This window comes from Podarcis erhardii, assembly GCF_964252035.2.
Source record: "Podarcis erhardii genome assembly, chromosome: 10".
NCBI lineage: Eukaryota > Metazoa > Chordata > Lepidosauria > Squamata > Lacertidae > Podarcis > Podarcis erhardii.
Window position 1 is genome coordinate 58,686,356 of NC_138500.1, and position 58,661 is coordinate 58,745,016.

The 58,661-nt window shown below is 42.0% G+C and overlaps 1 protein-coding gene across 2 annotated transcripts; it reads right to left on the reverse strand.

The window, feature by feature from the left end:
• Positions 1-4,327: 4,327 nt before the first annotated feature.
• WASL (WASP like actin nucleation promoting factor) lies at positions 4,328-38,649 on the reverse strand. Of its 2 annotated transcripts, XM_081878001.1 has the most exons (12): positions 38,182-38,649; positions 24,398-24,532; positions 23,671-23,757; positions 23,104-23,200; positions 18,853-18,876; positions 16,272-16,440; positions 13,171-13,213; positions 12,690-12,843; positions 11,972-11,989; positions 9,031-9,554; positions 7,976-8,084; positions 4,328-7,216 (listed from the first exon to the last, which is right to left on the reverse strand). In XM_081878001.1, exons 1-12 carry the CDS (start codon positions 38,296-38,298, stop codon positions 7,155-7,157), a joined length of 1,539 nt encoding a protein of 512 aa, XP_081734127.1. In that variant the 5' UTR covers positions 38,299-38,649; the 3' UTR covers positions 4,328-7,154. The 2 variants fall into 2 exon arrangements, with proteins under 2 accessions (XP_081734127.1, XP_081734128.1); XM_081878002.1 differs by lacking the exon at positions 11,972-11,989.
• Positions 38,650-58,661: the final 20,012 nt, after the last annotated feature.

Consider the following 58,661-nt stretch of genomic DNA (forward strand, 5'->3'; position numbering starts at 1 on the left):
GTATATGAAAGAAAATAAAAATAAGGAGCTCTCAAGAAACATCAGAGCACTTCATGACAGATTATATGAAGTGGGGGGGGGGTACAGAGGAGAGGAGAATGCTAGACAGAGCTCGCGTACGTTGTGGCATGGCCTGGATTGTGGGAAATTACAGTCAGATGTAGCAACGCAGAAGTGCTAGTTAACACAGGAAAGGGTTAAGACCAGAGAGGTCTGTTTCTAGACTCAGCTAGGTTACTCCCCCTTATCTCTGTGAGGAAGTGAAGCTGCTTGTCCTTTCTCTCTTTCTCTTCTCGCCATGTAATCCATCAGGATGGACGGGTCCGAACTTGCTCCAAAGTTCAGACCGCATGCCTGAAACTATATCGTGGATTTTGCACCCGAGTAATCTACCTGTGTCCTCCTTGCTGCTGCATGAAGCAATGCATGAATCAGACCTTTGGCTTCCTTAAGTAAAGCTTCTATACTTGCGTAACAGTGTGTGATCTGTTCCTTGCTAGAGGGCTAGAGAGAAGGGGCAACTGTTTTAAGCCAGATCTAATTTTCTACATCCAACATGGATCAGGGTAGCAAGGCATGCCAGCCACCAAGCTGGGCCTTAAAGTAACAGCCTCAGTATCTCTTAATGTAGCCCACCAAGGGGGATTTCACCTCTTCTTACCCAGCTCTCAATCTGGCCTAATGGCTCCAGTATCTGCCAAGTAATCATGAAAAGATAGCAATGATGAACTATAGGCCAACGTAACTGGAAAATTTAAATGAGAATATAGGCATTGGAAAGGTAACCTCCCTGGGTTGTCCATTTATAGGCCTGGGACTGCCTACAAGGGAGAAGTGCTCCTCAGGACTGCAACAAGGCCTCACCTTGAGGAAACATTTGTCACACAATGGGCACCCTCCTTGACCCCCCAGGAAGCAGGCATCTATTTCTCCTGGCATTTTCCGTTAGTGGCAGTCACAAATGTCACTGCTTGGCAGCCCAATCAGGTGGACAACTCATATTGGCAACCAACAGTTGCTGTTGCATGTCCTCTGTCCAGAGGGGGAAGAGAAGTTGCCAGATACCTAGTGCAGGATGAAGCAGACAAGGCACCCCAAAACATGGTAGCTGACCATGTGTAGCAGAAATATTGGATGAAATAAATAAACAACAACAACTTATTATTTGTACCCCACCCATCTGGCTGGGTTTCTTCAGCCACTCTGGGCAGTTTCCAACAAAGATTAAAAATACCGGTACATTAAAATGTCACACATTAAAAACTTCCCTGAACAGGGCTGCCTTCAGATGTCTTCTAAATGTCAGGTACTTGTTTATCTCTTTGACATCTGGTGGGAGGGCGTTCCACAGGGTGGGTGCCACTACCGAGAAGGCCCTCTGCCTGGTTCCCTGTAACTTGGCTTCTCGTAATGAGGGAACCGCCAGAAGGCCCTCGGCGGTGTGTTTGGTTTTGAATAGCTATTAAGCACCAATATTCAATGTGTTATATTGACTCTTGCAGAACTAGATGGATGTGGGTGGTTTTTTTGCTATAAAGTTGTATTGAGATTTTCGTGATACAACAAAGAGGGGGGGAACTAATCAAAAGTAGTAATAAAAAAAACTGAAAAGGAAGAAAAGAGAACTATATCATCCTCTTACTGCTATAACTTTTATCCCACAAAGCAGTGGTTTTCAACCAGTGTTCCGTGGCACCCTGGGGTGCCTTGATTGATGGTCAGGATTGCCATGGGCAACACTGGCCTCTGTCCCTCTTTCCTTCCTTCCCTCCTCTAGTGCCCTCTCGCATCTCTGCTTCCCAAAGTCTTGACAGCTATTTGTTGCAGCAGCCCAGACTACAAGCTCCCAGGCGAATGGTGCCTCTGGGGCTGGTTAGGGGGTGCTGGTTGCCAGGAACTGAGGTGGCTTCGGAGAAAGCAAGCCAGCCAGTCCACCAGCCCTTGTTGTTGGGAATGGAAAGACAAGTCCCAGGTCCCTGTGGGTCAGTGTGAGGAGGCACCTCTCTTTGGGGCAGGGGGCGCAGTTCAGAGGCCAGGGGCAGCAGCAGCAGCCCAGAGGACTCCCAAGGAGAGGGGAGAGGAGGCTGAGGCAACACTCCACAAGGGAGGGTGTTCAAAAAAGGGTGAGAGGCTGCCAGCTCTGTCAGGCAAGGGGTGACAAAACTGGGCTCCTGAGCCCCACAGGGGTGCCGCAGAAAGAATGCAGTTGGTCAAGGGAGCCATGGACTCAAAAAGGTCGAAAACCTCTGCCATACAGAAAGAGGGGAGCCCTCCCAGCTCTCACCTGGGGTCATTCCTCTCTTCTCACAGCCTCTCATCCTGTGAGGTTTCTTTCCCCTTCCCCACCTCTCACACAGGGTCCTTCAACCGATCCTTCACCTGCTTGCAATGCTTACCCAAATACAATGAGAGAATAGATAAAAAAAAAAAAAGCTACCAAAAGAAAAAGAGAGAATAGATAAAGGGGACCTCTAGCTGGAGTCCCTGAACTAGATGTACTTTCATGCTCTGAAAATGGTTCTGTGCAGTTCTGGTCCCAGAAATGAGGGGTGTTGCAGTTTGCTTCTTTAACTCCAGAACAGAGAAATTGTGCCAGTGCACAACAACAGGTCCTCTTTCAAACAAAAGATAAATGTGTAACTGATAAAGAGAAAGGACTCAGCTGACACGCTGCTGCGCTAAACCCACCCCATAAACAACGTGCTCCCTGCCTTTGCAAACCTCAAAAGCCCCAAGGCTAACTATAGGGAGACCACAACAAAGTGTTATTTTTGGGCTTGCAGAAGTTCAGGAGTGTTAAAAGCTTTGAACCGGCTCCACAGAAACAGAGAACTGCAAGACTTTATGCTGATCTTTGGCAGCGAAGAGCCATAAACAGGCAGAGCAACATCACTCTGGCTTGCAGCGAAGACATTAAGTACACGGAGCTTATTGGGGTATGTGATAAGGGAAGAGAATGCACATTAGAGTGACAGAACTAGGAGAGCCCAGCCTGGTCAGGAACATCATGTCCCTGACAAACTTGAATCTCAACTACTGACACAAGTTGCTAAAGCACATGGGCTTTTAGGATCTGCAACAGAAGCTTGATAATGGCAATTTCCAGGAAAACTAACAGGAAAATTGAGTAGGCAGTGTGTTTCAATAGAAGTTGGAGGAAAGAAATCTGCAAAGAAATCAGGCATTTGGGAAACTAGAACGTCTGTCACCCAGGATGCATTTTTCACATACAGCTCTTTTCTTCTCCCAAATTATTTTAAAGTCGTTGTGGGCTTTGTTTTAAAACAGTTTATTCAAACTTTGTTTTAACACAATTTATTCAAACTTGGGATGAACAGGCTATATCTCACATGGCTTGCATTGTCAGGAAACTGCAGAAGCTATTTGCAAGCAGTGTGTCAGCAGCAAGTTAAGATACTCACATTTTAAAAAAGTGCAGCCTACTTATGTGTCAGGTATACAAAAATATTGTAATCTTGATGTTTTTGCAGTTTGAAAGCACACCAGTGCAAGTAGATAAATAGGTACTGCTGTGGCAGGAAGGTAAACCGGGTTTCTGTGCACTCTGGATTCCATCAGTGTTCTGTTGCACCCGAAGTGGTCTAGTCATGCTGGCCACATGACACAGAAAGCTGTGTGCGGGCAAATGCTGGCTCCCTTGGCCTGAAAGCGAAATGAGTGCTGCACCCCATAGTCACCTTAGACTGGACTTAATTGTCCAGGGGTCCCTTACCTTTGTTGTGAAGGCACTGTCATAAACACCACTGTGGACTGAGAACAAAAAAGCCAAGAGAGCTACTAAATCTCTGATTTTATTAATATGATCAACATACTTATACGTGCAGATATGCAACTAGCAAGAAGAACTAGGAACTTATCCAAGATATAGCAACAAACCGGTGATGGCAATAAAAATACTTGATGCTTGTGGATATAAAATCTCCTTTGTGAAATTCTATGCAATTTGGTCACCAAAAAATACGTTACGTTTTATGCAAAAGAGAGCAGGCAATACACACAGCAACTGCAAAGACAACAAGACTTTTAATGCACAGACCTCTTTCAACATTGCCTGACCTTGTAATATTAATGCATTATGCAATCTGTTGGTTTACAACAGCCATTGTTTCCATGGGAGCAGCAGGCTAGCTGTCATATTTGACCTATGGGCCAGGGCATTAGATTCCCTCCTGAAACTTATTTAAGAACACAATCCACTTTCCAATTTGAGCTAGTTATGGTAATGTTGGATTTTGCTATCCTGGCTAAAGCATAACCTGTGCATGAGTTAGAAGACAAGAAGAAAAAAAAGTCACACCACACTGTGTTTTTGAGTCAAATTAATTTTATTATGCTCCATGATGAATTGCCACCAGTGCAACATCCTATTCACTGTACATTTAAAAAAAAAAAAGCCAAAGAGAAAGAAAATTCACATACCAAGAATTTCAGTTTGATGAAACGGAAAACTGAACGATTGAGATGCTTTCAGAGTACAAGCGGCTAGTTGATATTGTCTATGCGTAGTGCTGAGATATAGGCCTCAGGCTCATTTGCTAATTGCCAAGGCTACCTGGACAGTCAATTTAACTGGTGCATGAAGCTGCCTTGTTACAACAGTTAGCAGTAGTGATTCAATGACATGAAACGTCGCCTCCAGCCCACATGGGAAAATGCAGAAACATGCAGCTGTGACTTTGTAGCCTAACTGTAACTGCAGTCATGCCTTAAATTAAGACCGTACAATATGCTATTGAAAGCAAAACATCTGAACTTTTGTGCAATAATGTGGATACACTTTATAGGAAAACAAAACGAAACGAAAGCCTGTTGGGCAAGTGATTAATGGATTACACAAATATCTCAGACATAAAATATTAAATCTTTCCAAGTTCTCTCGACTCTAGAAGCATGTGCTTTATTCATGCTAGTAAGTAACATCTTTGGAGGCCACCTGAGCAAGATCTATTTGAAAAATGCCCTTTATGATTACAGAGCTGGAGAGACAGCACTAAACGCTGTCCCGAAGGCCATTAACACTCCCTCTCATGTGCACATTCTTAATCCTACTTCAGAGCATTCAAATCAGGCTTCAGCCAACCTGCCCACAGTCCTCAAGCCATACTAGCAGCAACAGTGGCTGAAAGTCTTTCCAGCAGCAGGCAGTGCTGTGGCTACAACCGCAGGGAGAGGAGACGACCTTTAAAATTCTCCTTTCCCAAGCCGTGTGCTTAAAACAAAAGTTACCCTCATCGGAATAACGTAGCTTTGCTTCCAACACCTCCCTCTTCATCAACATAACCTTTAAAATCCTGTTTCCCTTGAGTATTAAAAATCCGGATGCTAGACATACGTTATAACTGCACTAAGATATCCAAGCCAGGTCATATTGCAGGTCCAGCCTGCCAAGATCAAGCCAACACTGGGTTTCAGCAAATACAAATTTCATCCAATATACCATGAATAGAGAAGATGGGGAGAGGGGAAAGAAGCATGTGTTAATTGTACGCCAGATATTCCTCCCTTGAAACACTGTGCAGCAGCGAGGCATGTTGATTATTCCTAGTGTTTTCTACTTCAGTGTCTCCTTGCTGCAAGTATGGGGTTAGCACTGCCAATGCCTATCTTAAATGCAGCACCCTGCATATAAAATAGGGAGATAATCCAAACGTTAAGTCCATTAGTAAATACGAAAATTAAGATGAGAACTCAACTTTCCCCGTCGTACATCGGAACGCGATTTCCAAGCACATCCCTTGGCGTCATTTCTAAGCGTGAGGCAAATCAAACTGCAATATGCAAGTTCAGTGCGTATAAAAAGCAGTGGTTTAAACCAACTTTGCAGTAGTGAGACCCTCTCAAAAGGCAAGCAGTTCAGTGAGCTCTACCTGGAGATTTAGTGTCCAAAGGAAACAGGGCAACATTGACCCATTATGCTTGAATAAACCCATAGGGGTGCATGCGAGGAGTGGATCTCTGAACATTAATAGGCTGACAGGCACAGAGCCTACCCAGTCTCAGCTTATCCAGCCAAAGGGAGTTGAAAGGAAACATCAGTGAAGAATTCATGCTCATATCCCTTCTCTCCCCCACAAACTTTCCCCATCGCTTTTGGAAAGCCTGTCACAGTCAGGAGAAGTATATATTTAAGGCATCCATCCATCCCTGTATAAATGCTTTCAATTTCTAGATCACAGATCTGGTGCCTAAATTGTGTTCGGTTTATACCGTAATCCATCAAGACTGCAGAGTGACACCACCTAAATTCATTTATTAGTATTCTCATGCCCTACACATTTTAAAATTAATTTAAATCCGCTATTATTCAGAGCAAACTTTATAACCACAGCCCTTCAGTAAAAAACAGCATATAAAAATAAATAAACGCCCGCAGCAGTTGCCATAAATGTAGACTCCTCCTCTTCATTGTGAAATGTAGCTGGTAAAAATCAGAGGTGGCTTACATCAGAGATGTCACACTCTGAAACCAACAGGGAAGTTCCTAAATTGAGCATTCAAGGTGTCAACACTGCACGATAGCAGGAAACACAGTGCTCCAGAATCAGGGGAAATTTTCACAACTGCTTTATTATTGTTATTATTATTTTACGATTGTTTTATGTCAGCTTAAATGCTAAATTTAAATCGCAGCGGTATGAACTGCAACGATTCATTGTTTTATCAGCCTCACCCACGTGGCAGAGTTTCCAAGATGAAGGGGCTAAAACTAGGAGCTGCATTGCTTAAAGAATGTAGTGCTATACTAGGTTTTAATAAGAAAATTTAGATACAGAAAAAGTAGGGTATGAAAATAGTGTTTTCCTTCTTGCATTATAACTAAATACATTTAAGGTGTTTGTCAATCTCGCATATTACATTAAAACTCCCTTATTGATGGAATGGAAAGTGTTCACATGTACACTGAGCAACCTGGTGTAAACTTGTACACATTAATTTCGGGAGTAACTTTGTATAGGATTATGACAAACCTTTACAGATTAAATGAGGTATTGCACAGATTAATAAAAAAGCAAAAGGCAACAAAAATATACAGCAAATTGGTAGAACATTTACATGATAATTTTACAGAATCCATAGACAGAAAGTAGTTTAGTATTTCACCTTAAAAATATATATGATATATAATATACTGATCAGTCATCCCATTCATCATCATCCTCAAAATCTTCTTCATCTTCTTCATCCTCATCTTCATCTAATGGTAAGAAAAAAATTAAGTTATTTTTGCAAGAACTAAACATTCAGCAAAAGCTAGGGTTGCCATTTCCGCCCCCAGCCCCCATTTAGTTGGTAATGAATGGCATTTGCAGAGTAAGAAATAATAACAATAATAGTAATAATAATATGCCTGGGCATGTATGTGAAAAATTGTGACTATTTAAGTACCCAGGTCCTAAATCGCATAGTAATTGTATATTACTTTCCTTCAGAGTAGAGTGCATATTATTTATGCCTACCCCATGATTTTTGTAATGACAGCTGACCAAAACATGATTTTCTTGATGGTGGCACAGTATTAAGACCTAAGTGACAGCTTCAAAATATTTGTAATATTCCTGCTATTATCTATATACTTCTTCCAAATAAATAAGCAATCTATCTGGTTCAGGAGAATAACCAAATAACCTATTCTTTTTTTAAATAAGGGATGCTTATGGAAACAGAAACAAGCTTCCATAAATTACACCCATTGTGTGGGTTGTGACAAGCAGTTCTAGAATTGTATAAATAAGTAAACTGTTGATTAATATAATTTTTACGGTTGCTACAAGGCTATTTTTCAATACAGGTTTTTCTTAAAACTTCACACTGATGATAAGCCTATAATCCCTTTCTGTTAAATATTATTATATCGGCAGATAGAATAGATGCTATAATCCATGTTATAAACGTGGGTATTAATTCAAAGAAACAAATTGCACATGGCTGTACAAAGACTGAGTTAATACGCTACCTGAAGAATGAATGGCTTTGCTCCTTTTCTGCATAACTTCCATTAGCGCTCCCACAATACCCGAGGTGGGAGCAGGCGTAGGCGGTGCACTCTCTTGCCCATCAGATACCTGGGGTGGAGGTGATTGAATATAGAAATGTAGAAGCATACATAGAACTTAGAACATTTAGCACTCAATTTCTGAGAAGCCAATGGCTAGAGCATACCTTCAAGCAAACAGAAACAAGGGCAGATTGATTATTCTACGCTTCGTACTTTTCCTCGATTACCAAAAGTCTACTTAGGTGGAAGAACGTGCCGAAGGTTTAAAATCAAGGGCATTTTTAGGAATTCACATTTGACACAATAATAATAATAATAATAATAATAATAATAATAATTTATTTGTACCCCGCCCATCTGGCTGGGTTTCCCAGAAAAGACAGTTAATGAAAAGACAGTTAATGAAATTCTTGTGACAAACATATATTACTATATTACAGAGGTTGTGGACTCTCCTTCCTTGGAGGTGTTTAATAAATAATAATAATTATTATTTATTATTTATACCCCGCCCATCTGGCTGAGTTTCCCCAGCCACTCTGGGCGGCTCCCAATCAAGTGTTAAAAACAATACAGCATTAAATATTTAAAACTTCCCTAAACAGGGCTGCCTTCAGATGTCTTTTAAAGATAGGATAGCTACTTATTTCCTTCACATCTGAAGGGCGGGGGTTCCACAGGGCGGGTGCCACTACCGAGAAGGCCCTCTGTCTGGTTCCCTGCAACCTCATTTCTCGCAATGAGGGAACCGCCAGAAGGCCCTCGGCGCTGGATCTCAGTGTCCGGGCTGAACGATGGGGGTGGAGATGCTCCTTCAGGTATACAGGACCGAGGCCGTTTAAGCAGAGGTTGGATGGCCACCTGTCATGGATGCTTTAGTTGAGATTCCTGAATTGCAGGGGGTTGGGCAGAATGATCCTTGGGGTCCCTTCCAACACGATTCTACGGTACACACTACACAAAATTTTGCTAGTAAGCAAAACTAAAGAACAAAAAAACCCAGTGATACTCACAGACTTCAGCTGTATACCCTGCCGTATCTGATCAAGTAGCGCGTCTCTTCCCGAGCTGGAGACTGGACGACTGCTCTGTTCTACTTTTTTCAATTGGGCCCCTTCTCTGATTTGATCTAAGAGAGCTGCTTTATTTCCTGCAGGAACTGGAAGCTGATGGTCAACCTCGACTGGGACACCGGGCGGCGGAGGAGGACCAGGAGGGGGAGGGGGTGGGGGAGGCGGAGGAGGCACACAAGAACCACCCGAAGGTGGCGGAGGGGGAGGAGGGGGGCCGGAGGGGGCCGAGGAAGAATGAACCGGAGGAGGAGGAGGATACATCCTGTTGGGGGGCGGGGGCGGCACCGCACCGCCAGGTCTGGAAGGAGGCGGAGGGGGTGGCGCTGCGGTCGGAGCTCTTGAAGGAGGTGGGGGAGGAGCTCCCCTTCCCCTAATAGGAGGGGGAGGTGGCCCCGAGCTATGTGGTGGTGGGGGAGGAGGAGGAGGGGGAGGGCCGCCCCTGGAAGGTGGAGGTGGTGGAGGAGCTGAGAACAAAAAACAAACAAGTGCTTAGTCACTTACGGAGGGGCAGCTTTCCCCACCGACCAAGAGCTGCATCAAAAAGACCATTTTGATTTACAGAAGAGCTCAGTTCCCTTGCCTTTCCCCCGGGGAACCTCACTCAGTTTGCAGTCTGTCCTCCATCACAAATGTGATAAGTTCAGGACATGCATATCCATCAATAAAGGGCAGTTCACAATGCTATATTTCTGCAGTGACTGTACAGTGGTACCTCAGTTGTCTCTGTTGATGATGATGATAATAATAATAATGATGATGATGATAATAATTAATTTATTTATACCCCGCCCATCTGGCTGGGCTTCCCTAGCCACTCTGGGCGGCTTCCAACAAAATATTAAAATACCGTAATGCATCAAACATTAAAAGCTTCCCTAAACAGGGCTGCCTTCAGATGTCCTCTAAAAGTCTGGTAGTTTTTGTTCTCTTTGACATCTGGTAGGAGGGCGTTCCACAGGGTGGGTGCCACTACCGAGAAGGCCCTCTGCCTGGTTCCCTGTAACTTGGCTTCTCGCAGTTACGGAACCGCCAGAAGGCCTTCGGCGCTGGACCACAGTGTCTGGGTAGAACAATGGGGGTGGAGACGCTCCTTCAGATATACTGGACCGAGGCCGATAAACATTTCGGTTTTCAAATGCTGTAAACCTGTAAATGCTGTGGTTTTTGAACACATCTCAGATGCTGAACATGCCACGTGGATTCCGTAGAATTTTCTGCATTGAGTTTTTGGACGTTTTGGAACTCGAACAGTCTTCCAGAACAGATTATGTTTGGAAACCAAGTTACCACTGTACTACCATTTTATCAGTTTTTTAAAAATATATATATTAGTTTCCAGTTGAGCATATCTGGTCTCTCACCCAGCTAGCATCACAACTGCAACAAACCACTCTCTGCACACCAAGCAAAAGGGAAAAAGTGGGGTGGGGGGAAGAATGCATGTTCTCAAATGTCTATACAGGTGAATGCCAATATTTACAAGTGACGGTCTATCTGCATGGCTTTCATGACATTGAAGTTTTATACTCACAGCCTTTAGGAGGATAATCTTAACACAGCAGCAAAGCATTTCCAAAAGGAACCAACTCTCTCCACAGAAAGGTTAATACTTTTGTGTTTTAGAATCACTGAAATTTGAAAATTTTCCACCTCACACAAAGCTATTGCTCTCAATTGGCTGTGTTACCCAACTGTTAAAAAAAATGGGTAAAGCGTTTTCATACACTAGAAAATGGGCAACATATAGTTTTGCCCAAGATAGCTCATTTGTCATTATAAAGCAAATCAAACATGGCTTTGTTGATTTAGGCACATTTTTACTGCAACAGGGAATCCAATACAGATGGCAGGCCTAATCCCCACTTCCATATAACGATCAATGGAAGGTTCTGAATAACTTTTTACCATAGCCCCACATCAAATCCAGCAAATCATCTCAATGTGGAGGCCACTGAGGCATAGATATATGTGTAAAGGCATTCATTTTGGAAGAACTTTAAGTAGCCAAATGAACTAAGGCCTTAGCTCACCCAGATCTTGAGCACTAGCATATTCGAGTTAATCTTGACATATACATATAGGCCATCATTCTCTGTTTAAATTTCAAAATGGCAGCTCGACTCTTCCACCCATCCTTAACAGTGAGAGGAGGAAGTGGAAGGATGGAATACGCATCACCATGCAATATTATTAAGGTCTCTCTAATATTATTTCCTGCTACTTGCAGTCATCATCGGAGAAACGACCTCACTAGTGAATGGCCTCAGTGCGCTTTGCAAGATTGTGGCTGTAGTCTCATACCTATTCATCTCACAGAACTCAACTGAGCTTACTTCTGAGTGCAGACTTGCATAGGATTGCACTTTAAGACTCAAATCTTTCTCCATACACAATCTCTACCAGTGGCCAAACACCTCTGTGTTCAGAGCAAATATGGAGCAGTTCATTCCCAAAACCCAATTAAGAACTAGTAATTGCTAAATTGTGTTCTACTTAGCCATGATGAAGAAAACCACTTGTAAGTACAAGTACTTGCTATTAGAACAAGGAAGCCCTTTGTTCAAAATCGCTAAATTAAGATCTTAAAGCACACACACACACTTCAAACAAGGATATATATTTTATAAGGCATGTTATACGGTAGGTTGAAGCACTAAAGGGCAGCAGGTTAGTGACTTTAACAAAAATTAATTGCAGGGCACTGTTTACCAGTAATATCCAATGGAAAAAAGCCACAACTTTTAACTATATAAAATGGTCACAAATTATGTATTGATGTATCAATTCCTAAATCTGGTATTTTTTAACCCAAATGTGTAGGTATTGTGTATCACACACCACTGCAATGCAAAGAACTCTGAAGATTAGAATTCATACATACCACTCCAGAGTGGCGGACCTAGATCATAAATGTAACATATTTTAACTTTTTCTGAAGCATCCTAGTCTCATTTACTTTCTTTAATCCACTTCCATTAAACTGTCAGTTTCTGGCCTCTGCTGTCTACATCTACACCATAATAATTATGCTACAGAGGCACAACCAGCCATGTAAGTATTGAATCATGACAGAAATTCTTGGTTCTCCAATTATAGCTGGCCATTGCAACTACTTGCAAAAACAAACAAACCCAGAGAAATCAATTTCTACAGAGTAATGCACTCCTGGTACACCTGCTGCTCGGGACTCAATTTTTAAACATTTTGGCTTAGATACAGGATGGTGTTTAAAACAGAAAAGTTTGTTGGAGATTTTGTCAAAGCGAAGCGTATTCCATTTCAAATTAAGTGTGTTTAACAAAACATGCAAATAGAAATCCATTTTAAAAATTTGGAGAAGCATTTCTCAACTTGATGTAATGGGTTGGACTCATACTGTGGTCCCACTTGCAGGAGTATCCCGAGTTCTGATCAGGGGATGCTCCCACGGATTGGGGCAGCAGGGAGAAGAGAGTTTAGCTGATCCCCTTTCCTCAGCCAATCCTCTCAGGCCTCAGGAAGAGTGCAGAAGGTAGAACTTGGACCAACAGTGAAGTCTGGCTCAAACCCTGCATTTTTGTAGGCATTACAAAGCATGAGTGGATGGCACGAGGACTCACCTTGTCTACGCAACTCGTTTTTAACAGCTTCCACACCTCCTGTTTTTTCAATAAAATCATATATAACCTTGGATGTTTCTTTGTCTTTCAGCTGAGCCTCTGAAATTCCACACATGTCAAACAGGTTTTTCAGCTCTGGATCCAAATTGTTAACCTAATGGAAACATTAGAGCCGTTAGAAGCTACTTTTTTTGTTTTGTTCAGCAAACACAGATCCTTTTATTAGAAAAGTTTCTCCACACAAAACCTTGGGCTGTGTGGCAATGATGTAGCATAGTTTCTGGGAAGATTTCTGTTTTCAGGCATGAAGCTCAAAGCATTCTTAGTTAAATTGGCTTGCATGGCAAATTTAAAAACCTTCATGACAAAAAAAAGTATGAATTACAATTGCCCTCCTTTCAATTTTTGTTTCACATAAATATAGAATGACTGTAGAACGCTTGGAGTTTTGGAACAGTTAAGGATCCTCTTTCTTGCTTACATCAAAACCTGTGTTCGGGTCCCAGCCAACATGTCCAATGTGCCTAGAGGGAAAAACCGAAACGCAAAATTAGAATATATAAGGAGTATTACATATTTCAATATGTAATCTTCACGGTGATAAACTATTGCATTAGAATTGATCAACTTATACAAATGGAAAATGGTTCGGATGAGACACAGTTGCATTCTGTGCCTAAATGATTCCACAGATTCTGCACATACTCTCTGAAGTAGCCAGTGCCAAGATAGCATTTTAATTTTAAACAGTATCAATCTCAACTAAGAGTTTTAGCACATTTCAAAAACAGAGTCCCTGAAGCCTAAAAAATGGCAATACTATACTGATTAAGTCCATTTTTCATTTTCAGTAGTTAAGATAATAATGGAGGCAGCTTGTATTAAATAAGGAGCTGGGTTTTCATTAAATTGCATTTGCCGGGTACAAGTTTCACTACTGTGTTATTTCGTATTCATATTCAGTAGTAAAAGATAAAGGACCCCTGGACGGTTAAGCCCAGTCAAAGGCGACTAAGGGGTTGCTGTGCTCATCTCGCTTTCAGGCCAAGGGAGCCGCATTTGTCCACAGACAACTTTCCGGGTCATGTGGCCAGAATGAATAAACCGCTTCTGGTGCAATGGAACACTGTGATGAAAACCAGAGTGCACAGAAATGCTGTTTACCTTCCCACCACAGTAGTACCTATTTATCTACGTGCACTGGCGTGCTTTAAACTGCTAGGTTGGCAGGAGTTGGGACAGAGCAACGGGAACTCACCCTGTCGCAGGGATTCGAACCACCAACCTTCTGATCGGCAAACCCAAGAGGCTCAGTGGTTTAGACCACAGCGCCACCCCCATGTCCTTTACCATTTACCTTTAGCATTCAGTAGTATAGCACTGTTAGAAATCATGGATGCCACTGGATGCTCGTCATCCTTCAGTGGCAATATAAGTGGGCTTCAAACTTTCTGCATGGAAAGGTGCTTCACCTTCTATAGCAAAGTGTATGCCAAGGAATATTCAGCATTTTTTTCGTGACTGCCCCGCATGGTGAAAACAGACTGAGTACATTCTAGATGCACACTTGGGACAGCAGTAGGATTTCACTGTCATCTCATGAAAATCAAGAACGTGTCCAGTGCAGCTCTGTGTAACTGCAGGATAAGCTTAATAGTGACAGAAAAGCTGATTGCCATGGAAGTCTGCCCACTGAGATATCTAAATAAAGGATCTCAGCGGAAACTTAATTACTCAGTATAAAAAGTCTGCTTGCATGCAACAACAAAAGCTAAGACACCATGCATACATGATAGAATACATAATGAAAGTTGCTTCTGATATTAGTATTATGATTGGTTAAGCTCTTTAACCTAACCCGTATGTATTTTATTGGGACATCTGAAGTTCTCCATGTACAATGAAACATGATCTGATGCTTGTTTGTTTATTGCTGTTTCAACCATCACAGTCATATTAACCATCAGGGGAAAAACATTATACAATTTACAATATATACATAGATACAACATCGAAACATTGAAACACCAACACACACAAATACAAATCGATGTGGTAGCTATCAATTGCAGTCACTAAATAACTCTTGGTGTTATTTTTTCTAGAAAAAGAGGTGCTGAAACTCACTATGACCGCCTCTCTTGTTCTCTTAGAATGGCAATGGCACCCACCTGAGAGCTGTCGGAACTCAGTTCCGACAAGTTCCATCTGAGAAAAAGCTCTGGTGCCTCTAATTTTCCAGTGCTAAGAAACACCTAACCTCAATGGCAACAATTATCTGTGTTTGCTAATCCTTACCATAGAGGGACCAATGAAATATTGGCAGATTTTTGATAGGCTTGAGAAGGTAGATGACCCACCCTGTAAGGTCAACCAACATCCACTTCAGAGAAGATGTTTTGATTGTTGGGAGCTAACCAAATACACAACTGAGAACCAGTGCCAGAGCGTGTCTTTTTCCTTCTCTCTCCCAACCTGTAAGTCTTTATTTGTATGGCTGAGGGAAGGGACTGTCTTGCAATTCTGCTTTGGAAGTCACTCTTTTCATTAGGGTAAAGGTAAAGGGACCCCTGACCATTAGGTCCAGTCGTGACCGACTCTGGGGTTGCGGTGCTCATCTTGCTTTATTGGCTGAGGGAGTACAGCTTCTGGGTCATGTGGCCAGCATGGCTAAGCCGCTTCTGGCGAACCAGAGCAGCGCATGGAAACGCTGTTTACCTTCCCGCTGGAGCGGTACCTATTTATCTACTTGCACTTTGATGTGCTTTCGAACTGCTAGGTTGGCAGGAGCAGGGACCGAGCAACGGGAATCCCCGTCGCGGGGATTCAAACCGCCGACCTTCTGATCTTAGGTTCTGTGGTTTTTAACCCACAGCGCCACTTTAAACAACCAAATGTCCAGATCAGATTCCTGCACATAGGCCAATACTTTTTCAGAAATGCTAGGTTATTTAGAGGTGATGGTGTCCGTGCAACTACACTGGGCTGATGGTTCATTTTTGGGACCAATTCAGAGTGCCCAAAATGGTTAGGGACCATGTATCCCAAGGACCACACCTTCTACCACGAGTGCCCAGTTACGCTCAGAAGCCATCCTCAAGAGTACTCCTGCCCTTTGGGAGACCTATGGATCTCCTTCCCTAGGTAAGCTTGCTAGGTGACGTTTCAGTATCAGACTAAGACATTTCCACCTTCCAGCATGCCACAGCTGCCAATTTTAACTGATGGCTTTGTTGGCTCTGCTGGATTTCATCATCCTGCTTTGCGTCTCCTGCTTTTGGAGGATTTTCAAACTGAGTTTTACTGTATTGTTGTTCTATTGTGTAAGCCACCCTGAGCCTTTAAAAACACACACACACACACACACACACACACACACACACACACACACACTAAAGGGTGGTCCATCTTAAACCACCTTAACTGAATACCGCCATTTCCAAAATGGCAAATTACTATGGAGAAAATATTTAAAAGGGCACCTATTTAGTATTACTCGCAAACTGATTTTCTTCCCAAATGTAGTAAATGAATTTTTGTGCCTATCTGTAGAAAGTTATAAAAAAGAAATGGCACTCTTACTGGAAGTTGCTTGGAGTTCCAATATCTGCCTTTGTTAACCTCTTCTTTTTTGCTTTTGCTTTTTTCTTCTCTTTGGTATATGAAATGTTGTTGACTTGTGAGCCATAAAATCTGTTAGTGGTGATTTCTGGATTTTTGATGTCAACAGTTGCCATTGGTAGACTTGGACCTGTAGGAGTGCAAATAGATTCAAATTAATTTGGTCTGCCATCTTATGTTTCCTGGACTCCAAGTATTACAGAGTAAGGAGAGATTAATGTTTTAAAAGCAAAATGATACCTAGGAAAACCTTTGTTGTTTTTTTCACACAATACAAAGGGCCAGAAGATTTCAATCACCATGAATTATTATTATCTCAAAATGGTTCATTTAAGCGTAGAAAAAGTAAATGCATTTTCCCACTAGATTCTTTTTTTTTAACCCAATAGTACTCCCCCTGCCATCTCAATCCAATATTCCCAACCCCCAATCTCATTTCAAAAACTGTTGTTTAACAGATTTTTAACAGTGATAGCTCTAGCTCTAAAATATTAAGACAAATCTTTCTATACCATTTTACAACAGAAATAAGTGGATACATGTTGTCAAGATGTCTTAGAATTTCTTACTCTTATAATTTCTTGAGAAATTGAGTAATTTCTTCCTCAATATTTCTTACTCTTCTAAATATGTGAGCCTATCAGTATAATTATTGCTTAGGTGCAAGAATTTTTTATAAAATTCATGGTGCAAGTTGAATAATGTACATAAGTTATCTTCAATGGTGAGGCAACTCTGTGTAACAGAAGGTCTTAGGAGACCACATATTTTTAAAAAACTGTAATAGAGGTGAGCATTGGGTTCTGCCTTTCTAGAGCGTTGCTAAGAAAGCAAGCTGCTGTCTTAACTGTATTCCGCAAAGTTGCTACTAGAATACATGTTGGTAGTAAATCCATGTGTACCTGTCATGCACACCTGATGCTTGCCTATTTCTAGTAGCAAATATAATCAATATAAATATAATCAGACTAATTCTTAGAAATGTCACAATAAAATAAGAGTCTAATAATTTTGCTATTCTTGGTTACCATGATCTGCAAATTAGATCAGATTTTGATTTTTTTGGTATCGTATCGAGACAACTAATAATTGATGGTTTCCACAAGTAAAATTAAACCAAAATAAAAATAAAAACCACTGTTACAACATATTCATTATGAGGTCTATATTTTCAGTGCTATAGATGAAGGATAATGCCTACTAGTTTGATTTGTAGAAGAAATAATCTTTTTGCATGTTGCATAAAAACCACTCAGTTTGTACATATATTTTTAATGCTGTTTTTTTTTTTTCCTTTAGCAGTGCCATCAAAAGCATGTTTGCTCAGAAATAAGTACCACCGGCCAATGAAAAGCATGCTTACCACTCTCATTAGGCTTGGGTTGTCCACGAGGAACACATGACTCTAAGGGACTTCCATTTTCTTCTAACACTGCCATATTTATATCCAACAAAATTTTCCCCATCATAACACAAGCACCTTCCCCATCAGCTGTCGAGAGCTCGATCAGTGAAGATGAAAGCGGCCTATAAAGTTCGTCATTTGGAAGAACTTGACAATATAGTGGTCTTAAGCATCCACTAATGTTGATATCTTTCACATCCTCAGAAGTGTTTTCCGAAAATGTGGTACAAAACATTGCAATGTTTTGTGAAAATCCTTTATATTCCTCAGTTGCTGCCTGCTGGAGGGCAGCTTCCTGCAGACTAAATCAGATTCCAGCTCATGTGCTAAAATGAAAGTGGGCCACATGATTCCTGGCAAGCCTTTTTAAAACTAATTCTGATAAATCCCCATTTTCATCCTAACCATTATGATGGAAGGTCAGTAAATCTACAGCTCACTGCCTTAACATTGAATAGACTTTTCCATTACCAACATGAATAAAAACACAAATCCCAGGAAATTACAGGCTAATGCATTTTACATAACCAGCAATGCCAATTTGTTTAATCCTACAATTTTTATTCTGCGATGTTAACCAAGCCTTTCAACAATAGGGTGGTATTTAGCTACTTTAAAACGAATCATATATTGCACCTTTGTGCAAATATTCTACAACTGTCGAGGTTTGTACCAATAAAGGAAGAACACTATTTCTAATCCCCCCTCAAAAATTAAAATGATTCTGGCTCATGACTTAGCAGCTAAAACATCTGAGTGAATTCTGCAGATGAAAAGCTAATGTCAGTATGTCAAATGGTTTAAAGCTGACTTCCTAAGTCATTCCCACATAATCAGCATTTGCTAAGAAGAGGAGTTTGTGTCACTGCAACATCCACATTTGTCAGTGGTCTTTATTCTCAGGCCTTCCTGCTTTTGCCTCCTACTGTACTGTTTGCATTGCAATTTTAAAGTACCACTAAGCAATCCCACAGCTAATCAAAGCCTAACTGTCCACTTACAATTTTAAAAGATGCACTGATGTTCAGATAGGCAATTGCATTCATGAGTGATAAGCTAGGAGTAAGTGAGCGACGTTGAAACTATCAAACAATTTCATGGTTACTGCAAGCAAAAACAAACAAACCATCCACTTACCATTTGGTAGATCTCTCCTTTTCTCTGTTAAAAAGGAAGAAAAAAAACCACTTTATACTATTTGTGCACAAAATAGAATATTAGAACATTTTTCTTACCCTCCTGAGACGTATTACCCGTGAAATGTTTGCCTATTATTATTTCAAACTCTACTTTAGAAGGTTTATTGTCAGGAGAAAAAAAAGCTAACTAAACTTCCATTCATTTTAATAAACAGTTCACATTTCCCTCAAATGGCCTGGGGATGACCTTGAATCTTTTAAATACTCTTTCAGCAGGGCTGCCATTGCTCCAGCTTGAAAAGAGGCTTAGAAAGTCCGGGTTCTCTTTTAAATCACAATTAAAAGTGCTATTTCATAGACATGTCTTCAATCTTTTTTCAAAATCTCAGTGATCTAAGACAGACTGCTTATCCTCCAATACCACCCTGTCTGATCTTAGATATGCTCTCTCAGTATTTCAAGTGGACAAAAATAAAACCTGATCTTACATAATTATGACCAAGTATATAAAATGTCACTGAACTGGCACTGGCAAAAAAATTAGACCTGAAAATTATACCTACAATTACCTAATCATCTAACTTAACATCTCAGCATTTTTAGACCTACTAAAGCTTACACATCTCTGTGTTAAAGGAGGCAAGAGTAAAATCTGTGAGGGTCTGTAATTAATCGAAAAGTGTTTTAAAATACAATTGATGCATTAAAAAAACCCAAGCTGAGATTCTGAAAAAAGCAAGCTGACCCAAAAGCAGTGATACTAACATAGTAATGCATGTGTTGTTGCATTTAAATTTAAGAATGGTATTATTACAGTACAGAAATGCATATATTGAATGTGTAGCAAATATGTACAAGTAGTAACTGGTAGTCAATAATGATTTTCAGCTGTTAAAAATACCTCCATAACTGAAATATGGAGATCAGTGATTTCTGCCCCCCCCCCCAAACATTAGATCCAGAGGGTGGGAGGATCTTCCAGAGCAGATTACTTTTTTGAGGGGTGGAATAGCTGAAAATTGCTGGATACAACCCACCACAATTTGTTTTCCTCTAACAAAAATGGTAAGATAAGCTTCCACAGGATATAGTGCATGTGCATTTTTAAAAACATAAAAGGCATTAAACCTGAAAACCTAATTTGAATAAACTAAATTTTAAGAGGTTTTGTTTAAAAAAAAAAAAACTTGTTTAAATTGAGCACTGCAAGCACAGCAATCCTTCCACAAATTTTTAACTATAGAAAAGAGAAGCATCAGTCGTGTATCAAACTAGAAGTCATGGCTCACAACCGTTTGGTTTTCATTTCAGTTTGGCAACTATGCCCTCCTGCCTTAAGTTCGAATCCCTCACTTTCAGAAGATGATATGCTAACATTGTTTTATACTTCATGAAACATTTATGTCCCTTATTCAGTTATTTCCAACCAATTCTACAAACCCAAATTGTAAATCTGTTTGTGTGTGCTTTTAAAGTTGATGCATTTATTCATACTGTGATTGTCCTGTTTTTATTTCTTGCTGCCTCAATAGTTTTCATGCTTAAAGATGGGATATAGTACTTAATTAAGACAGACGAAAGGCTGTCCTTCCTTGTTTACATTTAATAAGGTATTCTGGAGGTAAAAGGTTTGTGCTATTTAGAACTCTGTATAAAAGCTCCTTAATCCCCCAAGTACAACAGCAATGTGAAAGGGGAAAAATAGACATGCCAGTTTCTGTTTTATTCTTGTTTCAGAACCCTTTTGCTCAAAAACCTACTGGGCCCAATTAAAGTGAAAAGTTGCATACAGGTCCTATACGTTCCCATCATAGAGGGAAGTAAGCAAGCAGAGAAAAAGGAGCTATTTTTGGACCTAGTTACTGAAAAACAGGCTATGAGGCTATTTCTGGGCTATAACCACCTCACATGATGGAATACTCTTTCCACACAAAAACCCCTTCTGGCTCTTTTTTATTTAAAAACCCCCAGCATATTTAGAAGGTTTGTCTAGACAGGGGGCAGCAAACCTTTTCAGCAGGGGGCCGGTCCACTGCCCCTCAGACCTTGGGGGGGGGGGCGGACTATATTTTGAAAAAAATAAAAAATGAATGAATTCCTATGCCCCACAAATAACCCAGAGATGTATTTTAAATAAAAGGACACATTCTACTCATGTAAAAACATGCTGATTCCCGGACCGTCCACAGGCCGGATTTAGAAGGTGATTGGGCCGGATCCTGTCCCCGGGCATTAGTTTGCCTACCCACGTTCTAGAACCATTAGGGAGTCTGGAGGGTTTTTTGCACAGATATGCATCCAACATGATGGTCCCCACCTGCAATCTGAAGTAGTTACAGCCCAGATGCAGGCATTACCTCCTTATCTGCTTTCTGTGAGACGTAAGCCGTAGTGCAATACAGCAGCTTGGAAAAGACACAGGAAGCAGTGTTCTATTTCTCGGATTTAACTCCAAGCAAGGCTCCCAGAATGTCTGCATGTCAACAAACTTTCAGGGTTAAAGAACCAGCTGCACTGTACATTCCACCGCAAATAAAATGATACATTCTTGTCTGCCTTGTGAAATTGTCGCTCAATTTATTATAGAACAAAAATTACATCCAGTGGTATAGGATAGTCTTAGGACTCCATCTGGTGGCTTAACAGAGAAACCATTTCTGACCAGAGGGAGGAAGCCCTGAAATCAAAGGGAAGTCTAACTCCAGACACACAAAATCTGATTATAAACCAATGCACTGATTTTAAAAGAAACATTTGAGTCATATATCTGAGACACAGAATCAGAAGTGAAGAGCTCCCTGCATCAGTATTCACCAAACAAAAGGCCGCTAAGTTAAATGGCCTGGTTATATATATTTTTCTTATTCTATGAACCAAGTTTAAGCAGGAAAAGATTAATATGGAAAGATTCTACACATGCACCATAGCAGTTTGCTGTGGCTACCTGGTTTGCTGAGCACTCTCCATGCATGTGCAGAACCTTGCTTTACATTCTATACCAGAGAGCAAAACTTGGGGACTTCGGTGGGAAATGGCACTTAATAATGCAGCCCAATATTATGAACTGGATAAATTCAGGTAATTGCAAGCTCCAGCAATATCTTGACTATAACACAGATAAAAATCACATGTAAACTGGAAGCTCAGGAAGCCAGCAGGGATTCCAGTTGCTGAGTGGCAATTTTAACCACCTGCCAACATCACAAAAATCGCTGTGAACCATATCTGCGACACTGCCTATCTCCCCACTGGATACACTGTGGGAAGGTTGCCTGTATTTCTAAATATATAATGTGCAAAATGTCACTGAGATACTGTTTTATTCAGCCGACAGCAATAAGCACTTCATTGAATTAACAATACCGCTGGGACTTACAATGAAGTGCTGCCGTGCGTTCTCACTTTTAATAGGAATGCCTCTGCGGTTCAGGATTTTATGACCTGGTCATTTGACATTCCCTCTCAACCCCTGTTTTCTTTTATAACTAACACTTAACATTGTGCAGCTGCTGAGTGTGTGTGCTGCTCATTGGCTTGTTGTTTTTTGTTGTGTTTCTTTAAGGGGTTTCCCCCAAGTTTTCCTCTCCCTTAGAATATTTGTAATTCAGCAATCCTTGGGATTCCCCCAACTATGGTGATACTCCCCCTCTTATTTTCTCAGTTGCTCCATTTTGGCTCCATTTCCATTGGTACTCACCACTCAAGTTCACTATCAGAAGAAGAAATAGTATTGGGGATTTCAGTACTGTTTCTCAAATTTGGGTCCCCAGCTGTTGATGGCCTACAATTCCCATCATTCCTAGCTAACAGGACCAGCGGCCAAGGATGATGGGAGTTGAAGTCCAACAACAGCTAGGGAACCAAATTTGAGAAGCACTGCTGTATTGTAAAAGACTAGGCACTGCTGAATCTTATTGTGTAACAGGAACCTGTGATCCGCCAGTTAATGGTCTACAACTCTGACCACTGACTACGTTGGGTGGGACTCATGGCAGCTGGAAACCAACAACCACAGGGTCCCAAATTCTATTTTATGAAGTCCTGCTAGCAGTCTAGCTGTAGACTGTACAAAGGTCCAGTTTGTACACATTTATTGGTAACGACTATGTGTGTGTGGCCCCCCTTCAATCTCTAACCTATTCCTTGAATCTAGAGAAGCTAGACACTAAGGAGGTCAGTTTCTGCCTTAAGAATGTTTTCTTCTAAGTTCTATACAAAGCAAAAATGTGTTGAAAAACTATGTATCTACCAGATTTTCGTTGCCGTCGTCCAATTAAGTCCGTCACTGTCTTCTGGAATTTTTTAGCTTCTTCTTCATTAGCAAAATTAAGACCCACCTGACATGCCTGAAAAACAAATATTTTCTTATGAAATTAACTTTTCTAAGAAACTATATTAAGACATGCAGGTTCTTTGCAATCTTAAATTAGTGTCTTTTAAATCTTAGATTGCTTTGATAAATTAGGTACTGAACAACTAACAAATGTAATAAATAATAATAAACACTAGATGTACCAAGGGGATTTCAGTTTGTCGCTGACAACTGCTACTGACTTCAATATGTATAAGGTGTGCCTATCTGTTCCCCTGAATTTTACTCATATGGTTATAAGATGAAGGAAAACAAATCTGTAAAAAATAATGAATTCTTTTGACATTAACTTCTTAATACAAATTATCAGGAAAGCTGCACAGTTCTTTATATTACTTGATTTATAGAATAAAAGAGAGACTGTGCAGGTGTAAATGTAACTGGCAGCACAAATTCCTTTTAATGTTATAGAGATAACTATGCAAAATACAGCAAAATACTTACGTCTCCAGCAAAGGTATGAAAATATGGTCTAGGACTATTATATACAAAATTATTATACAATTCTTGTTCCCACAATTGTTTTCCATCCTAAAGAAAAATGGAAGGGGGGGAAAAGACACTGAGAAAAGTGACTGCAGACACGTACTTATATGACTTCTGCATGCTGGCAAACTTTCTGCTTCCTATCAGTTGACTACATCCAAGATATTCTTAGGAGAGGACTCCATGCCATCTTCTTGAAAAGCAAAGAGCCAACACTATGCTGAGGACAAAGCCATCAAGTTGCATTGCTTCTTGGCTACCTGCACTTTCCCATCATTTATATATCATGGATTTAGATATATGCTTAAGTTGTTCTATACATTAAAATATTAATTTTCAGATTGACCTTTTATTCTGCAGTTCTTGTTGCCAAACTGTCAGGCTACAGTTCGACAGCTTGCTAATTGAGCTACGAGAGCTTCTGCAGCAAGATCAGGAAGCAAAGCTCTGGCTTTCCACATGGTTCTCCTCCCAAGTACATTTATTTCTTTAGACCCATGTGTTCCTACTTTTTTAGTGTGACCAGCATGCGCCACAAAGCTGAAACATATCACACATTCATTTCTGTTTCTACAGTTTAACCATTCGTTAATACATAAATCAGAGGCATGCTATTCAACACATTTGGACAAATTAAGACAAGTACAAGCATATCTTAGAGATGGCAAAAGGAGGAGAATCTCACCTTAATATCATATATTCTGATAAAATAAGACCTTTGTGGATTGTCTTTTACAAGGCAAGCTACGCCGCAGCACTTCTTCGACCACATAGCATTGCGATCTGCTGCATAAATCTGAACAATTGCTGAAGACATTGTCTAAAAAAGAAGAAAACTTTTGTTAAGACTTGAGAGCTCATCATCATCATCATGCGACCTTCATATGTACAAAAATGTAATTGTTTATGAAGCTGTGTAGAGCTTCATAAAAAATAGTGCTTGTTCTGGTTAGCACTGCTGGAAATCTAACCAAATATCACCTATAAAAAATACAGTAAGGATGCTGCTTTTGCCTGAGAAATATTTTAAACAGATACAGTCCTGTCAATAGTAGAGCGCCAACCTTTGTTCAAAGGCACTATAAAATCCCACTTGGATTGCTACTACTGGGTAGCAAGGTTTCACAGAACCTTAGCACACACAGGATTTAATTCATTCAACGATGAATAGTCCAACACTGAACAAGAATATTCAACAAAAGAAATTCTTGTTTAGACAGCAAGTTATCAAGTTCCTCCATAGTCCTTAGGACGGGGAACCAAGCAGTTTGTGGAAGACTAAAAAAGAACTTGGGAACAATGGCTCAGACTCTGTTATTCAGCAATGCAATATCTAGCTTCTCATTTGCTGGATATAGGGATGTAAGTTAAGTTAGATAATACAGTACAGAAGTGACTTTTCTTATGAGCTTCTGGAACCCGTTTCCCCTTAACTCTTTCTCATATTGACCAGTTGCATGTTGAACTACTTTTATCTGTACACCGTGCAAGGTAACAGGAAACTACTGAAAATAAAATTTTACAAAGTTCTGTACGGAACAACATAACAGCAATAAAAATTAATATCGGAATACACCATGACAAAGAGCTACAAGCCCTTAAGTCAATAAATATATCTTTGTGGGGTTTTTAAAAATATATATTCATTATCAGGGGCACAAAAATATATTCAATATTTGGAAGCCAACGAAGAACAAAAGGACACATCTGAGAGCAACAGTAAGGGGAAATGCTTTGCTAGCATCCTAATTGTTCTTTTCTTTCTTCCTTCTCTCTCCCCACAGAGCAGAGCTTTCCAAACTGTGTTGCGACAGGTGAGTGTGTCGGCTGCAGTGTGTAGGTGTGTCACACAAATGGTCCCCGCGCGCCTCCTGGGGCTGGAGAGGGGTTAGTTTGACCTCTGGTTTGCTAGTAAAACTGAATTACTGTGTCATGAATTGATGCATGCCTAAAAAGTGTGTCACCAACATAAAAAGTTTTGAAAGTTCTGGCTTAAAGTCAGGGCTCCACCCTACCTGGAGATTATAACCTTGGACTTGAGAGCCCTTCCACCACCAAGTGGTTGCTTAGTTACGATTAGTAACTAAGGAAACGAAGCTGTGGAAGTGGATGGTGGCAGCCGGTCCCACAAACAGTAGTGTTTTAGGGTGGAAAAAAACCTGCTCCCAGCACCAGGGACTAATTTCTCAGGTGCCGGGGATGATCAGATAACTGGACTTTTATAACCCTTCTGCAAATATCAAACATTTACCTACACTGCAGTTTACAGACTTCATTGCAACTCTGGTTCTGCAAGACTGGATAGCATATGCTATTTGCACTCTCTCCTTTCAAGGTTCATTGAAGTCTAGACACGACTGGCAGAATTTGAGATTTATTCAGAACAGGCTTTCCCTCTCAAGGGCTGGAGCAGCCAACATGAATCCAAGGCAGCCTTTAAGAACAGGTATCTTGCAAATTCCGACTACCTAATACAAAGTTGGTTATTGCTAACATTGCTTAAATGACAATCCTTTCCTAATATTGAAAGATTCATGGTCCTTTGAATGATCTACTCTAAGAGATGGATTCTAATGCAGCACTTCAAAGCAACTGGCATAATTTGTACGTTGCTTTTCTGAAAATTGTGGCTGAAGCAGTCCAAAGCGCATCAAATGAACAAGTGTAACAGTTAAAAAAATATAGAGAGACAACAAGAAATAATTGCAATGCTATTAATACCAAAAAGCCCACCTAGCCACAAAATGTTGTATAAAACAATACAGATACACTAACCTAACAGCTTAAAATTAAACAGAAAAAAATAATGTCTAGTACAGAGATAAAATTGGGGGTGAGAGGATTACCATTCTAAAAAGACATTCTTCAGAAGCTCACATTAACTATCTTATATTCATTGGAGGGTAGCCACACATCACTTGAGGACCCCTTTCCTCCCACGCAAGGCTGCTACTGCTGCGAGGCCAATTCCTTACATAAGCAGTGGAACAATACTTGCAATTCCATCCACAAGCATTCCTGGGAGTTGTTTCATAGAGGAATGCCCCCGAGATGCCTTTAGACAGGGCTCTAGGCAGAGACAGGTAGAGCTCACCCTGCTCAGGCCCATGTCACAGTGGGGTGGACTTGCCCACAGGTGAGCCTCTGGGATGGGGCGAGCATCTGTGGGGCAGTGGATGAAGTGGACGACTGCCAGGGGAGCAATGCACACCCCACCTGTGGCCGCAGAAGAAATGACCCCAAACATAAGGATGTAGAGGTGGCCCATCTGCCAATCCCCTCCCCATCATTCTTGTACTTTGGGTTAGAACCTAGTTAACTTGAAGAAGATAGTTCTTGAATCCTTTTGACCATTGTTTTAATAGAAAAGCAGTTGCCACCTGGTAAACTAGCAAGATGTATTGATTTAAATCTTAAAAAGTGCAAGCGAAAGCTCTCTTCATGTAACAGGGTTATTCTGTCTCCTCCTCGCTGCTGCAGCACTTCATGAAAAGCCACTCTCTGTGGATCAGGAAGCCAGAATTGTGTAAGCTGTGTTGCTAGGGGTTATAACTAGAGGAAACCCTGCAGGAAACAGGGGCACTCCTACCTTTGCATCAGCGAGGTGCTGTGTTGTGTTGGAAATATTTCAGTATCTTAAAGAAAGGCAGTCAAGCCATAAAATAATGTATTTTGACAAACGTTTTGACAAAAACTACCCGATGCTATTTATACTGTATTAGAAAGACCTAACTGACTTTGAAAGGCACAAGTCTGAAAATATATTAACTCCACAGTGTCTACCAATTTGGACCACCTAAACCAGAGGTACTCAACATGGTGTCTTCCATATGTTGTTGGATTATAACCCCACCACCCCCGCCCATACCTGCATGGGGCTGATGGAAGTTGCAGTTCCAGTATCTGGAGGCATTGGCTACCTCTGATTTTAGCTTACCCTGCATTTGATAGAATCAAATAATCAATATTCTGCTCTTTATATCATTTAGGTGTTGTATAATAAAAAGCTAGCGATTCAATAAAGACAGCAAAAACAAGTAGTGACTCAGGACATTTGTTTCTAGTACTTTAAAAAATTAATATGTATATATGTATATGTTGCATATCATTACATTATATTTGATCACGGACTGGAAATATTCAGCAGTGACTGATAAATGAAAGTCTTTTATGTGTGTAGTATAATTTCTCTACCCAATCAAAAGCCTTTTCAGCCTTAAGAATTAAAGACTAAGTAAATTAACACCTTTATGAAGATATACAAGTCTTAGTATGGCTAATTTTATATAAAGTCCCAACTTTCTTCAAAGTGGTTTATGAAGTTTATAGTGATTCAAAAATAAATTTATCATATTTTTTTGTAGTGGGAGAATGGTCTTGTGACTGATCTTCACTTGGGGTTGCAACTACCACTAGTTTGACAGGGCTTTGGGGTATGGCATTTCCTAGCAATTAAAAAATAGCATCTTACATTTCCTAACAATTAAAAATATTAGTCATCATTTGACCAGTTTTATCTAGGTCTTAGAGAGACCTGTTCAACAGAATAGGTGTTAAAGAAATACAAAATCATATGGACAGCTGGCATTTCACATTATCTACATGTATACAAGCTCATCAACATTTCCAGTTACAGGACTTTAGCTAGCACAGCTGGAGAAGACTTTTGTCATAAAACCTCGTTGTGTGCAAAACAAAAACGTGATCCTACTGAATTTTAAAGTGAACTAGAATACACCATTATTTGAAGAACTTCTTCTCTAGATTTCCCGCTACCTCCATGCTGGGTCTTGGATGCGAAGTCCAAGTGGGGAGGAAGGAATGGCAACTCTGATAAGTTTTTCACCTCCCCGCACCCTTCAGGAAGAGGTTGTGGCTGAGGTTACAGAAACCAGCAAACCCCAATTCCTGCAGACCACAACCTTCTTCCTCTTAAAGCCCAAGGAAGTTCCTTGTAGATAAAGCAGAAGTAATCACTCAAAGTGGCAAAGTCACACACACTATGAGTATAGGCTATTGCCAAGCTGCAAAGAAAAAGGAAGTTAATTTGTGGTATTTCATCCAAAGCCACAATACTACAGGATGATTCTGGCCCTTGAAATTTTAACCACAGAACAGGCATTGCAGATCCTCCGTTTCTGCAGTAATACATCTTTCTGACCTTGAAAACATCAGCAAGCAATTTCAAATTGATTTGGATCAATGAGTGGACCAAAGCTTAGATTAAAAATATTTTGAGACTCTCCCAAATTAATATTTTTCATGAGCTATGCTCCAATTCAGAAATATGTAAAATGTACTCCCCATTCCTTACATACTGAAACACAATCATATCCCAGCACATAGAAGAACCTCAAACTGAGGTTCTTCCCGTTCATCAACCTCAAGCTGAGGTTCTTCCCATTCATCAGGCCTCTCTATCTGCCCCTTGGGACTCTTTTCAGGTCATGCCTCTCAACAGCCCTGCTCCACATTATCTATCCTCAAGCGCTTTTAAATGAATGGAAGAGGTTCCTGGACTGTGATCATGCTTCTTGCTTGCCTGGATAGGAGAATGGAGAGATGCGTTTAAGTATATTGGGGGGTGGGGAGAGAAGGGCCACTACTTTTGCATAGCTGAGACACAGTCTACAGTACAAGTTTAAGGGCCACATCTATAGTTCCACACACTTTTACCTCTGTCGCCATCTACCTCTGGCATTCAGCCCATGGAGGACTGCCTACTGTATTGATTGGTAAAAGCAAAAAGCTCCCAATGGATCTCTCCAAAATGGATAAATGGTCAAAAGTGGTTCAATGTAAGCATGCATTAAGTGGTGCAACCTTTCAGGCAAAAATAAATTCTAACACACACATACGTTGATGGGCTCTCAGGCTGACTTGACAGAAAGGATCTTGGGGTTGTGGCAGATAATGCAATGTAAGTGCAGACTTAATATGTGGCGGCTGCGGAAAGCGGTGAATGCCACGTCAAGGATTAGTAGGAAAGGGATTGAAAATAGAGCTGTCAGTATTGTAATTCCTTTAATCAAATCATGCCACACCATATTCAAAATAATGTATGGTTCTAGTCGCTACATCTAGGGGCAGTGACAAACACAACCCCCACAGTCAGTGTTGAGTTGTGGATGGTTCTAAAACTCAATGCAACTAGGGGGAAGAGTCACATCCATCTCTGCTGGAACTGGTTATCTGGGCAGTGGGTGACAGTAGGTGTTTCAACGCATGTGTTTGCTGTCCACTGCCCCCAAATGCCTAATCTTTATCTAGCTAGTGAATGGATGGAACCAGGCTGTGGCAGTCAAGGTACTCAGAGCACTATGTTGCCCCAAAGAGTCCTTGCTACCTTCCCCAGCTAGAGAGGGTGGGCACAAGCAGGGTTCTGCTGAATATCTGAGGCCCTACAAGGACAGCACAACTACGTATTGTTATTCACTTCCAAGTAGAAATGAATAGGTCTGTAGTAAAGGAAGGGGGGCAAGGTCATGGAATCCAGAAACTTTTGTCTTCACTATTAAGAATACGCAAAACTTGTGGATCCCTGCTGGTAAGTGAATTTAGAACTGCTGGAGATCTACAAGATCCCCTCCTCCTCATAGATTGCTCATGATTTACATCAAGCTGAACCTGGCTGCTACAAATGCTGTACAGTATAGCAGAACACACAAAAGGGCAATAGATTTAACCAAAAAACAAGACAAGAAAAGGTGGGATAGACCTTGAGATGCATCACCTTTGCTTACAGAAAAATCCACTTTATCGTGATGCAATAAAGTTACTCTAAATAACTGTAATCAGTTATTTTTAACTTTGCAATTTTAGGCAAATCAATGTAGCAAACTATACACAAGACAGTGACTACAGTAGTTTATTATTTTAAGAACTCGAAGAAAAACGTAGCAGCAAAACTTTGTAAAAGTAAAAACAAGCAGTACTATAAACAACAAGTCCATTCTATGTCTGGTTTATTACAAGTCTTATTCCCAGCTTTGCTTTTAAGTCAAACAGAGACCAGGGCTACCACTTACATAAAGGCTTTGCATAAAAGCTTTACAGAATTGCCAGGCCATGATCAAACTGGTAGACAATCAGGACCATAGACACAGGACAGAGGAGTCTTTGACCCTTTGCAGTTATTCCAGAACCCTACACCCAACTTCCAGTATTCATCTTTAAAGCTTTTAACTTTCTCACCTTTGGGAGAAGAAAACCACACTGGCAGGATTGTAGGCAACTGCTGGGGACAGGGGGAGGAAGGCGGGGAGGAGAGAAATAGATTGTGGCTTCAAGTTGTTACAAACACAATTGTTTAACTGATCAACAGACAGGTATTCCAAAACTAGCACAGTTTCCTTTACTTCTTTTCTAAACAAATCATGTTTTAAAAAGGGTATTTCTTTTTTGTTGTTTTCTTTTTTTAAAAAAAAATTGTTGCATTATTAACCCAATGAAGTTTTGAAGCTGCTTTGCATACAATCCTGTACTGTCCATACTCAAGACAATGTTGTCCTGCAGGCCAATCCTTCAGGGTGCTAGGGGAAGCTATACCCCAGCTTTGTTGTTCACAAGGGCCCTTTGTCAGGAAGCCTCATACAAAATATGCAGAGGACTAATACCAATTGCAAACAATTTCAAAATGCAATCCTATCATGGGCCAAAGCAATACACAGCAAAATAAAGTTCTCCAGGCCTCCTGGTATCTTAGTCCTTGGACCGATTATATCGGTCTCACCAAAGATCTCTGTAAGCTGGCCTTTTCAGCTAAAGAGCAGGGTAAAAACGTTTCAAATTATAACTCTTTTTTTAACAAATGAAGATCGACAATAAAAGCAGTTTCATGCCCTCGCTCTAGGCTTCCGAAAAACGAGACAACCTGTTCAATCTTTTAACAGCACAAAATCATCTCATCACTCTTTTATTCACAGTATGGAAGTGGAAGGAGGCGGCAAATGGCAAGCTTGCCGAAAGCAGTGCAAACCCACACGCTAGAGAACACTGAAAGGGAGTACATAATAGACACCCCTTGCTAAGCTACAACTACCACGAATTTATACATAAAGCCAGAACATAAAGGTATTTTAAAAATCCTACTGGAATGGCTTATTTAACACCAAGGCCACATGATGTTCGTGCTCAGTTTTCTGAAAGTACTGCCCTTAATTCCACAAGGCTGCTCTTACAAAAGTCTGATGAAACAGAACAGTTGCTGCTACTTTCGCACACACTTAATAAAATGCATGAATCCCACATGAACCCTGATTCAAGCACCTTCCTCTCACAGAAAATGGGGATTCCGCATAAGCACTTGTATAGCTCAGCTGCTACTGCTAAATCGCAGGCAGAAAATTGAGATGGGTATTTAGCAAGAACTCACACTACCTTTCCTGGTGCTCAGTTCTGTGTGCTGCTACTGTTTAAAAAAATTCCGTAACTGAAGACAATGCAAATCCCACTTTTTCCTTCCCCAATGAGTGTCCAATACAAACTGGGAAAGAATGGCAAAAATTTAACTGCAGCCTCCTCGTCTAAGAATGAACAATGCCTACTACTTCTGTATTATCTGAAAGTGTGTCTTAAACACCAACTTTCCATAGTACAATCCAGTCAACAGAACAGTAACAGCAGAATCCTGATATCATTGACTGTATTGTATTTCCGCAGCATAGCTGGATGCCAGAAGTAAGGGGGAGGACGAGGAACAAAGTGAAAGTGTGAAGAGTTAAGCATCTGGAAAAGGAACAAGTACAGATGCAAAAAATTTTACAAAACAATGTTGCAAGTCATGAATCCTGACTACCACTGGAAACTAAGGTTCATTAAGGTGACTCAGGGGAGGCCACAGATAGATCTGTCAATATTAGACAAATGAAGGTATTATATAGTATGACACTGTTTCTTTGAAGAGCATTTAGACAAACTAGCATATTGCATGCATATTCTGCAGACGTGTATTTCACTCAACCTGCAGTGTGAGCTAATCAATATTTTTCTAAAGCCTTCTGATGCCTTTCAACTGCTTAAGTGGACATACTGAACCAGGGCCTCATTTAACTGTTTCCGTTACGAAACAAAAATGACATAGGTTATAGCAATGTACTGGGCTAGCAATAAATGAAATTTTAAAAAAGAAAAGAATGGAATGTGAGCCACCTAGGATACTAGCTTTTGCTTTCATAAAACCAAGACAATCATACAATTGATTGCATAGTTGTAAATATATCTGCAGGATGCTTTCGTGTGAGCACCAGCATGGGAGGAGCCCCAAGTTAACAAAAATGAAACCAAAATTGGAATAGTGACATCTGACTGAAGCTTGTGCAGGACCCGATGGTGAAAGGTGTTCAGAGATTGCAGTATTGAGCTTGAGAATCAATCTGCCTTTCTGCAGTAACAGGCTAATGTCTTTTTTCTCCATATATATTTCTTACATAAGCAGAAGATGGAGTGGCAATTTCTGTGTAATATTCCTCATTTGGAACATAGGATACTGCCAGACTACTTGTCCATCTAGACCAGGTGTGGACAGTCTCTGGCCCTCCACATTGAAATTACAGCTCCCATCCCTGGCCATTGGCCTAGCTTGCTGGGGCTGATGGGAGTTGTTCAACATCTGGAGGGCCAAAGGTTCCCCACACCTGATCTAAACTAGACTAATACTGCCTGATCTAGACTAATACTGCCTACCCTGAAGAGCAGCAGCTCCAGGGATTCACAAAAAAGGGCTTTTCCATTCCTTCTGCCTGATCCTTTTAACCAGAGATCCAGCCTGGGACTTCCCTGCACACCAAGCATATACACTTAGTGTTACATATGAATTACAGTTCTAACAGTTTGCACTTGGAAAGGTGAAGAGAAAATTCACTCTGTCTTTTTCAGAATTGTAAGATTCTCATCAACATATAAACAATATTATTATTATTATTATTTTATTTATTATAATAATTTTATTATTTATACCCCGCCCATCTGGCTGGGTTTCCCCAGCCACTCTGGGGAAGTCTGCAAATAAATCACTTTCAAAGAGAATTTTAGCAACCTCATCAATAGGATGTCCCAAATACCGTGCCCCCCAGATGCCTAGAATTTGAAATATGTTTTCAGCCCCAAAGAACTGGCACCTAGTATTTTATTTTCTCCTAATGTGACACATATTCAACCTCCTGTAATATTATAAGGGTATACCACCTAATTTTCATAGCAAACTGCTAACTTGCTCTAAAATTGCTCACATGTTTGTGGAGAGTCTTCAGGTAGCCTAAATATTTATTCGCTGCAGTTAGCAACACATTTTACTCAGGCTTCCTGCAGTGTTGACACCTAATTGACTAAGACTTCCATTGTTTATAAACTATATGAATAACATGGTGTTTTTTTATTTAGCATGCTTTTATTTTCTTTTGGGGCTTTTTGATAACTCATGCACATTCTCAGGAGAGGCACTTCTTTGTGTGCAATTGAAGCTGCCTTAAAACAATTCAGTTCAGTAGTTAATCTAGCTCAGCACTGTCTAGTACTACTGGGACGCGGGTGGTGCTATGGGTTAAACCACAGAGCCTGGGGCTTGCTGAGCAGAAGGTCGGCGGTTCAAATCCCCGTGACGGGGTGAGCTCTCGTTGTTCGGTCCCAGCTCCTGCCAAGCTAGCACGTCAAAGTGCAAGTAGATAAATAGGTACTGCTCCGGCGGGAAGGTAAACGGTGTTTCTGTGCGCTGCTCTGGTTCGCCAGAAGCGGCTTAAGTCATGTTGGCCATATGACCTGGAAGCTGTCTGCAGACAAACGCCGGTTCCCTCAGCCTGCAAAGCGAGATGAGCGTCGCAACCCAACTCATCCGCAACTGGACTTAGCGGTCAGGGGTCCCTTTACCTTTACGGTCTAGAAAGGCTGGCAGTGATTTTCAGGATTTCAAACAGTCTTTCCCAGATCTACCTGGAGATGCCAGGAATGAATGTGAAACCCTTGGCACACGAAGCTTGTGCTCTTCTTCCCAAGGGAGAAGGAGCGGACCCTTTTAACATATGCCTACCACCTGCACTATTTTCTTGTATTTAAAAAAAATATATTAAATGGATACTTTAAGAAATATGACAGATTAAATCAGGCTACTTTTTTAAGACGGTGCAATGGTTTTTAGCCAATTAAAAGCACAACCCTATCCTTAACTAAGAAGTAAGCTCCACTGGATTCAATGGAGTTTACTCCAAGATAAAGATTTAAGTTTGCTAAACACTGCAGCCCTTGCAGGTATCCTTTTACCACTAGAATCTAATGAAACAATTACTGCATGCTTTTACCAAAAGTTCCAAATTTTATAACTTTGAAAGTCAAAAAAATGCCTGCTCAATCTTAGCAATTGTTTCAGCTGCCTAGTCCTCAACCTAATGTAGTGACTGTGCAAAAAAAAAAAAGGGGGGGGGGAGGTTGCTAATGGCACTATTAACATTGAGGGTGGGGCACACTCTCCTGCATTGCACCAACTGGCAAGGGAGTTGGCATTAAGCCACTCAGCCCAGTTAAGGTAAATAGTACTTCAACGTACCCTAGAGGAATTTACACCCTCCCTGGCAAGTCTCAGCATCCCCAGGGAATAGCATAATGCCATTGCCAGTATCCTTTCGACAGTATTGACACTCTTTTGGCATTACATTTTGCTTTTAGCATTGTATTTTGCCTATGTGCAGAGGCCCTTTATGTAATACCAGTGTGGAAAAGTCATTAGAGTCACTATGGCGGAGTGGACAATTAGGTAGGGCTCAGGGGAAGAGGAAGAAGAATTACAGTAGTTCAGAAGAAGGGTGCCTAAAGTGACTTACTACTGGCATTGTGGTGAACCTGTAATGTTGAGACTCCAGCTCCCATCAACGCCAGCCAAGCACGGCCAATAGGAGGAGATGATGGGAACTGTAGTCCCCCCCCTCTCTTGTAGTAGCATTTACTACCATTAGTCTTAATGGTCTCAAGAAATAACTAATAACCTCAGACTCTGAATACTTTCTACTGCAAGGGAAATAATGGAAGATTATGGTCAGAATTCACTGATTCCTACTGACATTTGAGATAGATCTATAATATAAGCCAGTTTTCACTGAGGCATAGCTGGAGGCAATGATCTGTAGTGTGCCTCATCTACCCAAGTAATTCTAGAGCTAAAAAATAAATAAATCAAGCCTTCCACAGATGCTAGTAAATTACTGCAATCTTTACTGGACCTTGTATCTATCCCTAACATGTCTTACTTTTGTTGGTTTTCTACAATCCAGTGCTGGGTTGTTAATCCCTGTTCTAATGCCCTAACTTCTTGCTGTGATATACCTAGTTATTATAATTTTTTATCTGTGCTGTTTCTCTCCTGGTAAGCTTACATGACAACTCAATTAAATCAGAACAAGTCTTTAGTAGCTCGCTCACAAGAAGATTTACTATTTATATTTACGTTTTAGAAAATAAAACAATGGCCCAGAAGACTAGATTAATTCAGACAATGACATGGGCCCAAACATTACATAATAGTGATGGTGATGTATTACTGCCCTTCATCGTAAGATCTCAGGGCAGTTCACAGAATAAAATACAAGCCAAAAACAGGATGATACTGTATTTCTTGGGATTTACTTTGTTTAAGAAATTGGAAAAAGAGCAAAAAGTTTCAGTGCAAGCCTTTGAACAGTATTAGTAACAATGTTGGGTGCCCAATAACAATAAAAGCAAATGGCAGAATTCTTAAGCTTTCAAATACCTACAGGATACTAATAATTAGGACAAAAAAAAAGAAAGAAAAGAAAAAAATCTACCAAGGATTTTCAGTCTTTTTAAAAGATCCCTCAGTGACGTGTATCTACATGGGTGCACCTGCCATGTCAGCCTATTGTTTACGGGGAAATAAAACAGAGTACATTCTGGTTTTGCCTGGCCCAGATCATACCACCTTGTTTCCTGAAAGTTCACGAAATCCTACAGGTGCAATCCAGGCAGACCGATTCAGGCCTGCTCTAACCTGCTGAACTTTTCCACGGAGCGTTGCAACAGCTCTATGACTGACACACTCCTACCGCAGAGCATTACTGGGACTGCCCTTTTCAAAATATACCTGTCAAGAGAGAAGCATAGAGGAAGTGGGAGAGGAAGTAACCAGTAGGAACCAGCTAACAGCAGCCGAGCAGTATCATTGCAGCTCACACCTGTGCAAAACAAGCGAAGTGCTGTGACTGTACACCTGTGAAAGACGTGTCCCTAGAGTCCCCTGCCAGATCTATTTCCTCCTGCAAGCACAGAGCAGTGCCAAAGTGCAACCCAACTAAGGGGGCACCTGGAACACAGAGAGGCGGGGCAGTGAAAGCACCGACTATTTTTCCTGGCACAGTGTTGCTTGCGGCTGTACTCACCTGCGCCCCACATTCCCCCCACTCACCGGACCAAAAAGAGGAAATGCTGCTGAACGCCTCCCCCGAATGGAAGGAAAGGAACACACCTCCACCCCACACACCTTGCTTATTTCCCAATACGACAGCCAACGGCCGGGCAGGTTGAGAAAAAAGAAAGCAAGCAGCTGTTATGTGGAAAAGGCCTGGCAAGAAGCGTTCCTGTTCTCCCAACCCCAGAAAGACCAGTAAGGCATCTGCCCCCCCCCCCGATCTTGACCAAGAGAGGAAAGGGGCAGCCATCCCCATGGGAGTAGCTGGGGGTCCCGGGCAGCAGCTGCCCCCCCCCCGAATCAAGTAAACAAACAGAAAGACTTAGCTAAAAGTAAAAAATGTAGAAAGATTTGGACAGATTTTCTGAGCACTTGGGGTCAATAGAATGTAATTTAATCGTTGAGACATTTCATTCCGGATCTGCTAGAGTCAGAGGACGATGACAGGTGGGTGTCCAGCCCCCTCTAACATAAACCTTGGCTACTTGCCCCCCCCCAAATATAAATCTCGAATACTTGTTCCAACATCAATCCTGACTACTTGTTCCAACATCAATCCTGACTACTTATCCCAACAAAATCTTGACTACCTGCCCCCTCTTAAACCCTGGCTACCTGCTCCCCCCCCCAACAAGCCCTGGCTACCTGCCCCCCCTAAATCCTGACTACTTGTTCCAATATAAACCCTTGGTATCTGCCCCCCAACACCTGACTATCCGTCCCCCAAGGTAAAATTCGGGTTACTTGCCCCCTGTAAAATAAATCCTGGCTAGGTCTATGGGCCCCCCCCCCATTCTAAACCCTTTGCTGCCACCCAAATGCAGCAGCCCCCCCCCCCCCAAGTCGCAGGCATATTTCCCCCACAGCAAGGCCCTCAGAGGTCAATGGGGCTCTGCTGGCCCAGCGTCCCGGAGCCCCAAGCCACCTACCCTCCCTGAAGCCGCGTTCACACGCACACGCGTCTTGTACACATCCCCCCACGCCCAGCCCGGGGGGCGGGGGTGGTAAACAAGGGCTGTTTTTCCCCAGGCCCGGCCCGGCCCGGCCCTCTCCTCACTCACCACACATTTCTTGCCCAGGAAGCCGAAGAGGCTCTCGTTCTCCTGCGGGGTGAGCAGCATGGAGCCCACATTGGTGATCCGCCGCGGCGGCGGAGGCTGCTGCTGGTTGTTGCTCATGGCGCCGCTCCGAGATGCCGGCCGGCCGGCCGCTTCTGCTTCGGGGCTCCGGGCTCTCGTGGCGGCGGCGCCCGCGTCCCCCCGGCTCTCGACCAGCAGCGGCAGCCGCTTCCGCCCCGCTGGCTACTGCGGCGGCGGCGGCATCGGGGCGGCGACCGGAGAGGGCGCTGAGGGGGCTGGGCGAGCTCGAGGCCGGAGCCCTTCCTCCTCCTCCTCCTCCTCCTCGGCCTCGGGCTTCACTCCTTCCCCCCTCAAACGCCCCGCTTCGCCCCGGCTCGGGCCCAGCGCTCCAACCTGGGGGCGAGGCGGCGAGAGAGCGGGCGGCGTGAGGGGAAAGAACTCGGCCGCGGAGAGAGGCCCGTCCTTCCTCCTCGCCCTCCCTTTCCTGTTCCTTCTTCCCCGCCGGCCTGAGGAGAAGAAGGAGGAGGAGGAGGGGACTGAGTGGCGCGGCGGCTGCTCGGCTGCTTCTCGCCGCTCTTCCGCGCGGCCCGGTTAGTGGCGCGGCCTGCGGCCTGCGCCGCTTAAATACCGGCCGGGCTGGTCGAGCCTGACTCTCGCCGGGGCTGTCGTGGGGAAAGAGGCGGCCGGGAGATGGAGAGGCGAGGCCGCCGCTCCTGGGTTGTTGGCCGGGGTGGGAGGAAGAGGATGGGTGGAAGTTCTTCTGCTGGATGGGGAGCAAAGTGTGGATGATAATGATAACAGCAACATTGTAAATAAATGAATAAATCTCACAACAACAACAACAACATTCTAAGTAAATGGATAAATATCATCATCATCAACACTGTAAATAAATGAGTAAACCTCACAATAACAATATTGTAAATAAATGAATAAATCTCATAATCAACAACATTGTAAATAAATGAATAAATCTCACAACAACAATAACAATATTCTAAATAAATGAATGAATATCCTCAACAGCAGCATTGTAAATAAATGAATAAATCTCACAACAACAATAACAATATTCTAAATAAATGAATGAATATCCTCAACAGCAGCATTGTAAATAAATGAATAAATCTCACAACAACAACAACAACATTCTAAGTAAATGAATAAATATCATCATCATCAACACTGTAAATAAATGAATAAACCTCACAATAACAATATTCTAAATAAATGAATAAATCTCATAATCAACAACATTGTAAATAAATGAATAAGTCTCACAACAACAATAACAATATTCTAAATAAATGAATGAATATCCTCAACAGCAGCATTGTAAATAAATGAATAAATCTCACAACAACAACAACATTCTAAGTAAATGAATAAATATCATCATCACCAACATTGTAAATAAATGAATAAACCTCACAGTAACAATATTCTAAATAAATGAATAAATCTCATAATCAACAACATTGTAAATAAATGAATAAATCTCACAACAACAATAACAATATTCTAAATAAATGAATGAATATCATCAACAGCAGCATTGTAAATAAATGAATAAATATCACAACAATAACAATATTCTAAATAAATGAATGAATATCATCAACAGCCACATTGTAAATAGATGAACAAATCTCACAACAACCATATTCTAAATAAATGAATGAGTATCATCAACAGCAACATTGTAAATAAATGAATAAACCTCACAACAACAATCTAAATGAATAAATTTCACAATAGAATTCTAAATAAATGAATAAATCTCAACAACAGCATTGTAAGTAAATGAATAAATCTCACAACAACAACAACAACAGCAACAATTTTACAAATAAATGTATAAATCTCATTGCATTGATAAACCGAAAAACCCCATAATAATTAATAATAATAACAGTTAATTGATATGCCACCCATCTGACTGGGTAACTCCAGCCACTCTGGGCGGCTTCCAACAAATCATTTATTGAATTTATATACCGCCTTATACCCGCCCAATAAATGGTTTTATTATAAATCATATAGTAAAGCCACTATACGTTGTATAGTCCAACGTACAGACTATAGAACATCATAATAAAACGTTAGAAAACTTCCCTGAGCCTTCAGATGTCTTCTAAAAGTCAGGTCGTCCTGATTTGTCATGTTACAGATAGGTAGCCGTGTTGGTCTGCCATAGTCAAAACAAAACAAATTCCTTCCAGTAGCACCTTAAAGACCAACTAAGTCAGTTCTTGGTATGAGCTTTCGTGTGCATGCACACTTCTTCAGATACACTGAAACAGAAGTTTCCAGACCCTTCTATATAGTGAGAAGGTGGGGAGGGGTATTACTCAGAAGGGTGGTGGGAATGGGTGATTGGCAGATAGCTGTGATGAGCCTGTTGACGACTCTTAACGACTGCAATAGGTCTTACAGGAAAAAGCAAGGGGTGAAAAGGTGAAAAATGGCTTTGTCATGTATAATGAGATAAGAATCCAAGGTCTTTGTTCAGACCAGGTTTCTCCATGGTTTTAAGTTTGGTGATAAGTTGTAATTCAGCAGCTTCTCTTTCCAGTCTATTTCTGAAATTCCTTTGTAGTAAAACAGCTACTTTGAGATCTTGTATAGAATGTCCTGGGAGATTGAAGTGTTCTCCTACTGGTTTCTCTGTCTTGTGATTCCTGATGTCCGATTTATGTCCGTTTATTCTTTGGCGTAAGGTCTGGCCTGTTTGTCCAATATAGAGAGCTGAAGGACACTGTTGGCATTTTATGGCATACACAATGTTAGACGATGAGCAATTAAATAGTCCCGAGATGGTATGTGTGATGTTGTTGGGGCCAGTAATGGTGTTGTCCGGGTGTATGTGGCAGCAAAGTTGGCATCTGGGTTTATTGCAGGCTCTGGTGCCAGTGTCCGTGTTAGGTCTGGTTGTAGTATTATTGTGGGTTAGGAGTTGTTTAAGACTGAGTGGCTGTCTGTAGGCAATGAAAGGTCTTCCTCCCAGAGCTTGAGAAAGAGAACTGTCATTGTCCAGGAGAGGTTGTAGATCTCTGATGATGCGTTGTACTGTTTTAACTTGGGAGCTGTATGTGATGACTACAGGCTACAAATCAAAACAAGATCAACAATATTGTCAATCTCTCACAGCAAGCACTCAGCCCACCTGAGGAATCAGTCCTTTCACGTGGACTGTCATTCTGCCCTGCCAAATCCCCACACATGATCCAGTTCTGCGGGGACTTGGAAGCATTTTTCCGCCGTTTACGCCTGAAGGAGTATTTTCAACACACACAACAACAAGACAAAGCAGAACAAGCAACAACTTCACAACACAACACCTCTCAACCCACTGGAGAACAACAACCACCCTCCCAACAGAACACTGACCACCAACTACCACCGAAAAAGTGTTACACAAAAAGGGACTCCACATGGACCCCTCCTGATGGACGCAATACCACACTGGACTTGTACATTGACTGCTTCCGCCACAGAATCCAAACAGATGTGACCAGAAAACACCATCGCTTACAACAAAATCTAAACCATGCTGAAAGGAGAGCCATAGATAATCTCAGAAACAACCCAGACATTATAATTAAAGAAGCGGACAAAGGTGGAGCTGTCGTCATCATGAACAAAACTGACTACATTCAGGAGGCTCACAGACAACTTTCCAATACCGCCTTTTACATAAAATTGGACTCAGACCCCACACAAGAATACAAAAAAGAACTGAACAAGATTGTTAAGGAGCTACCCCCACACATCCAAGAACAGATCCTCACAAACACACCAACAGAACCTCGACCAGGAACTTTCTATCTTCTACCTAAAATACACAAACCAGGAAATCCAGGACGCCCCATCATTTCAGGTATTGGCACTATTACAGTGGGTGTCTCCGGTTATATGGACTCTGTTCTGAAACCATATGCCATCAGTGCTCCCAGCTATGTACGTGACACCACAGATTTTCTGAGGAAAATACAATCTTTAAATAATCTTCCCAACAATACTATACTAGCTACTATGGATGTGGAATCTCTGTATACCAACATCCCACACAACGATGGTTTACAAGCTATAAGGAACACCATTTCAGATAAAACCACAGCGGACCTTGCCACCAAACTCTGCCAATTTGTCCTTACCCACAACAACTTCAAATTCGGTGATGACCTGTTCCTTCAGATCAGCGGCACAGCAATGGGCACCCGCATGGCCCCACAGTATGCCAACATCTTCATGGCAGATTTAGAACAACATTTCCTAAACTCCTACCCACTCAAACCTCTCTTGTACCTGCGATACATTGACGATATTTTTATCATCTGGACACATGGTCAACAGACCCTGAACACCTTCCACCAGAAATTCAATGATTTTCACCCCACAATCAACCTAACAATGAATCAATCTATGCAAGAAATACATTTTTTGGACACTACTATAAATACATCTATGCAAGAAATACATTTTTTGGACACTACTATAAAAATACAGGATGGGCACATAGACACCACCTTATACCGTAAACCAACTGACCGACAAACATATCTACATGCCTCTAGCTACCATACCAAACATACCAAACAGTCCATTGTATATAGCCAGGCACTACGTTACAGCCGCATCTGTTCCAATTCTACAGACAGAGACTCTCTACAGCAAACCTTTTTAAAACTAAAATACCCAACAGATGAAGTTAGACAACAGATCAACAGAGCCAGACTGATACCCAGAGAGAACTTGATACAAGACAGACCCAAAAAAGAAAATAACAGAACACCTCTAGTCATCACATACAGCTCCCAAGTTAAAACAGTACAACGCATCATCAGAGATCTACAACCTCTCCTGGACAATGACCGTTCTCTTTCTCAAGCTCTGGGAGGAAGACCTTTCATTGCCTACAGACAGCCACCCAGTCTTAAACAACTCCTAACCCACAATAATACTACAACCAGACCTAACACGGACACTGGCACCAGAGCCTGCAATAAACCCAGATGCCAACTTTGCTGCCACAACACCATTACTGGCCCCAACAACATCACACATACCATCTCGGGACTATTTAATTGCTCATCGTCTAACATTGTGTATGCCATAAAATGCCAACAGTGTCCTTCAGCTCTCTATATTGGACAAACAGGCCAGACCTTACGCCAAAGAATAAACGGACATAAATCGGACATCAGGAATCACAAGACAGAGAAACCAGTAGGAGAACACTTCAATCTCCCAGGACATTCTATACAAGATCTCAAAGTAGCTGTTTTACTACAAAGGAATTTCAGAAATAGACTGGAAAGAGAAGCTGCTGAATTACAACTTATCACCAAACTTAAAACCATGGAGAAACCTGGTCTGAACAAAGACCTTGGATTCTTATCTCATTATACATGACAAAGCCATTTTTCACCTTTTCACCCCTTGCTTTTTCCTGTAAGACCTATTGCAGTCGTTAAGAGTCGTCAACAGGCTCATCACAGCTATCTGCCAATCACCCATTCCCACCACCCTTCTGAGTAATACTCCTCCCCACCTTCTCACTATATAGAAGGGTCTGGAAACTTCTGTTTCAGTGTATCTGAAGAAGTGTGCATGCACACGAAAGCTCATACCAAGAACTGACTTAGTTGGTCTTTAAGGTGCTACTGGAAGGAATTTGTTTTGTTCTGATTTGTCATGTATTTGTTATTATTGTTTCTTCAGTTGATATACCATCCTTTATCCAAAGAGGAGAAAGAGAGTGAAAGGGTAACATAAAATTCCCTAGTGGGTAAGCTGAATAAAGCAGTGTATTCTTCATAAGGGATGTACTCTGAGTTTTAGGAATCTGAATAGAGGTTACGAAGGCAAAAAGGAAGTGCCACGACATCATTAGTCTTCATTAGATACCTATGGTTGTGGGGAGTATAAGGGCATTCCCTTAGCATACTATTAAAAACAAATGGATTTTTAAAAATCCTAAAGTATAACACATCCCAGTGAGACGAGGGAAATTTTAGAGACTACCTGTGATCTGCATTCAATCAAAACAAAAGTGAATCTGCAGTGTAGTTTCCTCTGTTTGAACTACAATGTTATCTGAGCATATGAGGATGACCTTAAATGGGTCGGATCTCAGAGTCCTGTTTTGGGCATTGCATCATCTGGATTTCCCCTGTTTTTGTGCAATGCCTGCAATACATAAGTCATTCAAATATAAAACAAATGAGAGAGTGGGCAGGGGGAATAGAGAGATGGTTTAATGCAACCAGGAAAAGTTGTGTCACAGGGACAATAGCCCTCTGGCCACAGTAATATAGATATTAGTTCTTTCATTTTAGTCATTTCTATATTGCTTAATGGGACGCGGGTGGCGCTGTGGGTTAAACCACAGAGCCTAGGGCTTGCCGATCAGAAGGTCAGCGGTTCGAATCCCCACAATGGGGTGAGCTCCCGTTGCTCGGTCCCTGCTCTTGCCAACCTAGCAGTTCAAAAGCATGTCAAAGTGCAAGTAGATAAATAGGTACCGCTCCGGCAGGAAGGTAAACGGCGTTTCTGTGCGCTGCTCTGGTTCACCAGAAGCTGCTTAGTCATGCTGGCCACATGACCCGGAAGCTGTAAGCTGGATCCCTTGGCCAATAAAGTGAGATGAGCGCTGCAACCCCAGAGTCGGCCACGACTGGACCTAATGGCCAGGGGTCCCTTTACCTTTATATTGCTTAATCACATTTCTAAGCAGCGTACATAAAAGGAAAACGGTTGGCTGAAACTTCTTCATATATTTGACTGTGATTCACTTTAAATAGATATACAGTAGCTCTGCTTGAAACTGCAGAACTATTGCGATTATATGATGTATGGTGTCCGGTTATAAAAAGCACAGACAGATGTCTTTTCAGCCGTTGAGACCTAAGAATGCATGTCAGCTTGGTTCACCTTAGGGATCTCGACTCACTGTTGCCAAGGCTTACACTGCTAGCACATGACTTCTCTACTATTGATGAGGATGATGATTACAAAAGGTGAAGAAAAGCCAGTCAGTTGGTCATCTTGTCCTCCTGGAACAGTACTTCCGTTATGGAACAACACAGCCTCCTACTTTGGAGGTGGTGTTCATACAATTGGCAGGCCACGATAAAAATAGTGATGGCAGGCCATAATAAAAATAGTGATGGAGGCTGTGCACATCAGTCAGGGGCATGTCTGCTTATCCAACAACATAGAGCTCTCCACCACGGCTACCACCATGTGGGTAAAGGGTGAAGCCCCCTGCCTCCAACAGAGCCTGGCTTGGTGGGATAGCAGTAGAGTTGGGGCAACTGCACGTCAACAAGGCACAAAGATGTTCTCCAGTGCTTCAGACTCCGTTCTCATGAGTAAGGCTCTATTGCTAGAAGAAGCATGCCATCCTTGTTTCATCTCACTTGTTTATGGAGAGACCTGCCAGATTGACGGCAGACCCTCCAAGTGTCCCGATTTTCCGGGGACAGTCCCGGATTTAGAGGAGCAGCCCTTGTTTCTGATTTGATCCTGGAATGTCCCACTTTTCCCATTTTCACCCAAGAAACGTTGGAGGGAAAGGAGTTATCAGATTCCTGAGCCATCTGAAGGCAGCTCTGTATAGGGAAAGTTTTTTAAATGTTTTATTAACCAGGCAGAGGGCCTTCTCGGTAGTGGCACCCGCCCTGTGGAACGCCCTCCCACCAGATGTCAAAGAGAAAAACAACTACCAGACTTTTAGAAGACATCTGAAGGCAGCCCTGTTTAGGGAAGCTTTTAATGTTTAATAGGTTATTGTATTTTAATATTCTGTTGGAAGCTGCCCAGAGTGGCTGGGGAAACCCAACCAGATGTGTGGGGTATAAATAGTGTTGTTGTTGAACAGGACATCCCTATTTTCATCGGAGAAATGTTGGAGGGTATGTGATGTCTGGTAGCATTGTTATGGAATCTAGAGTCTAGGTCGAGCTGCAGTGCTGATACATTTCCCAGATTTTCATCTTTCCCATCACAAAACAGAGACAGATTAATAGACCTGCTTTACAGGCAACTGTAGCTTTATACAAATAATGAGCAATTTTGCAACTGAACGTTAAGTCGGCTTACGTACCTGGAGATCCTGCTGCATCATGCTTTGTGCAACTCAGCTGGAATTTGGACGGGCTGCCAACTTCAGACCCTGGCACATCAGAAACGTTGGCATAACGCGACTGGAAAAGAGCATTTTTGTTAGAAAAAGAATTTTGACTACCGTCTGTTTTCACAGCTGACCAGATTCAACACATATCAGTGCCAAATACACCCAAAGAATTCTGAAAAGCTTGCAGAAAAACCTCACTTTGTTTAAAAAAATAGCTTTGCTTTAACATTCCTGGTACTGATTTGAATAATCAGAGTTGGTACTTTTAATGTGCTTAGTGCTTTTGTTTTATCCACAAAGCTCCATCTTTAGGAACTGTATTAAAGTTGAATTGTTTATTCGAATTGCTTCAAGATGATTATGTCATCACTTTTAGGCCCAGTGTGGGAGTATTTGGCCTATAGAATGGGTAGGCAAACTAAGGCTCGGGGGCCGGATCCAGCCCAATCGCCTTCTAAATCTTTATGCCCTTTTATTTAAAATGCATCTCTGGGTTATCTGTGGGGACTGCCTGGTGTTTTTACATGAGTAGAATGTGTGCTTTTATTTAAAACACATCTCTGGGTTATTTGTGAGGCATAGGAATTCATTCATTCCCCCCCAAAAAATATAGTCCGGCCCCCCCACAAGATCTGAGGGATAGTGGACTGGCCCCCTGCTGAAAAAGTTTGCTGACCCCTGGCCTATAGGATGTTACTGAACTACAACTTCCATTAGTTCCAGCAAACATAGTAAATCTACACTTGTGGCTGAAAACAGATTAACATCAGAACTAGTCATAACTCAGAAAGGAGGGGGGTGGATCCAAAGTGGGGTGCCACCACTAAGAAGGCCTCCAACATTTCTCTGATGAAAATAGGGAAGTCCTATTTAATAACAATCATTTAATAATTATATTATTTATACCCTGCCCATCATACTGGGTTGTCCCAGCCACTCTGGGCCGTTCCCGACATATATAAAATATAATAAAACATTAAACATTTTTTTAAAAAACTTCCCTAAACAGGTCTGCCTTCAGATGTCTTTTAAAGGTTGTATAGTTACTTATCTCCTTGGTTCAGGGGTTGCATAATTCCACACCCGCCAACATTTCTCCGATGAAAATAGGGACATCCTTCCATGCCCTCCAACATTTTTCTGATGAAAAGTGGAACATTCTGGGATCAAATCAGAAACAGGGATAGATTGTGTAAATCCAGGACTGTCCCTGGAAAATAGGGGCATGAAGGTTCTGCTTTTGCCCATTTTGATACCCAAGCAAATCTCCCTACAGGCATTCTCTCAGGTAACCACCTCTCAAGTTGTTTTAGGGCTATATATACCAGTACTACAACCTTGAAAGAATACTAACCACCACCCTCTTTTCAGAGCAGAGCACTGGTTAATGAGAACCGCAGAGATTTATTATGGGGAAGTTCCTCTTCAGCATGGAGACCTTCAGCCTAACCGTCTGCCTAATGATAGACTCCCTGAAGCTCCCGCTTCTTCAGAATCAATCTCTCAGAATTCCCTCTGAATGCTGTTAGCAAAAATAAGCTTTGAAGACTGACAGCCGGCAGTTACGTAGCCCACCCAGGGGCATCAAATAGCCAGAAGTCTCAGAAACAGCTTAACAATAGTAAAAGAAGAAGACGAAGAAGTAGAAGAAGTAGAAGAAGAAGAAGAAGAAGAAGAAGAAGAAGAAAAGGTGAGATTTCAGCACGACTTTCCAAGTCCCAAGCAAGCTAAAAAGACATTGGTATGGAACAGCAAGTCTCCTAATATTGGTTACTCAATTTTGATTTCAGCCATAAGCTAGTATCCCTGTCTCCTCAGATAATGAAGGAAGACTCTTCATTCCTGTGTGCTTTCTGCCCACCTCAGCAGAGGATGTTACCAAGGTATTGAACCAGGAGATGGGGGTGGAATTGTTGCTGACTTCAGGGTATGCTAGTGAAGGACGCCGTCAGAAAAGAATATTGATTTGACCGTGACATTCCCGACCAATAGAGGGCTTTTATTTCCCCTCAGAAGCATATGCCGATCTTACCTACTTACAATACAATACAATATGACACAATATGATAATCTTTATTGTTATTGTCCCATACAGAACAATGAAATTGAAAAAAATATATACCGTATTTTTTGCACCATAACACTCACTTTTTTCCTCCTAGAAAGTAAGGGGAAATGTCTGAGCGTGTTATGGAGGGAATGCCTACGGGTGGCATGCCTACGGATTTTCCTCCTCTAAAAACTATGTGTTATGGTCGGGTGCGTGTTATAGAGCGAAAAATACGGTATATACACAAGACATTCAAAACCAACAAGCCTGTTATCCCAGCTATCCCAACTTGGTTAGCCCCCTAAAAACTCTGATAGCCCATTTTTAAAATACAATATACAGTGGTACCTCGGGTTAAGTACTTAATTCGTTCCGGAGGTCCGTTCTTAACCTGAAACTGTTCTTAACCTGAAGCACCACTTTAGCTAATGGGGCCTCACGCCGCCACCCCACTGCCGTTGCGCTATTTCTGTTCTCATCCTGAAGCAAAGTTCTTAACCCAAGGTACTATTTCTGGGTTAGTAGAGTCTGTAACCTGAAGCGTATGTAACCTAAAGCGTATGTAACCCAAGGTACCACTGTAGTCCCATAGAGACTCCTTACACTGCATTTAAAACCAAAATCGCATTTGGATAGAAACTGTTTCTCAGGCAGCTAGGCCTAGTCTTTATAACCCTGTACCTTCTTCCAGAAGGCCGAAGCTGAAAGATATCATTTCCCAGGTGTGCACTATCCTGCACTATCTCTACAGCTTTCTTATAGCACCTGGAAGCATAGATTTGATCCAAGGTAGGGAGAGTGCACCCAATTATTCTCTCCGCAGTCTTTACAACCCTGGACAGCATTGTTTTTTCCCTGACCGTGCAGCTCCCAAACCGCACACACAGACCATAAGTTAATACACTCTCAACAGTCCAATGGTAAAATGCCATCAATAGGTCCTTGAGGATATTCCAGCTACAATTCTGGGCGTTAGTCACATGGGATGCAATGGGACTTATTTCTAAGAAGGTATACATGGGGTTGTGCTATCTGTTATTTAAAACAGGACATTTGTAAAGCAATCAATGCAAAACATTTAAAAATTGCTTATTCCTAAGAAAATATTGCATGAGTGTGTTGGATTTTCCCCTCCTCTAATATGGTCGCCTTCCTTCCATCATTTTCTGCTGGGTAGAGAAATTTTCAGGATAGAGAACAGAATACTGACCCTATTCTTACATTTTTGCAGACCCTCCAAATGTCCCTATTTTCCAGGGACAGTCCCAGATTTACAGAAGCTTTTCCTGGTTTCTGATTTGATCCCTGCATGTCCCGCTTTTCCTTAGGACGTCCCTATTTTGATTGGAGAAATGTTGAAGGGTATGGCAGGAAGTCTCTATCGAAGAAATGCTAGAGGGTGTGTATGGTAGAACATCTCTATTTTCATCAGAGAAATGTTAGATGATATGGAATTATGAGACCCCCAAGCCAAGGAAATAAGTAACTATTCAACCTTTAGAAGAAATCTGAAGGCAGCCCTGTATAGGAAAGTTCTTTTAAAATATATTTTTATTGTTTTATTATGTTTTTATATATGTAGGAAGCCACCCAGAGTGGCTGGGGCAATCCGTTCAGATGGCTGAGGTTTAACTAATAAAATGATGTTGGTGATGATGGAATAGGATGTCCCTGTTTTCATTAGAGAAATGTTGGAGGGTATGTTAACACACTTGCCCATCAAGAAGGGCACTAAATTGATTTACTCACTTTATATAAGCATTGGATGAACAGCTGTCAGGTGATGATACTGTTTTTGCGGTCTTCATTAATCGCATGGCTTCATTTCAGTGCTGTAGTCCCAAAGTGGATTTGAGTGGCCTCTGCTGAAACTTCATACTGAAATGTGGAGGGCAATCTGCTACCTCTTTCTTGCCTGAGCACATTGTTCTATAATATGCTTCAGTGGGTGCTTAATGGCCTGGATTAGGAGGAAACATAATGTGGTAATGTAATGTGTGTGCTGGATTTTGCCTCTGAAGTGGATTCAAGTCAAATGCTCCAGGATGCCACAAGTCCCTGTGCAATTTGTCATCGCAGTCAGATGACTGAAAATGTCCTTCATGTAGACCAGGCATGGCCAAACTTGGCCCTCCAGCTGTTTTGGGACTACAATTCCCATCATCCCTGACCTCTGGTCCTGTTAGCTAGGGATTGTCCTGTTATCTAGGGATGATGGGAGTTGTAGTCCCAAAACAGCTGGAGGGCCAAGTTTGGCCATGCCTGATGCAGTACAACAAAACAACAACACCACAAACTGGCTTATACCGGTAAGTATAAAACCAAATTTACTAGAATAATAGCTAGAATAGAGATAGACTTGTAACCATTCAAACAACAAACATACTAAGGTGCCATGTGCAAGACAAAGCCTGGAGATACTGTAAACATGGAGTGGATAAATGTACAACTCTATCTTAACAAGTTACATGTGCAGTAAACATTATACGGACTGGATAAATGAACCGTTCAACAAGTAGCGTAAATCCAATCACAGAACGGCAACCCCGTGCCGCCACAACAGCAAGGGTAGCACACTGGAGAATATGAAAAAGTTTTTCAAAGCTGTTTTTTCAGAGATTGAACTGGATGAGATGTTCTTCAGTGGGTCTTGAGTTGGAAACACAGTTGGAAATTTATTCTCCAGTGTGCTACCCTTGCCGTTGTGGACGAAGAAGAAGAAGAAGAAGAAGAAGAAGAAGAAGAAGAAGAAGAAGAAGAATACTCCCACCTTAGATCAGGTTGTAAGTCCCAATAGATCAGTGATCTAGTATGTACTGTATATGTATGTTTGTATGTATGTATGCATGCATGCTTGCTTGTATGTGTGTGGTTTCTCTGTGTGGCCATGGCTACATACACTGTGGGCCATCTCAGCTATTTACATGTGCCTCCAGGAAGGTTGGTCAGGTGTGGGGAATCTTTGCCCTCCATAATCATGTTAACCGGGGCTGATGGGAGTTGTAGTCCAGAAACACCTGTAAGTCCAGAGGTTCCCCATACCTGACATGGCTTTGCTTAACTTGCTCAGCTTTCCGTATCACAATTTCCAGAATTGCATTGGAGCCACCGTATTTGAAATTAAAAGAAAGTTATCCCAAATTACAAAGAAACCTCATTGTATGTGCTTAACAAACATCTACAAGAAAATTAACAAGGCCAAGCTATTCTAATTGGCATTTTCATCAATGCCTTCTTACTAATTTTAATTAACTTGTCACGTCTGTTGTAAACACTTGATAGAAGATGACACATTAAAAGCACACATGTTACTTATGCAGCTGATCTACATCCCTTTGGGTGCTTGCCATTTAATTTATTCTGACTTGAAGGAGGTGCACTTAGAAGTGTCTACATATTTAGTGGCATTTTATTTCACCATCAGAAGCTGGCCTAGATGCTGAACTTGTTTATCACATGAACATTAATAATTATTTCAATTTAAGAACATGGCTGTTTCCAGATAGGGATAGCCTGGCCATGGTTACTCATTCTCTGGTAAACTCCAAGCTGGACTACTGTAATGCACTTTATGTGGGCCTTCCCTTGAAGACTGTATGGGAATTCAGAGGTAAAAGTGGACAGAAGAAATATAAATTTTACCTTTTGAACAATAGGCTATTTCACAAATGGGAAGCCACTCTAGAAAAGGCCTGTTCTCATGTTGCCACCTTTCGGACCTCTTGTTGAGGAGGCACAGGAAGAAGGACCTCAGAAGATGATCTCAGGGTCTGGGTAGGTTCACATGGAGCATTATCAGAGTTGAATAACATATTCCACTCAGGCAAAAACAGTTAAGGTTCAAAACAGGGCACTGGGGAGAATCCTAAGGAACAAACAGAGAAGTTTGGTGGTCCAGATTTGGCCGGCAGACCTGAGGTTGCCCACCCTTATTCTTGAGCTTCCTAGAGCTTCTTCATTCTCTTTGATTGTGTTCAAAGAGGTTAATAGTTTAGGGCACAATCTGAACTGCAGTCTCTATGCAGCGGTGGAAGCACACAAACTTTGTGTGCAAAAGTGTTGCTGAATGAGGGTGGGGATTGGTGGTAAGAGAGCACAATTCAGACGGCAGCATGTAGAGGGTGCAGAAAGTCTGCAGCCGGGTTCCAGATTCACCAGTCAGTACGTGTGCTCTTGATTGACTTGCTCAGAATGGAAATCACAGAGTTAATTTGAATTTTTGCCTCGCCATTTTGGACTCTTGCGAGGAGGAGTAAAGTGATTCTGTGATCGCAAGCCCCCAGGAATACAGATTGCAATACAAGAACACAGTGGAATAAATACTCTGAGACAGGAGACAATTTGCTAAAACTAAAGAACAAAGAATCCTCGTCGTGAAATTATAAGGAAGGTATTCTTAGACCGAGGGCGTTTGAAACGTTCCCTTGAGAAACAAAAGGCTCGGAGAGCTGAAACGCTAGGCATAAAAACACAATGCTTAAGAACTAATTTTAACATGTATGAATAAATGGAGCAAGGTACAAAATGTAATGGGAAAACATCTAGGCCAGCGAGCAAATGCATTATCAGAGGAGTCAAACTAGGAAAGGAATTAGAAGTGATGTGTTTTACTGGCCTTGTGCAGGTGGGCATTGGTGGGAGGGTAAAAAAATCAACATCAAAAATTGTCCCAGGCTCTGCTGCTAAGTTGTCTAGTACAGAGAAAGCATTCCTCTTTGCTTATTTTTAGTTAGTTGCTGCTTCCAGTCTTCAATTGTTGTTTAGTCGTTTAGTCGTGTCTGACTCTTCGTGACCCCATGGACCAGAGCACGCCCAGCACTCCTGTCTTCCACTGCCTCCCACAGTTTGGTCAAACTCATGTTAGTAGCTTCGAGAACACTGTCCAACCATCTCATCCTCTGTCGTCCCCTTCTCCTTGTGCCCTCCATCTTTCCCAACATCTTCAATAGCCTACAGTCTTCAATAGCCTACACTAATACAACAAACAAACAAACAAACAAACAAGCAAATACATTTTCTCAATTGATTCTAAATCATTACAGGCAATAGCATCTTTACAGAAAGAGCCACTAACACAGTGCTTTCCAAACTTGAGTCTCCAGCTGTTTTTGGACTACAATTCCCATCAACCCTGACCACTGGTCCTAGTAGCTAGGGATGATGGGAGTTGTAGTCTAAAAACAGCTGGAGACCCAAGTTTGGAAAGCACTGCACTAAGTGATCATTTGCTCCCCATTCAATTATATCATTTGGGCATTTTGCTTCCCTAGTCAATGTATTTCAACCTCTGCATGACAATGCTGCTATTTTAATGAGAGCATGAGGTCATCTTAGCATGTGAGCCATCTAATTTTGCAATGTGATGTTTGGGCTGTCTTTAGGCGCTGTGTCATGGCTGTGTTTCTCCTTTAGGATTTTCTGCTCTTTGGCGGATGCAGTAATAAAAATAGCACACATTTATCACATGGATGGAACTGAGAGGAGACTAAAATACTAACAATTGGACGTTATTGGTTGTAGAGAAATCAATGATTCCATAGTATGTTACTGAATTGTAGGGCTTTTTTTCAGCCAGAACTCACCAGAACTCAGTTCTGGCACCTCTCTGGTGGGTGCCATTGAAATTATAAGAGACCAAGGGAGGTGTTCATGGTGAGTTCTGGCACCTCTTTTTCCTGAAAAACAGCACTGCCAAATTGTGTGATTCAGTCAAAAAGTCTCCTAAGAGTTATTGAATGGGGGTGATAAAAAAGAGCATTAATAATTTCTTCCCTTTGAGATTGGATAGGGTGGACTAGTCTGCTTGACTTGTTTTCTGTTTATGAGTCATTTTGTTTATGGGCTCCACCAGGAATGCAGCACACATTGAGACTGCCTGCAGTGTTATTTCTGGAATACTTTTCCATGGCCCCTATAGTTCCACTTAAGTCACATTTTGGAAAGGGTTGAATCGAGCAACTAGTCCGTGCCAACATATCTGAAGGAGCGTCTCCTCCCCCATCGTTCAGCCCGGACACTGAGGTCCAGCACCGAGGGCCTTCTGGCGGTTCCCTCACTGCAAGAAGCCAAGTTACAGGGAACCAGGCAGAGGGCCTTCTCGGTAGTGGCGCCCACCCTGTGGAACGCCCTCCCACCAGATGTCAAAGAGAACAACAACTACCAGACTTTTAGAAGACATCTGAAGGCAGCCCTGTTTAGGGAAGTTTTTAATGTTTGATGCATTACTGTATTTTACTACAGTGGTACCTCGGGTTAAGTACTTAATTCCTTCCGGAGGTCTGTTCTTAACCTGAAACTGTTCTTAACCTGAAGCACCACTTTAGCTAATGGGGCCTCCCGGGGCCGCCGCGCCGGCAGAGCACAATTTCTGTTCTCATCCTGAAGCAAAGTTCTTAACCTGAAGCACTATTTCTGGGTTAGCAGAGTCTGTAACCTGAAGCATATGTAACCTGAAGTGTATGTAACCTGAGGTACCACTGTATTTTGTTGGAAGCCGCCCAGAGTGGCGGGGTATAAATAATAAATTATTATTATATTCTAATATCTCTAATTGAGAGCATGGGCTGTTTTGTGTGCATTCAACCCTCTCAGTTCAGATATGTAAAGTGCTTCAGTCTGGTCCATACTAGCTTCTGAGAACTGTGTGGATCAGCTTGGAAGCAGTCTTCCTCTAGGGATGTGGAAACTGGCCCTTCAGAAGTTGTCGGATTACAATTTCCATTATCCCTGACCATCGGCCATGCTGGAAGAGGTTGACTGGAGTTGGAGTCCGGCAACATCTGGAGTTGTGCAGGATGTTGCTTTTTGTCCTCATCAGGATCATTCCATAGATTGTGCTAATAAAAGCTTGCACCGGTGAAACAATATGCCTAGGGCAGTGATGGCCAAACCTGGCCCTTCAGCTGTTTTGGGACTACAGTTCCCATCATCCCCGACCACTGGTCCTGTTAGCTAGGGATGATGGGAGTTGTAGTCCCAAAACAGCTGGAGGGCCAAGTTTGGCCATCACTGGCCTAGTGCTATGTTGAATTCCATCCTGTATGTCAGGCATATCCAACTTCCAAGAGACTGTGATCTACTCTCAGTATAAAAAACTGGCCATGATCTACCCATTGTCATTGGAGGGAGGAGGAGCGTGCATGGGATGGGTAGATTGCCCAGAACTGCTGAGGTTTTTTTTCAGAGGGAAGTGCCCCCAGAGCTGTTCTTCACAGAACCCTAGCCCAGTGGGTGCCATTAATTTCATCTGAACTGATTTTATAATGAATTGATTTTAGAATGCTGTATTATTTTACTGTTGTTAGCTGCTCTGAGCCCGGCTTTGGCTGGGGAGGGTGGGATATAAATAATTTATTATTATTATTATTATTATTATTATTATTATTATTATTTATTTATTGTTGAGCTTTTGGGGGGAGGATTGCACAGAGTTTTTTTTAGCTTTCCCCCCATAACTTTTTGTACACAATAAGGATCCCGTGATCTACCAGGATCAGCTGGGGATCTACCGGTAGATCACGATGTTTGCTGTATGTTTACAGCTCACCTGATCCTTCCATGATCCAGGGGCATTTTCTTAAGCTCAAAAATCAAATGCAATTGTCTCAAAAAAATACATTGAACCTCAAATTCCTCCCTCCCACCTCTGTTTAATTCCAATGATTGATGAGATGTTGAGAGCACAAAACGGCTTGCTGGCTGGGGTAGAGCTGCTACACTAGCATCAAGGCATGTGGGTCTCTGTTGCTTACTGTGAGGCAGTGGGGAGGTCAGCGTAGTGCAAACACAATGGCTCTGCTGGCGCATTTGCCCCACACTGACCTCCTCGCTGCCTCACCCTTTCCCACCTGGTAAGCAACAGCGATTCATCCACCCAGCAAGTCACTTCTGATGCAAAGACATAGGTATCAGTGAGGGGCTAGAAGAGACAATTTTCAAAGAACTTTAGTGTTAAATCATAGGGGCAATTCCAAGCTATAACCATTTTTAGGTGGGGTTAAATCACATAAGGGAAATTCAGGTATCACAATAGAAGTTGATTTGATGCTCTTGTGCAATATACCTGTTCCCACCTATCTGGACTTTTTTTTCTTCCAGTGAGAGATAAGAAAATGCACTGAATCATATAACCTGCCTGCAAACAAACCAGGATTGATGCTCTACAGACAGGTCCTCTGGAAGTGACCAAAGCAGAAGTGGAAGCAGGGAACATGTATTTTAAAGAGGGTGGGAATCTCCACCCCCTTAAAATAACTATCTTCCAAATGTACTTTCCAGTACTTAATTTTTAAGCAGAACAGAAACTCCACAGAAGATGCTTCTTAAACTCATCATTTTCTGACTAACTCAGACCTTTTTCATGACAAGCGCAGACAGGAAACAATATGAGAAAGGGTTTTTGTGGAAGGTTTCCTCTTACTTCATATTTGCGGTTGGGCAAGAAATACTTCATTCGCATCTGTCTGTTTCGACTCTTCTTCAGCATTAGGAAATATTTAGTTGCTCATAAGCTTGGGTGGTGTCAGAGGGCGTCAATAAGCACATCAAAGCGGAACTTGAAGCGTTCGTACCTGTAATGGATGTATGGGGGTTGCTTGTGCGTAAGTTGCCACCACTCCTGGCTAGGTAGCCTGGTTAAACCTTTCCTGACTGGACAGCCCTTCACTTCGTGGCTGTTCAGTCGCTAGCAGAATCCGTCAGTGGGCGTTTCTTAAACTTCTTCCAGCACAGAAGCTCTTTGACGCCAAGTCTACGCCTACTTTCCCTGCGCGGAAGTCTTCTGCGCAGGGTGGGTGTGGGCAGAGGAGGACATGTGCTCTCCCCGCTGGTCTCCAGCGAAGAGTCCTGGAGACCCCTCTCCGATTCCCCCAACCGCCCCCCTTTATCCCTGGTGTTATGCTGATTTCCTTCCCCAGCCGATGAGTTCCCTCTCTCCCTGCTTGGCCCTTCTCCGGCATCGCTTGGGAGCCCTGCCTCCACTTCTGGCTCCGATGTCAGTTCCCTGACAGTATCCTACCTGGATTAACTGAGGGGTGTGCCCATCCCTAAATTAGAAAGCAATTAGAAATCTAGTAAGCAAGAGAGCAGTTTCTGGTGAGATCTTGCAAAAATTCATTGAGATCTCACAAGATCTTGCTGAAAACTGTGGCTGCAAGTGTGCAACCCCTGCGGCGGCAGGGTTGGAGTGCCTGCAGGCGGTGCTGGCCCATGGGATTCCACCACCCAAGGCTGCTGCTTCAACCCGCCTTTGGGGTGGGCCCTGCTAATGGGTCTGACCTCATACAATGCCTTGGGCACATTGTGTATCTGAAGAAGTGTGCATGCACACGAAAGCTCATACCAAGAACTGACTTAGTTGGTCTTTAAGGTGCTACTGGAAGGAATTTTTTTTGTTTTGACTATGGCAGACCAACACGGCTACCTATCTGTAATTGGGCACATTATGTTAGGTTTCTGTTATGCCACTGTGCAGTTCTTGGAGTTACAAGACTGTTGACATTCCAGACTGTTGGAAGTCTCACGGGAGACGGATGTTGAAGTTACTGGTTTCCTGTTTCTTTGCCCTGTTGTTTTCTGTCTGTCACAGAGAGCAGACACATATTCTTTTCTGTCTGGCGTAGTTAGAAATAAAGTAGCAATGTAGCACATATTTCTGGCTCCTTCTGCTGCTGTCTGAGTACTCTGTGCAATGGAGAGCATGCCTGAAGTCTCATTCAAAGGCTTAGGTTGTTAATCATCATCGGAGGAGAGCTTGGATGGGGTTTTGAAGATACGGCCGGAGGAGTAGCCATTACAGCTCGGTCGTACGGAGGCGCGACATTTTGGTTATGGGCGCCAGACCATGCAGCTTATCTTCTCTGCGTGTCAAGAAGGAGGCAAAGCAGTAGGAGGGAAAGAGAGAGGATTTGGGGGTGAAGAATGAGCAGGTGAAGAAACGGTTAAGCACCACTACTCTGCTCCAAAATCTGCCTTCTCAAAACTTCTTTTGAAGAAGAAGAAGAAGAAGAAGAAGAAGAAGAAGAAGAAGAAGAAGAGGAGGAGGAGGATAGAATGGGACTCTGTGGTGGATGTTTGTGTGCAACATGCAGTTAGTCTTTGAAGCTGTAGTTCTATGTTCACTTTTGAGAACGTCTAGCAGGTTTCACCCCTGAGTAGATGGGATCGCATCACAAGCATTCTCTGGAAAGCAGTCATAAATTGGAGCATCGACTCATTTTCTACAAGTTTATAATGGCAAATGTGCCTTAACTTTTAACAACCACTTTGCGAGTA

Coding starts and splice junctions, on each gene's coding strand:
- WASL (XM_081878001.1), bottom strand. CDS start 38,298: ATGAGCAACAACCAGCAGCAGCCTCCGCCGCCGCGGCGGATCACCAAT. Junction 18,877..23,103: donor ACGACGGCAACGAAAATCTG/GTAGATACATAG, acceptor CCTTTTTAACAG/AGAAAAGGAGAGATCTACCA. Junction 7,217..7,975: donor CAAAGCCATTCATTCTTCAG/GTAGCGTATTAA, acceptor TCTTACCATTAG/ATGAAGATGAGGATGAAGAA.